Genomic DNA, 60,948 nt, shown 5'->3' on the forward strand with positions numbered 1-60,948 from the left:
AAGCTTCTCTACAGTTTTAATGTGTAGAAATACTCTTTCTTTTTTAACAGTAGTGTCTGAATCAGCTTGCGCCCACCTTGACTTAGAAATGTTGTTATGGTGTAGTTCTGTTAAATTTGTGATACTATAGTATAGTTGTTACTCCTCTTTTTTCAGTACATGGGATGTTAAAGTTGATATTTTTGTCCATCCAAAAATGGAAAAATTTCCTTCTATTTCTTTTTGAATTTGAATTAAAGGGAGTGTAGCTGCAAAAGTTTGTGTCCAGTTGATGTAGTGTGAATTTGAAATGTTGGAATGTAAAGAATTGCAGGGTCATCATAAATATTTTAGTGGTGCTATTTTTGTTTCAGCTTATAGATTTATATGCCAGTAGTAAATATAGATAACTTGTGGTACTTGTTGTTGTTAAATATTGAATGATAAGAGCTTAAATGGTGCGACATGACCCATGAGTATTCATATAGCTGATTCAAACTTGCATGGGATTGAGGCGCAGCTGTTATTCTAGTTTTAGCTTGTTCTTGTGAAAGATTGACTTAGTATGTTGACGATCTGTTGGGTTTCCTTACCCGCCTCACCCAAAGAAAAGAAAACAATTCAACTAAAAAATGTGGTTGTTTGTTTGGTATGATTTCTATTTTTTTGGGAAAAGAAAAACCAAGAAAAAGCCAAAAAAAAAAAAGAAACCAAAAAAACAAGAATGACTTGATTCACTGTGGTTATAAGATGTCAAATGAAACAGAGAAGCAAAAAAAGTTGTTTTACCATTTAATAGTTGCATGTGACATTACTCAAAAGTAATTCTATTAATCTTGTGATGCATTACTAACTAGTGTTCATCTGATCATCTCTTCTATGTGCAGGATCTTAACAACATTATTTTTCTCAATGCAATAAAAGGTATGATGATATAGCTCTATGTTGCTCGAACTCTCCAAAACTGTCGTCGGGTGCATGTTGGGTCCTTCAAAAGTAGTGTATTTTGTAGGATCCGACATGGGTGCTGCTGCATTTTGGAGAGTCCGCGCAACATAGATATAGCTAGCTCCTAATCTTGAGAGATTTCACATTTCTACATGTTTCTGTAACAAACAAGAGGCGCTTATATTCTTCATAATTATGTTGCAGCCTTCTCGCCATTAAAGATTCGGTTAGGAGGCACCTTGCAAGACAAAGTCATATACCAAACTGAAGATCATAAACAGCCCTGTGTTTCATTTGTTCAAAACACTTCAGAGATGTTTGGTTTTACTCCAGGGTGTCTTCCCTTGTCTAGATGGGATGAACTCAATGCATTCTTTAATAAATCCGGGTAAGAAGCACGTCTTCTGTTTCCTTTTTTTGTTTTGCGACTTTTCAATTTCTCTTTATAACTTGGAAAACATTTGTTCCATTCAGGGCTAGTATAATTTTTGGATTGAATGCTCTCTACGGAAGATCTGTACACCCCGATGGTTTATCCATGGGAGCTTGGGATTCAAGCAATGCTGAATCGCTTATACGTTATACTGTCAAAAAGGGATACATTATCCACGGTTGGGAGCTTGGTAAGAACTACACTGTTCTTCAATTTGTCTAATTCTACAATAATTGTGACAAGATGAAGGAAGTTATTCAAGAATATTATGCAAAAACATGTCTATAAAACCATGCTACTCCCGCCGCTTAAAAAAGAATGAATCTATTTCCTTTTTAGTACATTTCAAATAGTATGACCCCTTTCTAAATATGGAAACAATGTAACTTTAAACTTCCCATTTTACCCTTAATGAGATGATTTATTGTCACACAAATATCTATGAATTGTTTTAGACGATAAGTTTCAAAAGTCTTACATTCTTTTTTAAACTCTGTGCTTAGTCAAATAGGTTCATTTTTTCTGAAACGGAGCGAATATAACATATTGTTAAAGTTTTACATAAATTGTCCAACATATGCTGTTAATTTTCTGTCTAGGGAATGAATTGTGTGGGAGTGGAGTTGGAACCAGAGTTGCAGCAGATCAATATGCATCTGATACTACTGCCTTGTACAAAATAGTACAAGATGCTTACAAGAATTTTGAACCTAGGCCTCTGGTCATTGCACCAGGAGGTTTCTTCGACGAAGGCTGGTTTAGGGAATTAATAAATAAAACTGGGAAATCATTTGATGTGGCCACTCACCACATATATAACCTTGGTCCAGGTATGTTAGCAAAACCTAAATATTATCTGGTTTTTAAGTCTAAACATTATATCGAAGATGTTTCATGGAATTTTTGTTTTTTGATTCTTAGGAAGAGATGAACACCTTGTTGATAAAATCCTCGATCCATCTTATCTCGATGGTGAGGCCGACACATTTAGCAAACTTCAGAATGTACTCAAGACCTCTGGTACTTCAGTGGTTGCTTGGGTTGGTGAGGCTGGAGGGGCTTACAACAGCGGTCGCAACCATGTCACAAATGCCTTTGTTTTTAGCTTCTGGTAAACAAGCTTAGATGTGAAGTTCAACTCTCTTTAGTTTTTGAATTACAGTATCCTGTGTAATTTTGGGGTTTGAATGTGGAAACAATTATATTAGGTATTTGGACCAGCTTGGGATGTCAGCTGCTTATGATACCAAGACATACTGTCGACAGACACTAATTGGTGGAAACTATGGTTTACTCAACACCACTACCTTTGTACCCAATCCAGATTACTACAGGTAAAGCAGTCCGTTTGTTTCATTTTATATGGCAGCGTTTGACAGAACACGAAGTTTAAGAAAGCAAAAAGACTTTTGGCACATACCAAAATTATCCTTAAAACTTGTGGTCTGAAACATGTTTTGCCATTTCTATTAGACTATTACTATAAGAGCATGTCATTAAGAGTAAAAAAGGAAGTTTAAAGTTAAAGAGTTCTCAATTATAAAAAGTATCGTTCTTGTTCCAATTGACAAAAGGAAAGAGTGTCATATAAAATGGAACAGATCGAGTAACTTATCTTTTGTCATTTTTAGTTATTGTTTAATGGATACAACTTTCCTTACTGGTTTCGTTCGTGCAGTGCTCTTCTTTGGCACCGATTAATGGGAAGGAACGTCTTGTCAACAAGTTTCTCAGGATCAAAGAAAATACGTGCCTACACACATTGTGCAAAGCAATCTGTAAGTCGGACGGACGTATTCTTTATTTGCAGACACTAAGCTATAGTACATTTGACCTGAAAAAAAGGAACTTCTATTTTGCAGCAAGGCATCACCTTATTGTTGATCAATCTTGACGGCAACACTACCATTCGCGCAAACATTGCTTTTAACGGTACTCTGTTGCACCACAGAAAGCACAGACATCATAGCCACAGAAAGAGTTCTTCAATTAGACTGCCTAAAAGTAGAAAGATAGCATCAAATACAAGACAAGAATACCATTTAACAGCAAAAGATGGAGATTTGCAAAGCCAGACAATGCTGCTAAATGGGAAACCACTAACTATAGATTCATTTGGAAATATACCATCATTGGAGCCTATATTTGTCAATTCAACAGAGCCATTAACAGTAGCTCCATTCTCTATTTTGTTTGTACACATACCATATGTTATTTTGCCTGCTTGTAGCTGAGTGGTGTATGGATCCAAAAGGGATTCCATTTGATGATTGAGCCAATAAGATAGGCGTAGAATACAAAAAAAATTACATGTATTATTTTTTTCTAAGAGAAAATATAAGGGTTTCATTCTTGCTACCAATCCTGTTTTACATCCAAATCTTTTCTATTTATTTTTTTATGATAGCGGTGTCCGAACTAGCTTGAGTGCACCTCACCGGGTACGTGTTACTTGTGCTATCGAGTAACTCTGCGCACCGAAGCTAAGATAGATGAGATCAAATCTCTACCTTATGTACCTCTAAACAATAAATGTTACTCCCTCCATCTGAAATTATCTGTCGTGGTTTTCTAAAAATATTTGTCTCAAATTATTTGTCATTTTAGGAGTTCAAGAGTAAATTAATTATTTTTTTCCTATTTTACACTTAATATTAATTCTTCTTGAAGACTACAAATACCTTAATTATGAGTAAGTATTAAATGAATAGATTATATCTTAAAATATAATAAGGGTAAGATAGTCAAAAACCTTTCCTATTTAATATTTTCTTAAAGGGCGCATAGAAAGACGACAGATAATTTGAGACGGAAGGAGTAACAAAAAAATAATGTGAACACAAATTTATATCTGCTGAACTAGTTTGTAGAATTACCCTTTGGAGGAAAAACAATTAGCACATTCCTTTTTAAATCCTAGAATAGATCTGGCATTTCTCAGCTTGCTGCTAATCTGCTCTAATTTCAAGAAGAAAAAATAGTTGATGGGGGAAGTAATGCAAAAAGTACTCTTGAAAGCTGCTGATGAATACTTAGAGGAAGCCACAACTATTAAAGATGTTCATTATACATATGTTGAGCATTTTATGCTAACTACAAATCTGAAAAAAATTACATAATGAGAGTATTTTTCATGATTGTTATACTTTATACATAAAAAAAAAAAAAGAAAAGAAAATTGATTAGTACACGAAATGTTTCGTGCTGAAAACTGTTAGTAGTATTTATCTATGCTTGATGATCAACCCAAGCTGAATAATGAGGTCAATCGCCCTCCGAGAAGGTCTGCGGCTTACTGCTTGCAAATGCCAGCCACACAATTGTTCCAGTAAGGTAGAAGAAAATTGATGGTGCAAACAAAGAAATCTGCACAGAAGTAAGTTGTAAAAGTTATGAAATGATCTTCAGACTCAACAGGTTTACTAAGGTTATAGAGCATTCTGGGGAATAAAAGAGAGTAACTTACACTCCATGAGTGAGTTGAATCAAGAAGAAAACCAGTGAGAGCGACGCCTACAATTCCAGGAACTGCCCCCACAGTGTTGGTAATACCCTGCATATACAGTTTATCAAAGTGGGAAACAAAAAACAATCTGGACTTGAATTTGACAGAAGATATCCAACTAATCTTCTTCGGACGGATTATCAGTGTAGTAGATAATCTTACCAAAAAGAAACTTTTTCAGTGGCTAAAAACAGTTACAAGGAAAACAGACGGGAATAAGACCATTTATATGGACTTCGTAGGATATTTGCGACAATTATGTGCATAACAGGAGTAGATCAAAGAATGAAGTGCAAGAACAACAACAACAACAACAACAAACCCAGTATAATCCCACAAGTGGGGTCTGGGGAGGGTGATGTGTACGCAAACCTTACCCCTACCTTGAAGGTAGAGAGGTTGTTTCCGAAAGACCCCCGGCTCAAGAAAAGATGAAAAGAAAGCAGTAGCAACAATTAGTAACAACAAGTCAACAACAAGATATTAAGAAAACAAGCGTAATGAACAACATGTAGTAATAGAGATTTACCAATAATAGAATACAAGGCTAACTACTAATCCTCCTGGTACGGGGAAGACACATACATGACTACCTACTAACCTTCTAACCTCTCACACTTCCTTTCAGTGCAAGAACCAATATCATATTTATGCATGAGGATTACACCGACATTCTAATTACAGGAAACTCATAAATACAAGCTAAGAAACACCATATTAGCCAGCTTTGAGTTCAATGGAAGGTAGAACTTGATTTTCCTTGTTTCCACGCAAAGAATGTTTAGAGATAATTATCTTGCATCAAAAAATCTGCGCATGTATAAAACAAATGCAGCCCTGATGTGTAACATACCAGAAGAATGCTTGCATATTCGGGTGAAATGTCTTGATGGGTGCAATATAGGCCTGAAACAATGAAAAATTTGACAAGATTAATTGTACCATCAGATGAGGAAGAAGTGCATCTTTATTAGATCCTATGTTGCGCAGGCTCTTCAAAACAGCTGCCACACCCGTGTCGGATCCTCCAAAAATGCACTACTTTTGGAGCATCCGACATGCATCCATCAATATTTTCGAAGAGTCCGAGCAACATAGATTAGAACCCAAGTTCAGAATTCTTGAAACCAAAAGCAATTTACTGGAGTACCTGATAAGGCAAAACTTGAGAGGGCTAAACCACCAGTGAGGATTGTTACTACTTCCCAAGGAGGCAAACCGAAGTCCAAAGAAGAAAGAATCATACAGGTCGCTGGGGATAAAAATGCAATTGTTTGACAAATTTTTCTCACCTGTTAGTTCAGATGAGTTACAAAAGAGTGAGTATTGGCCTTGTCAAGTTATTTCAATCTTTGTTTTGATATTCACATATGCCAAATTATAAGATACAATGGCAAAGTGGTACACAGAAAACAGGTTTATAGGGACAGTAGGCAGGAGGTTGGGGGAGGGAAAAACAACAAAGATATGATTAATTAGAGTAAAGATAAAATACAGAGCATGTCAGGGTATTGAATATTTATTACCAGGAACCAGATTCCGTGCTTATCTCACCCACGCACAAGACAAGATATTAAAATATGGATAACTAGTTTATAAGTTTCTCTAGAAAGATAATAAAAACAAATTAACTTGAAAGGAGATCAATAAAAAATATTCAGTTGATGTATTCTCCATCTGAAATATTATTATACCATTTGAACACCATGTTACAAATTTTGGCCAGTAACTTTTGAGAATCTCAAATCTACAAATGAAAACCATTTGAAGCTTCATTATGAATGTTATCCTTACTACCAGCGCCTCGCCTCTCTACCTTCATAAGGTAGGGGTAAGGTCTGCGTACACATTACCTTCTCCAGACCCCACTTGTGGGATTTCTTTGGGTTTGTCGTTGTTGTTGTATCCTTACTACCAGCATTAAGAACAGAATAGTTTTCATCCCTGGGCATGCAACTTCCATGAAATAAAAATTCTCCATCTAGAATATTGTTATACCATTTCAGTGCCATGTTATAAATGTTGGTCAGCAACTTCCACAAGATAGATACTCATGTGATTTGAGAATCTCGAATACTACCAACGAAAACCATGTGAAGCTTCATTATGAAAGTTATCCTTACTACCAGCACTAAGAACAAAATAGTTTTCATCCAAGGGCATGCAGCTTCCAACAAAATAAAAATATGTAAAACCTACAGAAATATAATTATTGGAACATGTGATCAACATAAAAAGTGTGACTTTGAATCACAAGGAACATAGCTTGCTCCAGTACAATCAAGAAAATCCCACATGTTTTTCAAGCTTTCCTTCTAGATATGCACTCATACATTATTTACTGTCATTAGAAGAAAAAAAAAATGACTAGAGGATATGATCAATGTGAAGTTCTCAAATCCTCATATTTTATGTTATGAACCATATAAAGAGATATAAAACCTAGGGTTAGACCAGAATAATAAGAGTCTCGGAAAAGAGGAAATAAGGAGTCTTACCACTGACGTATCAACCCCTTTGGAAATCAAGTTATCAGCAAATTGTGATGCAATGCCGGTAACAAAAATTGAAGCTAATGGAGGGAATACTGAGACCTGAAATATAAATTTAACATTTGAGAGGATATTCCTTAGTTGCATAAGCAGTCTTACTTGATAAATCAAGTCGAAAGTGATTAGATTTGGCAAGAACTTACTAAACTTAACGGTAACTACTGTAGGAAACTACATTACATAATTATTTTATGTTAAATTTTCTTTAGAACGAACTTCAGTAAATACTGATTGGTATGATTACTCTAGTGTAAGGAAGTATAACAAAGTAACCTTATACAATAAGCTACATAGTCAGAAGGGAAACTTCAACAGCTCTCAAGTCTCATTAATTACTCCTAATCCAGGAAGGAAAGATATCATGAAGAGGTCAATAAAGTTTTTCACATTGTGGATATACATATTACATAATATTCACCTTGAAAAACACAAATGATAAATATTTAAAGTTCACTTGTTGATGAGGAAAGGACAGCCTTACACTATGTTTTGTACAGGAGGGAGAAGGATGGGGAAGCAGGAAGAGGATTTAAAAGTTGAGACATGAATGGAATATTTGGTATCACAGCATTATATCTTTGAAAGTCTTGGATAGTTAAGGGATGGGTGCAACATATTGTTGCTAGACATTGACACATGAATATAAGGAAAGCGACTAGAGACAGGAAGCAATGATACAGTAGACTTACCCATGCTGCTTCTGTCAGATTAAGATTCAGCTCCTCACTGCAGGGGATGCGAATCAAAATTCAAGCTTTATGAAATAAAAAAGTATTTCCTTAAAATGAAAATTGTAAATGCAGAAGATACAGGAGACAAGTTAAAGTAATTTAACAGGATGCCACACTACAGCAGGTCCCTGGTTGTGCAGCTTAGAAAAGCACTTTTTAAGTAGTGCTTTCAGATAATGTATGAAGTTTTCATGCAAACAACTTGGTAAGTGTTGGGTACAAAAGTTCTCTGAGGCACATTTATTATCTAATTTGTAACTATCACCAAATAGATTTCTTTATATATAATTTCATTTGATAGTGGTTAACGCTGTCTTTCGAGACAATGCATCAGTTTTAGGCCAAAGTGCTGCTTCAGAAGCTCCAAAGTTGAGGTTCTGCAACATAGAGTTATCTTGTATAGCAAAAGTGTTCTAGTACTTAATGTAAATATATATATGATATAAACCCAAAATTCTTGGCCATAGGTGTAGTCAAGGCACCCAAGTTAGGTTGCCAAATCCAATGCGGATCCCACATCCACATCTAAATCATGTCGGATCGATAAGGGTGTGGAAAGGATTTGAAGAATCTAAGCAACATACTCTGCAACAAGTGGTTATTTGCCAAAATCTCTATGAACTAACAGAACTATCAAACATTAAGCAAACACTTAAGAAGTGTTTTTTTCTTGCTAATAGCACTTATTCCAATTTTCTCAAACACATAGCAGTTCCAAATGAGGCCCAAATCCAAATTTCACTACAATATATTAGCTTTTTTTTTCTCAACTCAAACAGGAAAAACATTGGGTATAAACTTGCCAAAAAGAAAATGGATTGTTATGAATAATTGAATTCCTTTTCCTGCTAATATTTTAACTCTATACGTTAGGGAAGTTTGCTTATCATCATAGTTACTATAAATTGGAGATATCTACTTGCACTTGTACTTGAACAATCACTGAGCAGCCTTCATAACAAACTGGAGAAAGCATCTTTGAAAAGGAAAAAGGTTGAATCCTTTGGTTATTTTACTATGTTGCAATCCTACACCATGGTCAGACTTAGCAGTTAGCACCATTTAGTATAAAAGTCAAGGTTTACTTCCCTTTTCTCTAAAGGGGTGCCTTGGCATAAATGGTAAAGTTGATGCCATGTGACCAGGAGGTCACGGGTTCGAGCCGTGGAAACAACCTTTTGCAGAAATGCAGGGTAAGGCTGCGTACAATAGACCCTTGTGGTCCGGCCTTTCTCCGGATCCCACGCATAGCGGGAGCTTAGTGCACCGGGCTGTTCTTTTTATTTTTTTTTACTTCCCTTGTCTCAATTTCTCTTTTGGAAATGTTCTTTGCAAGGTTTCTAAGTAATTAATTTTAATTGGACTTAGAAGCTGATAGGCCAGACCAGTTGAACTTCCATCTGCAGATATCCTATTTAAAGCATCCTTTACACAGTTATAATTGTCATACCTTGTCTTTTACAATTCCATTTCAATATGACCACACATTCTCAATAATGGTCCTTTATGAACCATGGCACTAGTGTCATAAACAAGAAAATAAAAAAATTACAAAGAAAAGCTATTAATACTAAGCTCAATCACGGCAACACTTACCTGAAATAGGTAGGAAGCCAAGATAAGCAAGTATAATGGCCCCAACTCCCACAAAAATGTGCATATATCATCGCCCATACAGCTTTGCTTCTGAAAAATGCCTTCCACGGTACATCCTACAATTAAGGGCCAATTGGTATAAGCTTTACTGTTGCCGTAAACCAAAGTAAGATTCTTTCTTTTTTCTGGATCATATGAAGTCTTTGCAAGAAATTGGAGCCTGACTTTATTATACCGTTGAACACCGGAAAAAATAGCACCCAACATAGCTTGAGGAGACTCCAGAAGTTAATTTTATAATGATTATTGCAATTCTACTTGATGTTACATTTAGTTTAACCTCTCTATTAAATTGTATGTAGACAACCAAAAGATATCCAATCAACTGTTTTAGACCTGTTCTCCAACTGATTTTCTGTACACATACCTTTAGAGAGGCGCTCAACTCTGCCAATGAAGAACCCATTGATTTATTTCTAGAAAAAGACGGCGGCCCTGTAAATATGCAGAATATTGCTTGCCCGATCAGAAATGCAGTATAAAGCAATACAAAAGCAGATAAAATTTAAGTTGATATTGTTAGTACTCGACTAGACCAGATTTTACCACAATTTTGACAAGGCTGTGGAAACAAGAGACTCTACTCACAAGACATGGATTCTGTGGAAAACCAGGGCCGATCTTCTTTAACCAATTGAAATCCTAAAAACCTGAAATATGCAGAGATAAGCACATCAACTTAGAATTGGTTAATATGTGCTTTATTGGTAAATAACTAAGCTAGGGATAATGCAACTCAAAGAGTAATTTCTTCTCAAAATGAAAAACTGAAACCAATGACCACTTGATGAAATCTGGAGGGAAGTGGAGTAAATGGCCAATACTACTGGAAGGATTCCTCTTTGGATAATAGGTCTTGTAGCTGGTATTCTTGATCATTCATTGATTGATAAATAACTACAAGTGATGGAGATAGACGATTTAAGTAACGGAAAATCCTATATTTGAAAATTTTATTGAGAATGACTGGAAAGGTGGAAACAAGACTAGATATGATCAAAATAAATCAAAGCATGCCAAAGGGAAGGAAAATTATCTTCAAAATCTGTGGAGATTGGATTGACATAAAGAGGAAAGAAAAGCGTCAAAGCTAAGAACAGCCTAACGAATAGCAACATTCTGTAAGTGGGGATGACAACAACAAATAGGTAGCACGTAAAGATGGATGACAAGATTTAGGGGGCGTAGAGCGATCGACTTTTCTTTTTTTTTTTTTTGGTTGGGGAAGGAGAAAGGAGGGAGGCCAACTTACCAAGCTATGCCTAGAAAGCCAAACAAGTAAAATACAGACTCCCACCCATAGTTCTGGATCAGTGGAGGAGCCAACAGAAGTCTGCAAATTCAGAAAATTTTAGATGATCACCAAACGACATTAATAAAAGAATTTTAGCCATGCCTAGGAGAATCTAATATTGAAACAAAAAAACGGATTAGACCCAACATGATTTTGAATTTCTACGAACAATTTGTTAGAAATCGTGCAGGTTATATCACAGAACTTCAGAATCGAAAGCGCTGATCAGGTATTTGCTCTAACACCTTTTCCTGATACATTTTGCACTTTCTGCAGTTACTATGACCATAAAGAGTAAAACCAAGATGCCTAACAGCTTAAATAGGGGTCAGAAGTGTTTTACAGCCCTTGTCATAAATGAAGTATAGTTTCTTGCTGCTGAATGCTAATGTCAAAGATAACTCGCTATGATATTATGCTAGTGTCAAAGATATCTTGGTATGATATCACATCAACAGTTTGGTATATGTCCAACGAACTAAAAGTCTAGAAACTAAGTTCTGCATTTGAAATTCCAACGTTTATCTTCCTCAAAACTACATAATCATTTGATAGATAGAAATGTATATGAGATTTTTCAATATACTGGTATATGGCTGATAATTAAGTTAAAGATGAAAAATACCCGGTAACACTTCCAAAACTCAAACCACCAAAAACAAATGATACTGCCCGAGAGCGTTCTTCCAACGGTATTGTCCTGTACATAATATGTAGAGACAAAACAAACATGGTAAATGAAATATACACAAAAATATTAAATTTGCACGAAAAGACATGCTAACAACATGATTGGATAAGTATTCTAGATTCTAATACAGACGTGGACTTTTCAGAGGCCTTGTAGAGGTCTAAAGTATATGATATATATCATCCTCAAAGACGATTTTAACAACATAATTGGGTAAGTATTCTAGATTCCAACACAGATGTGGATTTTTCAGAGGCCTCGTACAGATCTAAAATATATGACATATCTCTACCTTTAACTAAATAACTTCAATCTGGATTCATCACCAGTGTGGCCTTTTAAATTTCAGACTCTGCATCATCAGAAACACTATCTATAGTTTGTATCTCAAAAATTTCTTCACATTCTAAATATCCTATAATTTGTAATATAGAGCACTCTACGAAAATAAAGTAACATTGAAGCAACATTCTCTCAGCTATCACAACTAGTTGAACCAGCTGACATGCAAGCTTGTCACCGTTCCAGTTTTTGTACATTATACAGCAAGGAACGTAGAGCTACTATTAGAAGCATTAGCGGAATAATTAATCAATGTTTTTGTTGTACAGGGGTGATTTAAAGCATGCAAAAGCAGGTGTAATATAAGAAACCATTATCCGGATTCATGTGTCTAAGTACTTATAAGTTCAAACATACCTGGCAATCAGGTCAGTGGCAGCTGATGGTGAAACTCCTTCTCCTATCCCAACCTATAATTGGAAAACGATAAATAACAGAATCATAAGTCTACAATACATGAGTAAATTCTCCACATCTATTGAGAACGAGATAGCATAAGTTTTTGAAACACATAGAGCAAGGCCTAATGACCAACAATCCTTCTTTGGTTAATGTAGATACAAATACATCGTTTAAGTTTGTAAATTTCCTAGGAAAAGTCAAAACCAAATTACCAAGATCCTTGAAAAGATGAGTGCAGGCATAAACCCTGCAAGATAGGGAACTAACATTGTTGCCAGAGACCAGACTAAGACTCCAACTTCAAGAACTTTACTGCAAACAAAAGAAAAATCCAATAAGCATGATGAATGGTGAAATGATCAACATGGCATGCTATCGCCCCCGTCGTTTCGGAAGATCTTTTGTAAAGTTGGTAGCTTAGAAATATAGTAAGTCTATGAACTATTGCACCAATTGTAAAAGGATATATACGTAAAGTTGGTTTGCTTCTAGCCAACAATCCGAGACTAGAATGATTCTCATCTATTGCACAACACCAGAAACTTGACCATCCAAAAACTTACCTCCCACCAAATATCTTCGAAAGCCACCCGCCTGGCAATTGACTTAATGCATAACCCCAAAAGAAAGATGACTGTACCAATCCAGCTACTGATGAATTCCAACCGAATTGATGCGACATTGGAATAATGGCAATGCTCAAATTGACCTATTCAGTAAAAGAAATGAAATATCAAAATTTAATTAACTGAAAAGGAAGAAAACTTCAAAAGAAACAAAAAGATTTATGCTTGTTAAGCCATTTCGCATGATCACATTCGACACTCTGCTCCATGAGTGAACCGAAACAATTTCTTTTTCGCTTCTGTTATACTTAACTCCAGCTGCAAGGAATGTGCTAACCAGTTCCAATAGCAGACAAGAGCACCAAAAGGAAGCATTTCTCATCTCAAATTCTCTCATTTGCATTTTCTAATGCACGTGCAAATCAACGTTGTCACATTAGCAAAATATATTACACACTTCATTCCGCCACCAATGGGAGGTCGAAGAAATGCATCAGGCCACCAAGTGTGCAAAGGAAAAAGGATAAATTCACCCTAGGACCTTACTAACTTTGTGAGACCTTTAGCCAAAGACCAGGGGTTATAACCTTTGATGTTCCACATGTATATATCATCATACTTCAAAGTTGCACCAGAACTCGACCTACCACGCCATTGACTGACACACAGTGGCGGAGCCATCTTTAACCAACCCTTCATGTGAAAATTACACTGTGTAGTTAGGTAAACTTTATTTTATGCATATATACTTTATGTTGCCCCATGGCTTCTCGTGTGTTTAATTCTTTATATTTTGACTCTACTTAATGAAATTCCTGGCTCCGCCACTGCTGCCACACCTCTGGTTATACCGAAACAAATATGGGTCTCGTTAGAGACACAAAATCTATGCACTCCCATACGTAAGCTCTTAGAAAGACTTCTTATAATTCAAATTAGCAAAAGTTTCCCTTCTCAAGTAATCATCCAAACTGCATTAAAAGCTGATTGGACTACTAATAGTAGTGGTGCTCTTAACATTAAACTAAATGACAATTAACTTTAACAGTCGCACCAAAAAATGAAAGCTCTTAGCAAGACCAAATTATAAAGTCAACTAATCAACAAAACCATCAATCCATCAATTATGAGCTCAAGACAATAATACTATAAAAAAAAAGGGCAGTCCGATGCACAAGCCATCCCGACGGGGAAGGGCCACACTCTAGGGGTGATGTAGACAGTCTACCCTAATACAAGCATTAGTGGTTGCTTCCACGGCTCAAACCCGTGGTCACACCGAGATAATTTTACTGTTCCTTCAAGGGCCCCCTTCAAGACAATAATACTATCAACAACAAAAAAATAGGAGCTGAAACACACCATCAATTTTCAGAAAAGATCAACTAATGCAATTCTTGAACTGAAAACATCACAATATGTTACTATATGAAAAGAATTCAATTACCTTATCCATATTACAGATAACAAAGGCAAGAGAAGTAGTTCCAATGAGCTTATATCTTTGAGGCAAATTCTTCCAAGGTGGCCAACTCCATTCAAAACCAACTTCCTTTTCCTCATTTTCAGCTCCCAATTCATTTCCAGAAGTTGAAATCAATTCCCTCTTCTTGCTCAACTCACCATTCACTTTCAACCCCTTAAGTATTCTCTGCTTCTCTAAAGCTTTTTCCTTTTCTCTTTCTATTATGCTGCAAGAAACTCTGAACTTCAAACTATGGTTTTGGGCGAAAAGATTCAATCTTTGAGGTCTCAAAGTGTTAAAGATCGAAACTTTATGGTTTAAAAAGTTGGGAAAATTACATAAGTTATTGTTTTCTGCTCTAACTGTGAATTTAGCCATTGTTGGGTTTTTTCAAGAATTCTTTGATTTCTTGAATATGAAAAAAAAAAATTATTGCACTAATGCTTCTATACTCAGCATTTTTTATATAGATCAGTCAGAAAGAGGGGTTTTTTCAATTTCTTTTTAAATTGGTGATTTTACTTCTACTTTTGTTTTTTCGGGTTACTGTTTTTTCCTTTATTTAATTTTTTTCCACGTTATTTTATTTTTAAAAATTTTCTACGTCTTTAGGAGTGAGGACTTGGAATTGCCACGAAGTTAATAATTAGAGGCCCCAATTTAATGAGGAAATCTAATTTGTGGGAACTTTTCACTGCCACGTGGAAGCTGCTCGTTAGATGAATAATTAGCACAAATTTGAATGGTCCGCTTCACTTTTTGGAATATTCCCCATATTCAGTTGATAGCACATTTGATCCCCATAATTATTGGTAAATGATAATTTTGGTCCTTGTGATATAAGACGAAGTACATTCAACGTTTAATTAATTAAAATGTGTGTGTTTTCTCCCTTAATATAAACAGCCACAATAATTAGGTAGCTTTATGAGAACTATTGGACAATCTAAAAATATGTTGTTAGTACAGATCATATCATATTTTTACAGGATAAAATATGTTATATTAAATGATCGCATGAGGAAGTGACACGTGGAGACGAAAACAGAAGATAGTTGAAACCGAAGGCAACGATCTCGTCTGTTATCGGAGAGAATGATACTCATAAAGATGAAATAAATGCATGTCGCCCGGTAGCATTTAATGAAGAAAATTCTGCAGCATTAAGTATACTCCCTGTTACAAGAAATATGACATTCACTGCCCGTCGTTACACATTTTTCAATGGCCCTCATAATTGATATTAAAGAGGGGATTGATCCTAGGACCGTGTTCCATGGGTGCAACTATAAATAGTGAGCTCTGTTATCATTGTAAAGGATACAATTTTTTTGACAAACATACGCTACACTCCATTCAAAGCTTAATATAATTTTATCTTCTTGTTTTTTATATCATTGTTGTTGTGCCCGGAAGCCCTGCTCCCAGAACTATTATTTCTGTTATTTTGTCTCCATCTCAAGGCTAAGTGTTGTATTTTAATATAATTCATCTATTATTTCAGGATCAAATTAATTCACTTGTCTAGAAACCATGTATAAATTCAACTGTGCCGTTTTACGGGTAAACAGTTTGGCGCCCACAAAGGTTAACGAGGCAGTTTTTGTCCCAATTGAATTTTATGGCAAGGTTTTTAATGAGGTAGCAATGGAAAGCATACTGCGAAGAAGGTTTCAACAGCAGCAATACGAACTTTTAATAATAAGGCACACAAACGAAGAACCACTTCGGAGTGGTTAGATAATCTTTTGCTCGGTAGCAAAGTTCCCACCGGAAAGTTAAGTTTGCTATCAAACAAAGGTTACCCGACCGTTCACAAGTGCAAGCCACTAGGGGATTGTTAGATAGTCTTTGACTCGATAGCATAAATTCCTAAGGGGAAGTGAAGTTTGTTACCAAACTGAAGATTATCTAGCAATTTATTAGTGGAATCCTCGAAGGTGTTAAACTTCTAGTGTTCCAATTCGTATTCGAACACTAGGGGGGATGCTATGAGGATACGACAACAATGACTGCCACTTCGATCAGGGATCATGGACTGCGCGGCCAGAAGCATAGTTATGCCATCGGGATCAGGGACTGCGAGGCCAGCCCCGTAGAAACAAGTTGTACAAGTTAGCCACAAGAAATGGCAATTTTCTTTTAACATAACGAATGTTTATATACTTTTTGAAAATGAAAGGAATAAAGTAAAGTCCTTTTATTTTTATCTTGTTTCTTGTCTGAACGATGAATTAATTTTGTCATTTGAAAATTAAACAAGAACTTCAAATACTAGTGCCATAATTAATTGGAGACGTCCTCTTCAAGAGCACTGTAAACATAAGAGGATCCTCTCTTATGAAAATCCTCATGATAAAGGGTTGATTTCGGAAGAACTTGTGCCCGAAATCCAAATGCTTTCGAGGTAAAATACACCCGAAGCCCTGCATAATTAGACACAAACAATAAAACTTGCGCAAAATACTTAAACGAGAAATGACGTAAAGATTAAACTTGCATAAATGTTCAAACAAAAGAACGCAGAAAAACTCATGCAATACTTGATCAAAAGGTATTTTTATTTACAATGAATGTGCCAAAATGGCACAAGTACAAAAGTTGAGAAAAGAAATGAAAATCTAAGTTGTTGCATCTTCGGAACCCGGAGTAAGAGAAGCGTTCGTGCCCCCAAAAGAAGTGAGTAGATCCGTCGCCGGCTCGATATCTTGACCTTCATTATTTTGGCCTTCAACATTGTAACGACTCGGCCTGTCGTTTTGAGAGTAATAGCCCCGATCCCCTATTAACTGCTTCCCCCGTATCTTTTTCTGCTTATGTGACTTGCCGGGAGATTTTGTTATTGGTTTCGGAGTATTTTGGGGCACTTAGTCCCTAAACGGAAGCATAAGCCTTAAGATTTTGACCCTAGTCAGAACTGTATGAAGACGACCCTGAAATGGAGTTTTGTCAGTTCTGTTAGCTCCGATGGGTGATTTTGGACTTAGGGGCATGTTCGGTTTGTGTTTTGGAGGTCTGTAGCCGATTTAGGCTTAAATTGGCAAAAGTCGAATTTTTGGAGATTTTGACCGGTACTGGACCTTTTGATATCGGGGTCGGATTCCGATTCCGGAGGATAAAGTAGGTTCGTAATGTCAATTATGTATTGTGTGCAAAATTTGAGGTCAATTGGACCCGATTTGATAGGTTTCGGCATCAGTTATAAATGTTTGAAGTTTCAAAGTTCATTAAGTTTGAATCAGAGGGAGATTCGTGTTTGTAGCATTATTTTGATGTGATTTGAGGGCTCGACTAAGTTCGTATAGTGTTTTAGGACTTGTTTGTTGTTTGGTTGAGGTCCCGGGGGCCTCGGGTGTATTTCGGATGATTAACGGATCAAAAATTGGACTTGTGTATTTGCTGAAGTTTCTGGTTTCTGGTGTTTCCACAGCTGCGGTGGGGAGACCGCAAGTGTGGGATTTGGCAGCCCAAGCTGGGTTCGTAGGTGCGAAGGTAATTGCGCAGAAGCGGCCTCGCTTCTGCGGTTGGTTTGTGCGTAAGAGCGGTGAGGGTCGCAGGTGCGGTTCCTTGGTTGCAGGAGCGCATCTGCAGGTGAGGCGCTTCTCTCGCAGATGCGGTCCCAGGGGACTTAGGTTAAGTCCGTACCTACGATGGAATTTCCACAGGTGCGGCATCGCATGTGCGATTATAGGCCCGTAGATGCGAAATCGCTGGGCAGAAAAGGCCAAGTTTGAGGGTTTTATCCCATTTTCAATTTTGGGACTTTGGGAGCTCGGATTTGGGCGATAATTTGGGAGATTTTCAGAGGAAGCTTTTGAGTAACGATTCTTAACCTATTTATGGTTATATTCCACTAATCTATCACTAATTTCATCTTTTAATTTTGGATTTGGGTGGAAAATTTGGGGAAAATGGGAAGAAGTTCTTCAACTAAGGTTTTGGGTTTTAATATCGGATTTGGATAATTTTGGTACGAGTGAACTCGTGAGTGAATGGGTGTTCATATTTTGTGACTTTTACCCTATTCTGAGACGTGGGCCCGAGGAGGCTTTTAGGGCGATTTTCGAAATTCTTGTTAAAGTCTTGATTTTATTAATTAATTAGTCTAATATAGTTGTATTTATGGTATGAAATTACTTTTGGCTAGATTTGGGCTATTCGGAGTCGGATAATCGATGAAAGGGCATTTTTACTGATTGATTGAGCTTGGTTCGAGGTAAGTGGCTTGCCTAATCTTGTGTGGGAAAACTCCCCTTAGGATTTGGTACTCTCGTACTATTGTGATATGTGAGCACCGTGTACTGAGGTGACGAGTATGTACACGGGCTATTTATTGTAAAACCCGACTTATTGTACTGAGTAGCAGCATGTTTTTCCTTTAATTTGAGTTATATCGTTTAAACGAGTATTAGTTTGTTTTCATTATTAATTGAGCTATTCCAATATGTGTAGTTATCATGTTTAGTCTAATATCGCATGTCTATGTGCTTTAACTTCTTATTTGAACTTTGTGAAGCATGCCTAGTTGATTCCTGCTTTTCCTTGTTCTTTATCAGTAAAACTATAGAAATCTTGTTGTTAACTGTTGTATTATCGGTTTAAGCTGTGTGTTTACTTTTTAGACTACGAGGCGGTTCCTCGGGAGTTTTTCCTGCATATTTACTTTTGAGATTACGAGGCGGTTCCTCGGGTGTTCTCCCTGCACATTTACTTTTGAGACTACAAGGCGGTACCTCGGGAGTTCTCCCTGCATATTTACTTTTGAGACTATGAGGCGGTACCTCGGAAGATCATTTTGCTCCTTTACTTCGGGACTACGAGACGGTATCTCGGGAGATCCCCTACTGTTTACCCATGTGTTGTACTGCTATCTTTGTTATGTTTTCCCTTTGTTAAATTCCAGTCTCTTAATATACTGTTATGTTCCCCTGCTTTATTTATTATATACTAGTGGGCTTGACCTGACCCCGTCACTACTCGACCGAGGTTAGGCTTATCACTTACTGGGTACCATTGTGGTGTACTCATGATACTCTTCTGCATATGTTTTTGTGTGTAGATCCAGGTATTTCTTATCAGCCCTGCTATTAGCTGAGAGTACTTGCTGTTGTATGGAGACTTCAAGGTACATCTGTCGCGTTCGCAGACCTCGGAGTCCCCTTCTATCATCCCCTATGTCAATTACCTTTTGTACTTCTTTTATTAGACTCTGGTGTATAGATATACTAGTTTCCTCCTGTAGCTTGTGACTTATCATGTTTCGGGTTTTGGAAAGATTGTGTATTTATAGAGTATTGGTTATTGTACATGCCGAGCGGCATTGTTACTAGTTATTCAGTTATCTACTACTGTTAGTTGCCAAGTTTTACTTTCGTTTTGTTATTTTCCGTAATTTTTTAGGCTTACCTAGTCGTAGAGACTAGGTGCCTTCACGACGTTATATAGAGGGAGTTTGGGTCGTGACAAGTTGGTATCAGAGCTCTAGGTTCATAGGTGTCGTGAGTCACAAGCTGATTTATTAGAGTCTCGTTGATCGGTACGGAGACATCTGTACTTATCTTCGGGAGGCTATGGAACTGTTAGGAAAAATTACACTTCTTTTATTCCTTGTCGTGCAAAATTGTTGACTTCAAAATTCTAAACTTATATATTCTATTCTTTCTCAAGATGGCGAGGACCCGTACCGGAGGATCTGATGACCAAGCACCCGTGCCCACTGCTAGAACCGCGAGAGGCCGGGGCCGGGGTAGAGGCCGAGCTGCCACAGAGGATCCCCCAGTAGCTCCAGCTGGAGGGCAGACACCTGAGATACCTATTGTAGCACCAGCCCTCTAGGAGACTCTAGCCAAGTTTTTGAGCATGTTCAGCACCTTAGCTCAGGCTGGATTAATTCCACTTGCTCCTGCCACATCTCAGGCCGGGGGAGGAGCATAGACTTTCGTCGCCGGTACCTCAGAGTAGCGAGTTCAGGTAGACCAGGATCCAAAGATCATACCAGTGCAGCCGGTAGCTCCAGTTCAGCCCGAGGTTAGGGCAGCAGTTTCTGAGGCGGAACAACTCAGACTTGAGAGGTACAAGAATTACCACCCTCCTACCTTCAGTAGATTGGCATCAGACGATGCCCAGGGTTTTCTGGAGGAGTGTCACTGTATTCTCCGTACTATGGGTGTAACGGAGTCGAGTGAGGTTTCATTTACTGCATTCCAGCTTAGAGGAGCAGCCTATCAGTGGTGGCGTCCTTATGAGTTGAGTAGTCCGGCTGAGGCAGCTTCACTTACATGGACTCAGTTCTCAGACATGTTTTTGATAGAGTATGTCCCTCAAAGCCTCAGGGACGCATGGCACGCGGAGTTTGAGCAGTTGCGCCAGGGTGCTATAACTGTGTCAGAGTATGCAGTTCGTTTTAGTGATTTGGCCTGACATGCACCGGCCTTGGTTGCCACAGTTCGAGAGAGGGTTCGTCAGTTTATTGAGGGACTCCACCCTAGTATCATGATTAGTATGGTCAGGGAGCTAGAGATGGATATTTCTTACCAGCAGGTTATGAGTTTTTGCTAGGAGATTTGAGGGCATGCTCACTCGAGATAGAGAGGAGAGGGAGGCCAAGAAGTCTCGAGAGTCTGGCACTTACAGTGGTACTCGTGTCCCAGCTGCAGTTCGCCATGGTAGGGGCTATGAAAGTCGCCCTGTCCATTCAACACTTCCAGCCACCAGTGGTATTACGGCCCCATCTAGGCCCTATGAGCCTTATTATGCACCGCCAGTATCTAGTGCACCTCATGCACGGGGTGATTTTAGCGGTCACTCCAATAGACTTAGCCCTAGCCAGTCACAGCAGCCACGCCCTCCGATGGATTGTTTTGTGTATGGAGACACCCGCCATATGGTAAGGGATTGCCCCAGACTTAGGAGGGGTGCACCTCCGCAGACTTCTCAGTTATCACGTGTTCTACCGGGTCCTCAGGCTATGATTCCAGCACCAACTACCGCCCCACCTTCTCAGCCAGCTCGAAGTGGAGGTCAGGGAGGTCGAGGTCGCCCTAGAGGGGGAGGTCAGGCCAGATATTATGCTCTTCCGGCTCGTATAGAGGCAGATGCTTCCGACTATGTCATTACACGTATTGTTCTAATCGGTCATAGAGACGTGTCGTTCTTATTTGATCCATGCTCTACATATTCCTATGTGTCCTCTTATTTTACCCCGTATTTGGGCGTATCTCAGGACTCCTTGAGTTCCCCCGTTTATGTGTCTACTCCTGTGGGAGATTCTCTTGTTGTGGGACGCGTGTATCGGTCGTATCTGATTGCTCTTAGTGGTTTTGAGACCAGAGCCGATTTATTATTGCTAAGTATAGTAGCCTTTGATGTTATCTTGGGCTTGGACTAGTTGTCTCCCCATTATGCTATTATTGATTGTCACGCTAAGACTGTGACACTGGCTATGCCAGGTCTACCGCGATTAGAGTGGAGAGATACCTTAGAGTATACTCCCAACAGAGTTATTTCATTTCTTAAAGCTCAACGAATGGTTGAGAAGGGGCGTGACGCGTATTTAGCTTATGTGAGAGATGTCAGTATTGATACCCCTACAGTTGAGTAAGTCCCAGTAGTGAGAGATTTCCCTTACATATTTCCAACTGATCTTCCGGGCATGCCGCCCGACAGAGATATTGACTTTGGTATTGATTTTTTGCCGGACACTCAGCCCATCTCTATTCCTCCATATCGTATGGCGCCTCCTGAGTTGAAGGAGTTGAAGGAACAATTACCTGAATCGCTTGATAAGGGCTTCATTTGGCCCAGTGTGTCACCTTGGGGTGCTCCTGTCTTATTTGTGAAGAAGAATGATGATTTTATGCGAATGTGTATTGATTACCGTCAGTTGAACAAAGTCACAGTGAAGAACAAGTATCCATTGCCTCGTATTGATGATTTATTTGATCAGCTACAGGGTGCCAGAGTGTTTTCCAAGATTGATTTACGTTCCGGCTATCATCAGTTGAAGATTCGGGAGCTAGATATCCCGAAGACTGCTTTCAGGACTCGGTATGATCACTACGAGTTCCTTGTGATGTCATTTAGGCTGACCAATGCCTAGGGGTGTCAACGGATATTTAAAAACCGATTAAACCGACCGAACAATATCGTACCGTACCGAACCAATTTCTAGGTTTCTTTTAATACAATTTTAGGGTTTTATATAAATCTACAACTGAACTGATAATTAGGGTAGATTTTTTATTTTATAAAAATAAACCAAAGAAATACCAAACCGTACCGAATAAATTTACATGTAAAAATATATTTATATATTAAGTTTAAGAATAATAATGTATTAAAATTTTCCTTGGACCTTGGTATTGTGAAAATGGTTACAAGCAAATAAGTAATTAAACTCAAAATCTTAATTCCCAAACTTATAATGCTACTCCTATTGAAATTAAGTTATTTCCAACATATTCACTAGCAAGACACAAGTTATTCTAGAGATTAGTAGCAAACTACAATGTATTGAATATGTTTCCTTTCATATGATTTAGATTTGTCTTTTTGAATATTTAATCTTCTATAGACTTTATTCTTGAGTTCCAGCTTAGTTAATATATTTTCACTCGGTTTGTTTAGTTTCTTTTACGTTGCCGTAGAATAGTTGATTATCTATGCTCTGGCCATATTTTATATTTTCTTAATATCACCCTTCAAAGAGTAAAAATATCTAGAGAGTTTGTTAAGTCCTATAAAAGTACGTATGTTATTGCATTCAACTTCTACTAGTGACTTTTACATGACATATGAAAAAAATATTGAAAATTAATCGAACCGTACCGATATCGAAGAGAAACCGACATGATTGGGATGGTTTCGAAAAGTCTAATTTTGATTATGCATAATAGAATAACCGAAAAATTGATATGGTACAAATTTTAGAAAATAAATGCCCGAATCGAACAATTGACACCCCTACTAATGCCCCAGCAGCTTTTATGCACTTGATGCACAATGTGTTCCGGCCCTATCTTGACTCATTCGTCATTGTGTTTATTGACAACATTCTGGTGTACTCCCGGACTCGGGAGGATCATGAGCAACACCTGAGGACTGTGCTTCAGACCTTGAGAGAAAAGAAGTTATATGCAAAAATTTTAAAGTGTGAGTTTTGGCTAGACTCAGTGGCATTCTTGGGTCATATAGTATCGAGTGATGGGATCATGGTGGATCCGAAGAAGGTGAAAGCAGTGCAGAGTTGGCCTAGACTGTCATCAGCTACAGAGTTTTGGAGTTTTCTTGGTTTGGCGGGGTATTACCATCGTTTTGTAGAGGGATTCTCATCTGTTGCAGCACTTAGGACTAGACTGACCCAGAAGGGTGCTCCGTTCAGGTGGACAGAGGAGTGTGAGAAGGGCTTTCAGAAGCTCAAGACAGCTTTGACTACAACCCCAGTATTGGTATTGCCTATAGGTTCGAGGTCTTATACTGTATATTATGATGCATCGCGGATTGGTCTCGGTGCGGTGTTGATGCAGAACAGTATGGTGATTGCCTACGCGTCCAGAAAGCTGAAGGTGTATGAAAAGAACCATCTTATCCATGACCTTGAGTTAGCATCTATTGTTCATGCCTTGAAGATTTGGTGGCACTATTTGTACGGTGTCCCTTGTGAGATCTACACCGATCACCGGAGTTTGCAGCATCTATTCAAACAGAAGGATCTTAACTTGCATCAGCGGAGGTGGTTGGAGCTACTTAAGGATTATGATATCACCATTTTGTACCATCAGGGGAAGGCCAATGTGGTGGCCGATGCTTGAGTCGTCGGGCAGAGAGTTTGGGGAGTTTAGCATATTTACCAGTAACAGAGAGGCCATTGTCATTGGATGTTCAGGCCTTAGCCAGCCAGTTTGTGATATTGGATATTTCTGAGTCGAGTCGAGTATTGGCTTGTGTGGTCTCTTGGACTTCTCTTTATGATCGTATCAGGGAGTATCAGTATGATGATCCACATCTACTTGTCCTTAAGGATACAGTCTAGCACGGTGATGCTAAGGAGGTCGCTATTGGGGATGATGGTGCATTGAGGATGTAGGGCAGGCTATGTGTGCCCAATGTAGATGGTTTGCGTGAGTTGATTCTCCAGGAAGCTCACAGCTCGCGGTACTCCATTCATCCGGGTGTCGCGAAGATGTACCAGGACTTGAGACAACATTACTTGTGGAGGAGGATGAAGAAGGACATAGTGAAGTATGTAGCTCGGAGTCTAAATTGCCAGCAAGTGAAGTATGAGCATCAGCGGCCAGGTGGGTTGCTTCAGAAGTTAAAGATTCCAGAGTGGAAATGGGAGCGGATCACTATGGATTTCGTTGTTGGACTCCCATAGACTCAGCGAAGGTTTGATGCAGTTTGGGTGATTGTGGATAGGCTGACCAAGTCAACTCATTTCCTTCCTGTGATGACTACCTATTCTTTCGAGCGACTGGCTCAAATTTATATCTGCGAGATCGTCAGGCTTCATGGCGTACCAGTATCCATCATCTCTAACCGGGGTACACAGTTTACATCACAGTTCTGGAGAGACGTACAGCATGAGTTGGGTACTCAAGTGGAGCTGATCACAACATTTCACCCTCAGACAGACAGATAGTCCGAGTGCACTATTCCGATATTAGAGGATATGCTCTGTGCGTGTGTGATAGATTTTGGAGGTTCTTGGTGTCACGACCCAAACCGATGGGCCGCGACGGGCACCCGGTAACATACTAAACCGAGTACCAACATAGCATATCATTCTTATCATACTTTCATTGGCAAATGGTCCAAACGGTCCATCATTGGCTAACCAAAATGGACATGGGGGAGTACTCCATATAGGACGACCCAACCTGATATAAAAAGTTACACATGTGACATACGAGCATATAAGGCCAACATGATCATTTGTAAACTCAAAACATAGGCCGACAAGGCCATGCAATCTTTCATATACCTAACATCTGTTTACAAGCCTCTAAGAATACGTAAATATCATAAAGGTTGGGACTGAGCCCCGCCATACAAATCAATACATGTCCTAATTTTACTGATCAAATAAGTAACTTCGGAGCAAATGGAGCGCACCAACATTTTTTGTTGAGTTGATAGCCTACTTGGAGGACTCTCGACCTGTCTATCGGGAGCTGCGGGCATGAAATGCAGCGTCCCCAGGCAAAAGGGACGTGAGTACAAATAATGTACCGAGCATGTAAGGAGTGAAAATCAGTAAATAATAGACATGAGAGAAACATGGAGTAAAAGACTCGACATGTACGTCTGCATAACTCTGTGAATCATTTCATTTTTATAACGTCATGCATATACATATAAATGCCATACCATGCATAGGTATATGTGTTCATAACATCATCAAGCCTCTGAGGGCATCCCGTTATATCATTTCGGCCACTGTGGGCAAATCATCAATGTATACCAGCTAATCAGGTGGTGGTGTGTATATAACGACGTAACCTTTTCCCATATCCCATATACACACACACACACACACACACACACACACACATATATATATATATATATATATATATATATATATACACACACACACACACACACATATATATATATATATACGTGTATATAACGCCATCTGGTCATGGGTCAATGTTACATGTATAAATGCATGAAATGCATAAGAAATACGTTAATAAGATTTTCTCAGAATGTCATAAAAATAATATGCCTGTCAGGTAAATTTTATCAAATACATATTCTTTTGAGACCCATGAACATAAGATATAATAATAATTCACGTGTGGAATCAAGAATATAGACACCCCTAATATTTCTATGAATAGAATCAATTATGGAAGTTGTGCATTTGCTCATTTCGTTCGTGTCGTATAGATCATGCCAAAAGAAAGAAGGGATAGCCTTAACATACGTGGAGAAGGGGAAAATCCGTGTGATACTTTTGAGAAAGATTGCACTGTACTTCCCTTAAATTTGCAAAATCTCACGTTGATGTTCCGATCATTGCAAATCACGCATGCAATCTCTCTGCAACGTGATGCTTCATCTTCTAATCTTGGGGGGGGGGGGTAAGAAAACATTATCTTCCATTGTTAAGGTGAATGTATTTTGGCAATTCACGTGTAGAAGGCTAAAGAAAATGTTAATCCTTGTCATGCTCTAATAGTGTAACACCTTTCCACATCTTGTGTGAGTCACTTAGTAGCTTTTCTTAACAAATTCATGGACTTCCATGTTAAAGGTAAGATCCCTCAAACTTATCCAACTTTTGTCACATAATGTAATGACTTAAAGAGTTATTCATGGGATTTAAGGGGTGCTACCACGTGAGTACCCCCTCACTTATCCAATTATCCACCCTTTTTCTTAATCAATCCATTAATTCCCCCACTAGTTCAATAATTAATCAATTACCCACATAATTAAGAATTATCTCAAATTACATAAAATACTACTCACTTTTAATACTCTTTATACACCTTACTATCATAGCCATATGGTACCTTATATGGTACTAGCCCATAAATATTGGGTATTATGGTTCGGCCCGTGTTTTATCCCAAATCAACAACCTTTAATGAAACTCATTTTCTTCTATTTGCTTACCTTCTCTCCTTCACGAATTTACTCATCATGTATTTGAAATAGCATAATGACTATGATCTCAATAAAATTTCATCCCCGAACTTACGTCGATTAACTTACGACGAAAGTTTAACACACGAAAATGCGGGATGTAGTATCTCATTTCCGAGCTTCCATCAATTTACTTATGGAGTACTTTCACGTACCAAAAATAAAATATGGGGTGTAACATTATTCCTCCCTTTGGAACATTCGTCCTCGAATGTTGACTGATGCACTTATCATTCTCATAACCCATAGCTCTTGCGAATACTGTAATACTCCTCGTGCAATCTAGGCAACTGTTCTGTGAATGAATCCCAAAGGCTAGGGTATTCCCCCCTTTAGGCCTCTTTCTCACACCACGACTCGTGGTCGGAATCCTTCCAATCTTGTAATTGTTGCTACCTTTTATCATCCAGCCTGTACGACTCTGACTTTGTAAGTGCGCCTATGCAACTCCTCTCTCCTTCTTCCTCCAGCTTTTAGCCAATCTCTAGACCTCACTTTGTAAACATATACAGAGCTCAATAAGATGTTCCTCTGGGCATCTATACTGAAGTTCTTCACTCGATACTTTGTCGAACTTACGAATATTGCCATATCTCATTTTGTACTTTGTAACTTCTATCCATCCATTGTTGATTTACCTCAATGTTGGTCTACAATATACCACTGATATCTTGAAACTTCTTACGTAAAACAATGCCACTAGGGCTTACGTTGCATCGAGGAATATTCGTAGTGATTTTCCTGATCCACTTAGCGGCGATATTGTACTTCAATAATCATATTTTATAGCATCCCAATGTGACTCACTTACGTGGGCATTTTAATCCCGTACAATTCATGAAATCCCTTCAAATCATCACTCAATCGAAGGTCCAAACGTCATCCTTCATTTATCACAAGTGTACCCTCATTTTACTACCAGGGCAACAATCCATCTCTTTTAAATGCTATTAGTCTTAGAATCTTTTGAGTTCATTCAGGCTATACTGAGCTTTCTATAACTTAGAGAAACCATCAGCTCTCTTGTTTTCATGGGCTTAATCATAAGGACTTATCCATTCTCATCACCTCATCACTCGCCCTTTCTTATCCTTACTCATATATTCCTAAAACCTTGCCGTTTTACCATACTTTAGCTTGCGATCTACACATATGTACTTATACTACTCGCAACCTTCTTTCAACTTGCTTGCACTATAGATTTCCTTGTGTTATTTTGGAACATCAAGTGAGATATCACATCGTCTCAAACTCTTCTTTACTCTCTTAACTAGGCCTCTCGGTACCTAGAAACCATAGGCTGGAAGTTATATGCCATTGACGACGCCGCTATCATTCCTGGATACTGAATCCCAGCGCTTCTAGCCTTCTATCCGAAGTATGGACTATTCACGATCTTCTACATTTGAGTATCTCGTACGTTGTTCACATTTACTTTACTTACCTTAAAATCTCGCATCACATCTTCTATCTCTTTCATGACCTCCCTTCCATAGAGGTATAATTCACATCGACAACTTGAAGCTCTATTGTAATACTTGCACCTCTGGTGCATACATAATCCGATGAGAGCTTCATACTGACTTCTTATGAGGCTGGTACTCTTCTAACTGGCGTTATCGTAGAGCCATTATAGAATATTCCTATTGTACTATCTATCTTGTATTTAAGAGTGATCCTGCAATATTCTCAATCATGAGGTCTATAATATTTTTGGGTCCAATAATCAGACTCCTGATTTACTTCGTTGTTGTAACTCTTTAGTTTCCTCTTCCTTCTGATCAGCCTTTATGTAGGCTTAAGCTAACTTCTGATCTGTGGGTCATGGTATTAGTTATTACTTTAGACTTTCATGGGCGCTATGGAATATCCATGATACAATCTTCTGATAATTCAATCCTTTGTCTATGCCCTAGGCTCAATTCTTTTTTTTAACTTATACCGGAGTCTTCTACGGCTGTATGAATGTCAACATATATGGTGCATGGATATCACTTTGAAGTCTTAAGTTCATAATCCCTTTTGTTCCCTCTGAGCTTCCTTTAAATGTAAGCTATTACTTTTCCTGGTCTTTCTGCCCCTCTGTTGTGTGTATACTTAGCTTATCTTAGTTCCCACGCATGCCGAAATTTTTGTGCAACTCACATGGTCTCGAATATTACTTTTGATTTTTCTTCCCGTTCCTTAGCCATGGTAGGTGCCACTTTCTCATGGAGTACATAAAATTTTGTTGTGAGACTGTTGTTACAAGACTATTTCCTCTTCAGGTCATTGTGCTTAGGTTGAAGCCTTCTTCCTTATTCCCTCAGCTAGTCTTTCGTTTTAGTACTTAGGGAGGACCCTCTGACTCTTGTAAAGCTGCGAGCTTATTACATCGTATACTCGATATACCTTTTGATGCCTTTCCTTGCCTATAATTATCCGTAGTTACTTACCTCCACGCCCTTGTGCTTATAGGGTTGTTCTGAACGGGTATTTTGACTGTCTTCCCAATGAGACTATTTTTTATTTCCATAACATTCATACGGAACCTTTAACTACCCAACTCTTATCTGAATATTTTTTAAAGATCACGATGCCATATCTGCGAGGTTGAATTCACTATATTGGGCTTTACTATGTTTATCTTGCACGATCTGTTGATTCGTCTGTAACCTCCTGTCTAGCCATAACTAGGCTCTTCCAAAATCAACTACCAACTACTCGTTGGCCCATTTTCATATCAATATTTCATGTAATCTTTCCTGAGTTATTTCTTTTGTCTTAACTTACCTTTCGCACTGGCTCCTTATTTATCAATAACATCCCGGGCAGGAACCCTTACTTCCTTTCCTTGACATCGTGTTTGCATAATATTCTGGAATCATAGCATATACGTAGGATGAGAATAAGTGCAATCTTATCCCTTTCTCATTCTTATCGCATTCTTCCTTTATTATTCCATAGTTACTAGAACCACTTAATTCTGACTTAATGCCATATAACTCTGTATTCCCCATTTTGGGGAATACTAATATTTGGATCCACGACGATATACCAATAAATATTTTTCCTCTTGCTCTTTGGCATCTTTTCACATCATCGATGACCCTTACCCGCCTTGCGATAATCCTTCTGTACCAAGGATAACGAAATTCCTTACTCACGAGGGTGGCACTTAGTGTAACTAGCACACATAGTCCCTTAAGCTTAACTTTGCTAACATTACTTTGCTTTAGGAAAGCGTCTTCCTGAATGACCTTTAAAGGTTATTCTTCTGTCGTTCATTCTATTATCGTCGGAACGCAATCTGAAATTCTCATGATGCCGACTATTATCAAATCATTCAGTCCCTAATTCATGTTTAGTTTATCTTGTTCACCAGCCCATACTGACTTCTATTGTTCTGGGGTCTAACTTTTTTCCTTTTGGTAATCACGCTGGAGTCACGAACTTATTTTTCAGAATGAGGATATCACTTTATGGCCTATATTTTTTTTGTTGTCTCAAGGCCTGTCACCTCTCGTTTTTTTCTTCACTTGACTATAGACCATGTAATACTGTCATCTTTTTGATATACCGATGTCGTCCATGTATTACATCTTACTCATAATGCTTCATTAACTCTCTTCTTATTTCCCTGCTAATATTTCTATCTATCACTTTATTCTGAGAGCTTCAACCACACATTCTTTTGCTTTTAGCTCCCCTTGCTCCATCCACTGGCTCTTAGGGTTGCCTAACATTCTCTCTCCACTAGGATGGGAGCTACACTAAGATAATATTTATCTTTTCCAGACTTCTAATGCCTATCTTTGTAGTACTCATATCTAGCTGTACTACTTTAGAGTGCACCATCTGGGTGTCTCACAAGGAGATCTATTAGTACATTTGCAATATTCTTCATAAAGGTAAACTAACGCAAACAATTCATCAACCATTTTGGGTTACTCTAACCCCAGCCGGATCCTGATATTTCGTCCTTCTCTTGAACCATATCTGTTAGCTCCCATAGGGCATAATTGAGATGAGTGTGGCTAATTGTATATATTTCTATTACTGTTGAAAGTCACTCGAAATACTTATATTTCTCTGCCCGAATTGTAATATTGATAATCTTCATTAACTGGGTACCTCGTACCCTTCTTCACCTTGCTTCTTTTACTTGCCAAAACTTATGTCTACCTTCTGATTCTCTTATTCTTTTCTACCGTAAGAGTGGATAAATATTCTTGCCTTAAAGCTCCTTATCAAGAACCTTACACATTTTAGTACACGCATGATCTGCTGAAGACCTCACATTTACTCATTATAAGAATCATGCAAAATTGAGTTCCTCTGACTCAACTGCTCCATAGCTATATCTCTTATCAACCGTCTTTCTGGATGAAGGCATCGTCGTATTATGAATAAGATAGAAGTTAGGAATTTGAATTCTTACAATTGAGATCTACCACACGATCTAGAGTAAGAAGAAAGAGAGACAATCTTAAATGCCTTGTAGCCTCCTTCTTATAAGTGTGGTGCACAACACACCCATAAAAAAGACTCTACTAGACATGGCTTATAGACTCCCTAGGACAGAACTGCTCTGATACCACTTTTGTCACGACCTAAAACCGATGGGCCGCGACGGGCATCCAGTACCTAAACTCAACCGAGTACCAACATAACATATCATTCTTATCATACTTTCACTGGCAAATGGGCCAAACAGGCCATCATGGGCTAACCAAAATGAACATGGGGGAGTACTCCATATAGGACGACCCAACCTGATATAAAAACTTACACATGTGACATACGGGCCTATAAGGCCAACATGATCATTTGTAAACTCAAAGCATATGCCGACAAGGCCATACAATCTTTCATATACCTGACATATGTCTACAAGCCTCTAAGAATACGTAAATATCATAAAGGTCGGGACTGAGCCCCGCCATACCAATCAATACATGTCCTAATTATACTGACCAAATAAGCAACTCCGGAGCAAATGGAGCGCACCAACATCTTTCGTTGAGCTGATAGCCTACTTGGAGGACTCTCGACCTGTCTATCGCGAGCTGCGGGCATAAAATGCAGCGTCCCCAGGCAAAAGGGACGTGAGTACAAATAATGTACCGAGCATGTAAGGAGTAAAAATCAGTAAATAATAGACATGAGAGAAACATGGAATAAAAGACTCGACATGTACATCTGCATAGCTCTGTGAATCATTTAATTTTTATAACGTCATGCATATACGTATAAATGCCATACCATGCATAGGTATATGTGTTCATAACATCATCAAGCCTCTGAAGGCATCCCGTTATATCATTTCGGCCACTGTGGGCAAATCATCAACGTATACCAGCTGATCAGGTGGTGGTGCGTATATAACGACGTAACCTTTTCCCATATCCCATATATATATATATATATATATATATATATATATATATATATATATATATATATATATATATATAATATATATATATAATGACATCTGGTTATGGGTCAATGCACATGTATAAATGCATGAAATGCATAAGAAATACATTAATAAGATTTTCTCGGAATGTCATAAAAATAATATGCCTGTCGGATAAATTTTATCAAATACATATTCTTCTGAGACCCATGAACATAAGATATAATAATAATAATAATTCACGTGGGGAATCAAGAATATAGACACCCCTAATATTTCTATGAATAGAGTCATTTATAGAAGTTGTGCATTTGCTCATTTCGTTCGTGTCGTATAGATCATGCCAAAAGAAAGAAGGGATAGCCTTAACATACGTGGAGTAGGGGAAAATCCGTGTGATACTTTTGAGAAAGATTGCACTGTACTTCCCTTAAATTTGCAAAATCTCACGTTGTTGTTCCGACCATTGCAAATCACGCATGCAATCTCTCTGCAACGTGATGCTTCATCTTCTAATCTTAAGGGGAGGGGGGGGTAAGAAAACATTATCTCCCATTGTTAAGGTGAATGTATTTTGGCAATTCACGTGTAGAAGGCTAAAGAAAATGTTAATCCTTGTCATGCTCTAATAGTGTAACACCTTTCCACATCTTGTATGAGTCACTTAGTGACTTTTCTTAACAAATTCATGGGCTGCCACGTTAAAGGTAAGATCCCTCAAATTTATCCAACTTTTGTCACATAATGTAATGACTTAAAGAGTTATTCATGGGATTTAAGGGGTGTTGCCACGTGATTGCCCCCTCACTTATCCAATTATCCACCCTTTTTCTTAATCAACCCATTAATTCCCCCACTAGTCCAATAATTAATCAATTACCCACATAATTAAGAATTGTCTCAAATTACATAAAATACTACTCACTTTTAATACTCTTTATATACCTTACTATCATAGCCATATGGTACCTTGTATGGTACTAGCCCATAAATATCGGATATTATCGCTCGGCCCGTATTTTATCCCAAATCGACAACCTTTAACGAAACTTATTTTCTTACCTTCTCTCCTTCACGAATTTACTCATCATGTGTTTGAAATAGCATAATGACTATGATCTCAATAAAATCTCATCCCCGAACTTACGTCGATTAACTTACGACGAAAGTTTAACACACGAAAATGGGAGATGTAGTATCTCATTTCCGAGCTTCCATCAATTTACTTATGGCGTACTTTCACATACCAAAAAACAAAATGGGGTGTAACACTTGGGATCAGTTCTTGCCACTTGTGGAGTTTGCTTACAATAACAGTTATAAGTCGAGCATCCGGATGGCACCGTATGAGGCTCTGTATGGTAGGCAGTGTCAGTCTCCAGCGGGTTGGTTCAAGCCGGACGAGGCTAGATTATTGGGTACAGACTTGGTTCATGATGCCCTGAATACGGTGAAGGTGATTCAGGATCGACTTCACACAGCCCAGTCCAGACAAAAGAGTTATGCAGATCGGAAGGTTCGCGATGTTGCATTCATGGTTGAAGAGCAGGTCTTGCTCCGGGTTTTGCCTATGAAGGGCGTTATGAGGTTCGGGAAGAAGGGCAAGCTGAGCCCAAAATTCATTGGTCCCTTTGAGGTGTTGCGGCGTGTTAGGGAGGTTGCTTATGAGCTTGCCTTACCTCCCAATCTAGCAGGAGTTCATCTAGTATTCCATATTTCGATACTCCGGAAATATCATGACGATTCGTCTCACGTGTTGGATTTCAGCTCAGTCCAGTTGGACAAGGATTTATCTTATGTTGAGGAGCCAGTGGTGATTTTGGACAGGCAGGTCCGAAAGCTGAGGTTAAATAACATTGCTTTAGTTTAAGTTCAATGGAGGGGTCAGCCGATCGAGGAGGCGACTTGGAAAACTGAGCACGATATGCGCAGCTGTATCCTCATATTTTCACCACTTCAGGTTATGCTCGTTCGAGGATGAACTATTGTTTTAAGAGGGGGGGATGTAACGACCCGGCCTGTCGTTTTGAGAGTAATAGCCCTGATCCCTTATTAACTGCTTCCCCCGTATCTTTTTCTGCTTATGTGACTTACCGGGAGGTTTTGTTGTTGGTTCGAAGTATTTTGGGACACTTAGACACTAAACGGAAGCTTAAGCCTTAGGATTTTGACCGTAGTCGGAACTCTATGAAGACGACTATGGAATGGATTTACGTTGGTTCCATTAGCGCAGTTGGGTGATTTTGGACTTAGGGGCGTGTCCGGTTTGTGTTTTGGAGGTCTGTACCCGATTTAAGCTTGAATTGGCAAAAGTTTAATATTTGGAGATTTTGACCGGTAGTGGAGTTTTTGATATCGGGGTCGGATTCTGATTCCGGAGGTTGGAGTAGGTGTCAATTATGACTTATGTGCAAAATTTGAGGTCAATCATACGCGATTTGATAGGTTTCGGCATCAGTTGTACAAGTTTACAGTTTCAAAGTTCATTAAGTTTGAATCGGAGGGTGATTTGTGTTTGTAGCATTGTTTGATGTGATTTTAGGTCTCGACTAAGTATGTATGATGTTTTAGGACTTGTTGGTATGTCTGGTTGAGGTCCCGGGGGCCTCGGGTGTATTTCAGATGCTTAACGGATCGAAAATTGGACTTGTGTATTTGCTGAAGTTTCTGGTTTCTGGTGTTTTCGCACGTGCGGTGGGGAGACCGCAGGTGTGGAATCGCACGATCGGATGAAAAAGCACAGGTGCGGGATTTGGCAGCCCAAGATGGGTTCGTAGGTGCGAAGGTAATTGTGCAGAAGCGGCCTCGCTTCTGCGGTTGGTCTGTGCGCAGGAGCGGTGAGGTTCGCAGGAGCGCATCCGCAGGTGCGGCGCTTCTCTCGCAGATGCGGACCTAGGGGACTTAAGTTAAGTTCGCACCTGCGATGGAATTTCTGCAGGTGCGGCATCGCAGGTGCGATTATAGGCCACCATATGCGAAATCGCTGGGCAGAAAAGGCCAAGTTCGAGGGTTTTATCCCATTTTCAATTTTGGGACTTTGAGAGCTCGGATTTGGGCGATAATTTGGGAGATTTTCAGAGGAAGCTTTTGGGTAAAGATTCTTAACCCATTTATGGTTATATTCCATTAATCCATTACTAATTTCGTCTTTTAATTTCTAATTTGGGTAAAAATTTTGGGAAAAATGGGAAGAAGTTCTTCAACTAAGGTTTTGGGTTTTGATTGAGATTTTGATATCAGATTTGGATAATTTTGGTACGAGTGAACTCGTGAGTGAATGGGTGTTCATATTTTATAACTTTTACCCAATTCCGAGACGTGGGCCCGAGGAGGCTTTTTAGGGCGATTTTCGAAATTCTTGTTAAAGGCTTGATTTCATTAATTAATTAGTCTAATACAGTTATATTTATGGTATGGAATTGTTTTTGGCTAGATTTGGGCCATTTAGAGTAGGATAATCGAGGAAAGGGCATTCTTATTGATTGATTGAGCTTGGTTTGAGGTAAGTGGCTTGCCTAACCTTGTGTGGGGGAAATTCTCATAGGTTTTGGTACTCTCGTACTATTGTGATATGTGAGCGTCGTGTACGTGAGGTGACAAGTACGTACATAAGCTATTTGTTGTAAAACCTGATTTATTTTACTGAGTAGCAACCTGTTTTTCCTTTAATTTGAGTTACACCGTTTAAATGAGTATTAGTCTGTTTTCATTCGTAATTGAGCTATTCCAATATGTGTAGTTATACTGTTTAGTCTAATAACGCATGTCTACGTGCTTTAACTGCTTATTTGAACTCTATGAAGCATGCCTAGTTGATTCCTGCTTTTCCTTGTTCTTTATCAGTAAAACTGTAGAAATCTTGTTGTTAATTGTTGTATTATCGGTTTAAGATGTGTGTTTACTTTTGAAACTACAAAGTGGTTCCTCTGGAGTTCTCCCTGCATATTTACTTTTGAGATTACGAGGCGGTTCCTCGGGAGTTCTCCCTGCACATTTACTTTTGAGACTACGAGGCGGTACCTCGGGAGTTCTCCCTGCACATTTACTTTTGAGACTACGAGGTGGTACCTCGGGAGATCCCCTACTGTTTACCCCTGTGTTGTACTGTTATCTTTATTGTGTTTTCCCTTTGTTAAATTCCAGTCTCTTAATATATTGTTATGTTCCCTTGATTTATTTATTATATACTAGTGGGCCTGACCTGACCCCATCACTACTTGATCGAGGTTAGGCTTGGCATTTACTGGGTACCATTGTGGTGTACTCATGCTACTCTTTTGCACATATTTTTGTGTGTAGATCCAGGTACTTCTTATCAGCCCCGCTATTAGCTGAGAGTGCTTGCTGATGTACGGAGACTTCAAGGTACATCTTCCGTGTATGCATACCTCAGAGTCCCCTTCTATCCTCCCATGTGTCAATTATCGTATGTACTTCTTTTATTAGACTCTGGTGTATAGAGATACTATTTTCCTCTTGTAGCTTATGACTTATGATGTTTCGGGTTTTGGGAAGATTGTGTATTTATAGAGTATTGGTTATTGTACATGCCGAGTGGCATTGTTACTAGTTATTCAGTTATCTACTACTCTTAGTTGCCAAGTTTTGCTTTCGTTTTGTTATTTTCCGCAATTTGTTAGGCTTACCTAGTCGTAGAGACTAGGTGCCGTCACGACATTATACGAAGGGAGTTTGGGTCGTGACAAACATGTTCGCCTTCTGGTTCCTCTTCTGTTCCCGAGAATTCGGAATCGGAACTAGAAGAACCAGAAGTATCAGGCCTCGCCAGAAGACCCTTTTTAGCAGTTGACTCCAGCTCACGAGCTTTAGCGATTTCGGCATCAAAGTTAATGACACCCATTTTAGCCTCTTCCAAGGTTTTTCTCCTCGTGATGTACATAACATATGTTTTTTCAACAACGAGGGAAGTTTCTTGGCACTTGAGTTCTTCTTTAAGTTGGTTAACCTCGGCAGAAAGATTTTCCCGTGCGGATCTAACGGACCAGAGGCTAACATCGAGATCACGGACAATAGAGCTGAAAAGTTTATTATGCTCAATGGTCCTCTTATACTTCTCCTTCAATTGGGCATATTTCACTCTGGCAACAGCAAGCTCTTTCAGAGTTCAAGGATGCCTCCAAATTTTTAATCTTTTAGCGGAGGCAGCCTCGCGATCGGATGCAGCAAGAACGACACTATGGACTTCAGCCCATTTGGACCTAGCCTCTTCAAATTGAACCCTCAGTGGGGCGATCGTTTGGTTAAGGTTCTCTACTTCTTGCTCGCTTTGCTTCAAACGAGCCTCCAACACAACAGCCTCAGTAGCTTTGGCTTCCAGTTCTGAGTGGCGAGCAACAGTTTGGTCCCGCTCGGCCAAAAGTTGATCTCGCTCAGAGGTAAGTTCCTCCTTATCCCGAATCAACCTTTGGAGGCCCTTGGAAGCAAGGAAACTGGCCTGCAAAATAAAAAAGGCAAGCTCAAAATACTACTAAATCAAAGATAGAAGAGATAACAAAGAAAATGAAGAGTATACCAATGCGGCATTGTGCATAGCAGTATTCAACAAACACTCTCCCGAGAGAGCTTGTATCTTTTCCCAATCTTTTTCTGAAGCTAAAGGCTTCAGATAGTTAGCAAGTTACACCGCCCGGGACAACAGATTACACCTGGTAGAGACCGAGAGAGTAACGCTCCTCCTCCTTTGCGGATCTTCTGAGGGGGCGGTAGACAAAACATCCTCCTCGAGGACGAAAACTGAGCCCTGGGGTAGACATGAATTCAACAGGAGAGAAGAGTCAAACAACTTTCTTATGTGAAAAGGTAAAAACAAGATGAGTTCAACTTACCATGATTTTTGGCCTTCCACCCGTATTTCAGGGACAGTTCTTTACACGTGCGGGTTTCGGTCGTAGTAACGTCCAAAATCTTCTGGACCCATTGGTCCAAGCCCTTAACCCTAGGTGGAACCCACCGAGTCGCTAAAATAGGTAAAGGAAGAAGAGTAAATAATCATGTGGAATGATCTTTAACAGAAGAAGAAACAAACGATAGACTTACGTGTATGGTTCTATAATTACGGGAAAGCCGAAGTCGTGGCCGGGATGATGTCACTGGTGGTGACTGAAACGAACCGTTCCATCCATCCATGATCATTGTCATCATCCATGCTGTATAGCAGTGCATGGTGGCCACGCTTGCAGAAATTTATCATTCCCCGCATAAGAATTTAGGGGAATAGAGATTTATCACTCGAGCCAAGAATAGCCTTTCTTCCGTCTCCTGGCACAGGCGCCGAAGGAAAACGATTGTCCTCCACACGGAAGGGATTACACGTGCCAAGCACACCTGATAGCGGAGGCAGAACTCCACAATGATAGAGTCAAGCTCTCCGCTCAAAGAAAACGCTCCCAGAGTGAAGGGATACATGTAAAAATATGTAAAATCCTTCTTGGGTAAAGTTATCCGTTCCACCAGGTCAGGAGCAATAATGTCCAAATTTTGGCAGTGGTAGTCTTCCTTCACAGTAAGGGTACTGGAAGGACGGATAAAAGAAGGGTATACGCTAATAGCCCACGTACGAGGGTGAACAAAAGGGTACTTCACTTCAAAGTATTTGGTGGTAATCAGATTCTTTGGGATAATGGTACTCACTGTAGGGGGGGCAGCATTATCAGTTTTACCTTTATTGTTTAAAGAACTAGGGTTTCTTGAAGAAGAGGCCATTTTCATCAAAAAAGGGTTTTTCTCTCAAAGAAGGAAGCTAAAGAAAGGTTTAAAGTCGAAGTATGAGTTGAGTAAAGAAAGTCTTAGAAAATTTAGAGTATTATGAAGTGTAAATGAAGGAGGTTGATGCGTATAAGTAAAGGTATAGGCGGCTAAACTCGTCGCCATAATTATCTCGATAACTGGCAAAAGTTATGCTAAATCATGAGGTGACGCGGTTCGGGGCATTAAATGCGGAGAGACGTACGTCTAATCAACCGTCAGAAACTTTTCAAAGGGGGTCAGTAAATTTTTCGCCAAAAAGAATGTTTCTACCAACTTTCCGATGACACAAAGGTATGCCGCTGGAAATCAGAGGGACTATATGTATAGGGTAAAATATGTTATATTAAATGATCGTATGAAGAAGTGACATGTGGAGCTGAAGACAAAAGACAGCTGAAACCGAAGGCAACGATCCCATCTGTTACCGGAGAGAATGATACTCATAAAGATGAAATAAATGCTTGCCACTCGGTAGCATTTAATGAAGAATATTCTACAACATTAAGTATACTGGCCGTTACAAGAAATATGACATTCATTGCCCGTCGTTACACATTCCTCAATGTCCCTCGTAATTGACATTAAAGAGGGACTTGATCCTAAGACCTTGTTCCCTAGGTGCAGCTATAAATATTGAGCTCTATTATCATTATAAATGGCACGAATTTTCTGACAACACATACGCTACACTCTATTCAAAGCTTAATATAATTTTATCTTCTTGTTTTTTATATTATTGTTGTTGTGCCCGGAGCTTTGCTCCCGGAACTATTATTTCTGCTATTTTTTCTCCATCTCAAGGCTAAGTATTGTATTTTAATATAATTCATCTATTATTTCAGGATCGAATTAATTCAATTGTCTAGAAATCACGTATAAAGGGAGGGAGCCGAGGTTCTATCGGAAACAGCTTCTCTACCTCAGGGTAGGGGTAAGTTCTGCGTACACACTACCCTCTCCACACTTCACTAGTGGGATTATACTGGGTTGTTGTTGTTGTTGTATATGATGAAGAGTTTGACGCATGACACGGAAAGACACAAGAAGTCCACCGTTAACATATTGTTTCCTTTCCTATTCTCTTGTTCTTTTTTCCACTTATCTATTATTAGAATTACTCTTTTTTTATTTTGTGTATCGAAACTCCTGTTAGACTTTTAATTTTGGTTAAATAATTACTGAGGTTGGTTCGATGGTTATATTGCTACTCTTTGTGTTGTGCGGTGAAAAAATAAATCACTTTGGTATGATCAATATGGTTAATTCCGCCTTATTTGTATCTTGGATGATAAATCAAATGTAGATGACATCAAACAACTAAATTGATTGATGTTAGAATAGAGCACTTTGTTTGGCTTTATAATATGAGTAACTTAATTGCATTTAGCTCGATAAATTTTTCCATTATAGATAATCGAAAATATAGAAACGCAAAATAAAGTGTGACTAAAATTGATGCATAGAAAAAGATCATATCAACTTAAAGGCAAAGAGAAGGTAAAATGAATTAAGTTCAGGTAACGACGAATATTTATATTTAAATTAAATAATGAGATGGTATGATCTGATTTTATTTAATTTCGCAAATACTTTTTCTATTTATCTGTGAGTTTAAGAATGCATTATATTTAACTTGAAGTTAACATGCCGACAAGTCATTTGTGAATTTGAATTTGGAGATAAAAAAATATTAATCTTTTGTGCTGCTCGTTAATATAGTTCAACAATTTTAGAGCCTATGGTTGTCTCTAAATTTGTTTGAGATTTTTCATTAAGAAAAGCTTCTATAATTTCTCATAATGATATCTTCATCATCTTCTTCCATAGGAGCTAAATCACTTTTTATATGTTTTAGATATCAAGTTTGGTGTAGGGTCTTTCCTCATGTATTGATACGAAGTATATTTCATTTCGACGTTTTGTCTAATTAGTAAAATTTATGTAATTTAATTTTATCATCTTGATAGACAATTTCCTTAAGATTTGTTCTTTATCGGGTTATCTAGATCGATCTAAATAAAATCAACATTATTATTCAGTTTTTGTGGTCCACGCGCAACGCCGTGCACAGAAACTAGTAATCTAAAAACTATGAGGTAGTTTAACAGAGGATTAAAACGTAGAGGTCCTTGGTATTTAATAAATGCAGATGAATAAAACATGATTACCATCCTTTTATTTGTAAGAAAAGGAAGTAGAAGGTCTTCAACTTCTAAAAGATTATCACTGGTTTCAACTTCTAAAAGAATTTAATACATCAAGAAAAAATGAAGGATCCACGTAATCAGAGGCGGATCCAAGATTTAAATTATATGGTTCAATCTTTAAGATTTTTGCATTGAACTCATTATAATTTTTAAAAGTTATAATTTCATATATTATTATTTCTTTCAATTTTAATGAATTTTTAGATACAAATTTATATTCCCCGTAAAAAATAGTAGGTACAAATGAAACTGACAACCAATGTTAGATCCACTCAGGGCCGGCTAGAAGGTAAGGCAAGTGAAGGCATTGCCTTAAGTCCCCAATTATTAAGGGCCCCAAAAATAAGTATTATATTAATACAGTATATAATTTTATGTAATTATTATCAATAAATATTTCAAATTTTAGTATTTTTTTATTTGGTTGAGGTTGACAGGTGAGTGAGTAAATAATGATTAATTCCCTCTCATTAAATTAAATATTCCTAGTGTATTCAGCTTCTTATTAATTCTAGTTTTCTTCCTCTATTTACACTCTTCTTTTATATGTTCATCACGATTTTAATTTTCAAATTCAACTCAATTTTTCTTAATTAGCTATTTATTTTTGTCATATTTAATTAATACATATATCACAAAGTAAGTTATTTTGCTCTCATATTTTTAAACTAAGAAATCTTCGAGGGCAAATCGCACAAAGCTCGAACCTCGATACATAACGGACCCATTCATCTATCCTTTTTCACTTAAATACCATGATTTTATTTTCAAAAAAAAATTAAAAACTATGACTAGCGCTTAGCCTGGACATGACGTGATGACGCGTTGCGCCCTTATCACTAGACCAAAGTCATATATATATATTTTTTTGGTCTCATTAGTTTATGTGTTTTATGAAATAAGTTAAAGGGCCTCTTAATATTTTTGGCTTTAGACCACCAAGTTTGTTGAACCGCCCCTGAATTCAGGAACATATATAGACGAAGTGAATGATAATAACAAATCTTACCAGGCAAGAGACCAACATACAACAACAACAACAACCCAGTAAATCCTACTAGTGGGGTCTGGGGAGGGTAGTATGTACGCAGACCTTACCCCTACCCTGAGGTAGAGAGACTGTTTCCGATACACCCTCGGCTCCTTCCCTCCAAGAACTCCCACCTTGTTCTTGGGGTGACTCGAACTCACAATCTCTTGGCTGGAAGTGGAGGGTGCTCACCACTAGAGCAACCCACTCTTGTCAAACATCTTGTAACGATACATCGTGTAACGATTATAGAGCCTCTTTGGATTCAATCTCATAATATCGAGAAAGTGTCTGAAGACCAAATCCGTAAGTTACAGAATAGCTTAATATTGAATTGATATATTGTGAAAGCAGTTGAATATGTGTTTCTTAAAGCAAACATGGGAAATAAGTTTTCCTAAGGAGTTGTTTTGTCACCTAGATTAATGCATTACTAACTTGAACTTAGAGAACTTCAGACTGGGACAACTCCTCTACCAATCAATCAACTGCACTCAATTCCAATAAGTTGAGATTGACTATGAATTCTCAGAATCCATTCCGCTCCGCCCAAGTCAAATGGCCAATCAAATGTTGTATGTTTCTTCAAATTGTACATCACTTATCCATAAGCAGGTACTCCTGCGTTCCAGTTTACGTGAACCTATTTCCTTTTTCGTCCGTTCCAAAAAGAACGACCCCTTTCTAAATTTGGAAACAATTTAGCTTAAACTTATAATTCTACCCTTAATGAGAAACTTTTATAACCACGCAAATACTCTGGATCCCTTTATGACTTGTTTAGGACCACAAATTCCAAAAGTTTTCATTTTTTCTTAAACTCCGTGCTCAGTCAAACATGTTAACATAAATTGGAACGGAGGGAGTATCTTTTTGCTGTAGCACTTGTGCAAAAAACTGATACACCGCGCCAGATATATATCCACGGGATAAGTTTAACAGATGATGCACATACTGCCATATTTTGCAGCCTAGCATGTTAACTTCTTCTTTGATGTGGCAATACATATAATGAGTTGTAATCTTTATCAATAAGAAAGCAACCACATGTACACCTCAATGTGAACCCTGGGATGAGCTTATAAATATAAAACAAGAGGACACAGCATTTAGATAATGATCAACCTCACTGCTATATGCTATCCCTAAATATCTCTAGAAACTCTTCTTACTAATATTTCACAGAATATGGCTGGACTATCTCCAATTACAGCAGATATAGGCTGCAAACTAGTTCAAGAGATAGTGAAAGATGGTGATGAAATACCGGATAAGTACGTAAGCAAGGATTTTCAATATGGAGCCATAGAAGAGGACGTACCGATAATCGACATACCTGTAGTTGATATGAAGGTTTTGACATCTTCATCAGCTTGTGGGAGAGAGGAACTTGGAAAACTTCAATCAGCCCTAAGCTCATGGGGTTGTTTTCAGGTTTGAATATCTAACCGAAGTCTTATTCACCATAATGATACTTTTTGCATCCAAGATTTGTATATTGTTAAACTGCATCTTTAGAAGGGGAGCCTCGGAGGTTACGGGTTCAAGCCGTGGAAACAACCTCTTGTAGAAATGCAGGGTAAGACCCCTTGTGGCATGACCCTTCCTTTGACCTCGCGCATAACGAAAGCTTAGTGCACCAGGCTGTCTTTAAACTGCATCTTTCAAGCTCTGTTGAGTACTTTTAGCATATTCTAAGAGAAGTATAAAGTTTCAGGCAATAAACCATGGAATTGAAGAATCAATCATAGATGAAGTACACAAAGCTTCAAGACAATTCTTTGACCTTTCAATGGAAGAGAAGCAAAAATATGGGAGAGCAGCAGACGATATGGATGGATATGGAAATGACATGGTTCTATCTGAAAATCAAACTCTTGATTGGACTGACCGAATATATCTCCTGGTTCATCCAGAAGATGAGCGAAAGCTCAAGTATTGGCCTGAAAATCCCAAGTCGTTTAGGTATTTCTGTCTCTACCTATGGAAATAACAGCAACTTAAAACAATGTTCCGAATACCTTATGTTTAAACTCAAGTGCATAATATTGAGCACTTACCACTTTTTCTTCAAGAGCTTAACTTCTATATACTAAAGGGCAGCCCAATGCACTAAGTCCCCTATATGCGCGGTGTCCGGGGAAAGGCCGGACCACAAGGGTCTCTACTGTACGCAGTCTTACCCTGCATTTCTGCAACAAGCTATTTCCACAATTAACTTCTATACACTGATATTTTAAAAATATTTATACATTATCAAGTCACCATAAGATAACTATAGGTAAACTGTCCACAATAGGTGGAACTAGTAACCTAGAATGGAACATGTAACCTGTTACAACAGGTTAAATATACTTGTAAATTTTTTAAAATGTCAATGTATGTAAGATAAATCCTCTCTTTACAGGGAAATTTTAGAAGAATATAGCAGCAGATTAAAACTGATAGCAGAAGAGCTCCTCAAGTCCATGGCAAGGTGTTTGAACTTACCGGATGATCGATTTCTGAAACAATATGGAGACAGGCCAGTAATATATGCAAGATTTAACTTTTACCCTCCATGTCCGAGGCCAAAACTTGTTCGTGGCCTCAAATCCCATGCAGATGGATCGGCCATTACCATTCTCTTACAAGATAAAGAAGTTGAAGGCCTTCAAATACTGAAAGACAATAAATGGTACCGAGTTCCCATCATGCCTTATGCTTTTCTTGTCAATGTTGGTGATCAAGTAGAGGTACGAAAATGATCCTATTTTTAAATGCAAGTGAATTCAACTCCAATTCTCTAATCTTGATAACAATATCTACTACCTGCAGATAATGAGTAACGGACTTCTTAAGAGCCCCGTACACAGAGCTGTGACAAACTCAGAGAAAGAGAGGATCAGTGTGGCTACGTTCTTTAGCCCAGAATCCGGGAGTGACATCGAGCCTGTTGAGGAGCTCATTGATGATAAAAGGCCAAGATTATACAAGACAGCGAAGGATTATCTTTCAACTTACTTCCAATACTACCAGCAAGGAAAGAGACCACTCGATGCTGTGAAAATCTAAAGTATATAGTGCTTCACTCTCATCTTTTCGTGCTTAACACAGCGCTAGTTGATATCTGTAACCCATGAATCCTATGCAATAACGTGAACAATACTTTTGTTGTATGAGAATAATCTGAGCAATATTAGTGAAGACCAGATGTTTATCTTCACAATGTTGAACGTTTGTTGTTATATGTACCGTTATTGCCATCTTGTCAATGTTTGACAAGAATCTACATTAAGGTAAGAACTAAAGAGAAATAAGATTTACAAACAACCAGCTAATTATAAAAATCAAGCCTTGACAAAAAGATTTTAAAATCCAGCCACTTCAGTTCATTCCTGTGGTTTTTTCGTGGAAAATACACAAAAAGTCAAAAACAACTAAACAACCAATTCAGGATAGGAACACTATTCAAGCCAATTCAGGAACTCGTGGACAGTTGTAAGGATATATAGCTGTTTGATATTCAACAGTTATAGCCTATTCACATCACAAGTTGATCTTAGTCTACTGACAACACAAATCATGCTAGAAAAGAAGAGCTCAATAAGCTTCAATCAGGTCTCAAGTCTTATGGCTGTTCTCAGCTCCGATTTCTCATAAACTACCCCGGTCATGTATGGCATTGAACCCCCCCCCCCCCCCCCAAACCCCAAAAAACAACCTTTATCCCGTTTCTGAACTTGAAAATGGACTTTTTCTCAAAAGTTATCCAAGCAAATAAGTGAATGAGAAAATTCACAAAATGCAATATACGCAAACTGGAAGTTTTTTTCCGTTTTGGGTGGAGGGACACAAGTAAAGGGAAAAAGTTGTAAACAACAACAACAACAAAAAATCTAGTGTAATCCCATAAGTGGGGTCTGGGAAGGGTAATGTGTACGTAAACCTTACTCCGACCTTGTGAAGGTAGAGAGGATGTTTCTGATAGACCGCTCAAGGAACAGTTAAAAGGAAGCAACAAACAATAACAACAACAAGAAATAACAAAGACACAACGTCTAATAACAAAGACGCAATGAAGGAAAAAGCTGTAAGTACAATAGGGAAAAAACTAGGGAAACACATTAAACATTAGTAAAGGGAAGGATTTTAAAAAGAAAAACGAAAAGGTAAAATTGAAATAAAATAAATGGTACTCATTTACTCTGTTGGTAAGATAGGAGCTATCTGCCGTCCTCTCTGCGTATTTGTCGGCAAAGAGTAACATATGGGAGAATTACTTGAGAGTGCAGAGAATAATTCGCGGAATGGCAGACTCATATCTTGACAAAGTGCATCAAATTAGCAATCAATTCTTTCCTCTTCCAACTGAAAAAAATAAGTATGCCGGGCAATGACTTTGAAATATATGGACAGGATTCAATTCTCCCAGAAAAACAAATGCTTGATCGGACTGATCAGATTGTATCTTAATGTAATCCCTGAAGATCAAAGAAAGTAGACCTTCTGGCCCCAAAATCTAAATGTTTTAGGTATACGTACTTTTACCCAGAAACTAAAGCTACAAGCCTACTCTTAAAACAAATCCCCGTCTAACATATTACCTGGCAGGAAAATGTTAGGAAAACACATCAAAAAGTAGAAGTCTTTGACTGAGATTATCCTCAAGGCCACGGCAACTGAACTTGGAGGAGAGCTTCCTGTTGCAAGACAAAGAAGTTGAGGTATACTAAACATACACCAAAATGGCCTTCACTGCAGCCTAAATCTTGAAATCCTAGGAAGTCTTTGTTGCATGCAGATCATGAGTAATGGGATATTCAAGAGCCAAGTGCACAGGATGGCAACAAACTCGCAAAGAAAAGAAATGCTTTGGTCATTTTTCCTTATTCCAGAAGTAGACGAGATTGAACCAGAGAACGGTATAGATGAGAAAAGACCAAGATAATACAAGAAAGTTACTATTCTCCAATGAATCTTTCGCACTATTAACAAGGAAGAAGACCAGAAGAAGCAGCAATTGTATGCTCAAGATAATTATAGCTTGTCTGCCGACATCCATAAGATCGTCAGCTGTGATACTCTTTTCAAGTTTGTGCGTGATACTGCAGCTTAAAGCAAGCATGAAACAAAGAGAGCTCCGCCTGAAGAATATGCACCATACATCAACCGGTTTTCCTTCACCTGGCTAGAGAATTATGTTAGGGACCAATGGATCAGCATAATCCCAAAATTGACCTTGATACTGTCAAATACTAAGAGAGGTATCTTAAGTGAGGTATAATGAAGATTCCATGAATGCCATTGTGATACTGGTGATAATTTTCCAGGGCAGTCGATATGACGTCTGAATTCATGGGCTCAACTCACACAATGATATGTAAAGACAGCTGATGCAACATTGAAGAGGCAAAAAAGTAAAGGCGACTCAGAAATGACTATTCAATTTAATTAAATCCAATCCTTCCTACCGCCTCGCCACAAAAATCCCCCCCCCCCCCCCCCAAAGACAAGTTATTCGATTTCTCCCTTGTTCTTTTCTATATTGTTTAAGAGGAAAAAAAAAAAAGAAACTGAACATACATTTTGGGGAAACAGTATTCTGGTAAAGCTTCCAATCTGGAACATGTGCCACTTCAAGCCATATGCAATGGATGCAACATTTTCTTACACCATTTACTGTTAATACAACTTGACAGAATATTTAATTCCGTGTAGCAAGCTATAGTAAAATCAAGGAGAGATTCATCAATTAAATTAAGAATATACGATGACTTGGCCCAAAAGTATCATAGCTTACGTGTATACATAATAAACAAAGTAAAAGCCAAGATGAGAGTCCCCATTAACTAATGACATCTAGTGGGACAAAACTACCATTTGCTGCTAACAAGCTGAAAATCTCTACCCTGATGTTTTTGGAATAGAAAATAAAATGGCAAACAAAAGAATGCTCAAACCCAGTATCGTTTTCCTTCAATTCTAGTTTCCCTTCATTATTTTCAATTCTCTGTAGAAGAAGGATTAGGTCCATATGCAAGGATATATAGAAAGTAGGCCTCGAGTGTTTCTAAAACTCAAGTTTCACAACATCGAACCCTTCAAACATCTCAGACATTGCAAAGCAGCACTTGCATTTTCCCAATGGCAAGTGTGACAATTGAACGAATGATTTATTAAAAGTAATAACTTTCAAAAACTAGCTATCTTTCTCCAATATACCAGTGGCCAATAGAGATAAAGGAGCATGTATGGTCTTAATCATTCTCCATTTCCTAATAAAGCCATTACTTACCTGAAAATGATTCAACGTCTAAAGGATTATCAACCGGGGATGAAATTTTTGACAATATTGCACAACCATTAGCCAAGTTATGCAATTTACTCGGATATGAAGTTCTCAAATCTCGACTATGACATAAAGTATAAAATACAACTTTACGGGGTGGTGCTGGGCCATCTTAGGGGCATCTGAATAAATCCACCGAGCATACTGCTACAGCCTACAAGCACAGGTGTCGGGTAAATTTACCCACCAAGGTTGAAACAAATAAGCACACATTAAGGTTTGTAGCTGGATTAGAACTTGGGATCTCTAATTGTTACTCATGTCTCAACCGCTCGATTAGAGCATCAACTATAAAAGCACTTTTTCACTAGAGTAAATAGGACGCTTCGATGCTTTTCTTCGGGCAAGTTGGGATTCAGATTTTGTATGAAATGAGATGAACAGAATGAAGTTTTCTTTAGCTGACAAAACAAAGATTTGACATATCAACTAAGAAACTATAACAAGATGCATAAAGATAATTCTTAGTCGAGGGGCTATAGCTGTGAATGATGAAATAGATCCGAGTATAAGGTTGCATCTGACAATTTGAAGAAGACAAAAGGTAATATGGCAGCTTAAAAAGGAAATGAACTACTCTTTTTACGACAAAATGAAAAACAACTAGTATTTCATTTTAAACCAACAAATGAAGCAACAGAACATCATGCAGCAACTACGAGAAGCATGCTATCTCAATTGCTAGCAGCCAATATGAATCTTTTATTTTTTAGTTTCCGCATCAGTTTTTCAGTTGAGAAAGGGGAAACACCTGAATCAAGAGTAGATCAGCTTTAACACTCTGCTCTTATTAGGAAAGAAAGCATCTGTCAATATATGAGATGCTTGCTGCAAAAAGTCACCTTCAAACCCCATTAGTTTAGGAACAAATCAACAATTCGAGAAAGATGTCACATGTGGAATGCATAGAATGATTAAAATTGTTTTAGTGTTAAGTGTTAGTGTTAGAATCTTCTCAAAAAAAGAAGCGTTAGTGTTAGAATGTGAAGTGTCGAGTTCCTAAGTTAGATACCATATTTGCAAAATGCATATGTATCTTTCTTGAAACCTATAAATCAGTTGTATGCAAAAGTATTAAGACATCAATACATCTCTTTTCTCTCCCAAAGCTTACATAAACTTACAAGCAAAAATAAGGATGCAAAATGTGAATTCTGCTTTCCCCTTCCCACTTTATAAGTAAATTAGTCAATGAGCTTGAACATTATAACAATCAATGGTTTATTGTGTTAACAATTTCCGCCAATATGTTCTCTTGCCTTCAGATGAATGTTGAATTACCAAATATTGCTTCACACTACCTCTTCTACTTAAAGTAGACCAATATTGGAGGAAAAAAGGGCATATGAAACTCATAACACGTAGGAGAACAGCATGGTAATGAAATATCATACATCAAGTACTTATGACTAACAAAAAAACTTCACGCTAAAGAATAAGAAATTCATGATTGCAGATTCTGTCTTAGAAATGTAACCCACTTTAGAAGAAATAAAGGCAAATACATAACTCGTCTTATAACATAAATACATGAGATACAGAATTAACTTAACCTATCCAGTGACCAACAGATAAATGCTAACTGCCATTTTCATCCTAAACTGCATTCTCAACATCTAATAATTGATCTCATCAAAAGTAACTCTCATACAACAAATGTTCCCAAAATATCAAAAGGACAGCTGACATTGCAGGACAAAATATTTATGGTCCTTTTGATGGTCTTACAACTCAACACCTAACCCCGACTCCAAATGGAAAAGAAGGTTGAATTAGTGCTTTAATCTTCACTTAAAACAACACAATAAGCATGTCCTTGTGGCATAGTTACATTGCTCATATCGAATCATTACACGGGTTGTGCTAATAAACATATCTTTTAATCCCAAAGCAAGAAGTCACCAAACAAAATTGCAGACATACCAAGTTCCAGAATTCCCTTCAATTGTTCTCAGATTTAACAGCCTCCGATGAAGGAGCTGGTAGTGCATACCCATTCTTGGGCAACTTGGTTAAGATACGCCTCTGTCCCGCTTCCTCCGCCTTCCCAAACAATTGCTTCCTCAAGACTTCATGCAAATGCCCAAATAACTCCTTCTTCAAAGCCTCAAAAGCCAAATCAAGCCTTTCCAACTGTTCCATCGCATTCTTATTGTACATAAACAACCCATAGTACAAGTCAAAGCTATCACTAGAAGTATTCTCAACCAAATTCAACAAAGTCTCGTACCCTTTCGTATTAATAGGAGTTGTATCCAAATCCAACTTCTCCAATACTCTCCCCATTGTATGTGTAATAAACTGCGAACCGGCAGCATACCTATCATGCTCCGCACACGTCATCGGCACCATCCTACACCCTTCTTTCTCAAATATATCAAGAAACCTATCAACCCTTCCTTTTCTCGATTCCCCTTCACCAATTCTAACTTTATCAAACACAAAGGCCAAATCTTTCCAACTATCCTTACCACTTTCAGGTCCAAACATAGGATGAGTACACAAAATATCAAAATGGGAAGGCAAAACTTGAAGAAAAATGTTCTTTGGAAACTCTTTAACAGACAAAACATCAACAAACAATGTGTTTCTTTTTAGCCTTTGAATAGGGAGTGATCTAAGGACAGGTTCAGTAGATATAATTGAAGTACAAAGGAGAATAACATCAGGGTGTTGCTCACAAAGGTCATGCGGATCTTGAAAAAATAAAACACCTAAAGAATTTGCAATGTGTGAGTAATCAGTTCTTGAATGAGCAAACACAACATGGCCTTGACGAACAAAGGCTTTAGCAAGAAACTGACCGAAGTTTCCAAAACCAACTATAGCAATCTTGAGTCTTGTTGACTGAGCATATTGATTTGAGACAAATGCTTCGTAATCATATGGCTGTGCTGCATCAATGGCATTAATGTTAAGGCGGCGGTAACTGACTTTGGAGGGTGAAGAGGCAAAGAAATGGCGCCGGCTAGTGGGGTGGTGGTGGGTGAGATGAGACCAAGACCAACGGGTGGGGTTTGAGGTGGGGGTGGGTGGTGTTGGCTTGGATTGAAGAGGGGTGAAAGACAACATGGTATTTTGGTATTATACTATGTTGTCTGCAAACAAAGAAAGAATCTTGATTCTTGATTTTTTTGTAATATGAAAGATTAAATCTTGATTCTTGAAATATTAAACAGAGTTTGTAAGATGAGGGGAAATTTGAGCAAGATTTTGGGAAGTGGCGAATTGGGTGTATGGAGAAGGGAAAACTGAGGGCTTTATATGGAGGAAAATGGGGGAAGGTAAGGAATAGACAAGGGGACGATTTTTTCGACGAAGGAGAGAGAGATTGAAAAGTTTTTTTTTTTTTTTTTTCTAGAGTGATAGTGCAAAAGGTTTTGTTTCATATTTAATTAAGAGAATTTTTTAACTTTTATAACTTAAGACTTTTTCTCGCTTAATTACACACAACTTTTACAATATAATCTATTAGATAGTTTTATTTAAAAACTATTCGCTCATAATTTATATTTTTTTATTTTATATTAGTAATAAATCATATGCATGTCAATTCATCAAATAATAATAAATGCCTAATTTAGTACTATATTTTTCTTTCTTGTCTAATTGTTCATCGATATTTGCATTATTTGTTTTCATATGTTATTTTGAACCCAGCGGTTGAATAACTTGAAAAAAAGAAAATAAGGGTGTGGTGGACTAATTTTCTTGGGGGTAGGGGGGCTTTTAGGTGGTGTGGGGGTGGGGGGTTAGGGTGTTCTTTTGGACATTAAGGGTAAAGTGGGGGTAGGTGGTTCAAAACTGCTGAATTCTTGAATGAAGTTTGAACAGAAGGAGATCCAAAATGGAGGATTGTGGTCTATAATCGACATGTTGCTCTAGGACTCAAGGTTGGTGAAAAAACCAAAGTACTAGTGACATCATTTTAGCTTCATATAAATTTAACTTAAATTTATAATTAAACTTAAATATTATTTTAATTATATAGTTTTCATGAAAGATCAATAAAAAAACTGTTAAGATCATTTTTCTCTATTCAAACTTTATGTGATGTGTTTTTAGATTTTCCATAGAAAGGATCCGTCGATGACTAATTTTATATTGACTATCAATTTACTATAACTCTTTTTTTTTATTCGAATTTGAAACAAAATATATTCTATATTGAACTAATTTTATATTGACTATCAGTCCACATGTCGCTCTAAGGCTCAGGCTACTGAAAAGAAAAGGTACATTAACTTTTGTAATGGCATCATTTGATGTGATAAAAGGTGTCTGTTTTATAGTTAAACATTTTTTTCATGAAATATAGTAGGATATTATTGAGCAAATAAAATGGTTAACCTACCTCAAGATTACTATTATGTGGAGTACTTTTTATGTAGGAGAATTTTGCACCAAAAAAAAAAAAAAAACAGTTGGTTCACATGATCATAAGTTACTCTTTTCTTTTAATCTTGTATAATGTAGTAGAAATACTAATGTATGTGAATAAGAGGTGTATTAAATTGTATTGTTACAACCCAAATTCGCATACCATAGATCACGCCGTAAGTTAGTCGACGTAAATCCAAGAAGAGATTATCTTTGAGATGATAAGAAGTTAATCCTATTGGTCTTAAACGATACAAGGGTATATAAGAGTGGTTAACAAGTATTAGAAGTTAAACGAATCAAGGATGTTGTAACCCGTATTTTCGGGTAACACTAGAGGTGATTAACTGTTCCAAGAGGTCTTGTTTTAATGTATTTGAATCATATAATATCCGCATCCTAAGTCTTGAAGTCAAGCGAGTTATGAAACAAAAGTCGACAAAAGTTGTCGCAACTTAGGTTTATAATTTTACTTAAATTTTAGGTCAAATGTTACTGCATTTTTCTCCCAGTGTGCTTGGAATTATGGGGTGATCTACCTATCAAATTGAAGATCTATGAGTCTAGTTTCCAACACATTAAACCGTTCGTCGATACGATCTCGGAATAGAGAGATATTCGCGTTTTCGCGAGAGTGCGCCAAGCTGCTCTCTATGGGGCCCACAAAGGCGGTTTAAGACATATGGACATATATAAGATACCTCAACCCCGTTTTAAGTCATTATTTTTCAGTATATTCAGACCTTATAACCCTAAAAACAGTCTCTCAAGGTTCTCTCATGATCCAAGACACAAACAAAGGGCAAACAACACAAATTAAATGTCAGGAATCCCGTGGCGCTAGTAAGTTTCTTGTTCTTCTTGTTGTTGCTGATTTTTGTGTTGTTACAGCTCGTGTGGGAGGTTGTTTTAAGTGTTTTATGTTCTGTAAATACACCTTCAAGTTTTTAATATCAACCCTAGGTGATTTCAAGTCTTCTAAAGTAATTCTAGTGCCGAAAAACCCGAATTAATTGCTAGTTTCGCTTCCTTGTTCTTGTGGCAGAATTGAAGGGATAATTTCGTGGAAAATTAAGGTCAAATTGGAGTTGTTCTTTCTGTTTAAAGGTAAGTAACCTCTTACTCTATATATATTTAAGATTATCCAAGTTGCGGCTAAGTCGTTGAAGCTAGAACTTGTGAAATATATATCGAAAGGCTTGGTAGTAATGTTGTTAGTTGGTGGACTGTTTTGGAGGCTCAATATGATTATTAATGATGTTGTTTGGGCTGTTTGGTGATTGTATTGACTTGTGGGAAGTCATATAAATAGGGGAGGTGCTGTCCGTTTCATCGTAAAATAGGTTGCGGTCGATACATAATAGTTACGACGCTTAAACGATAATGATAGTGTCATTTCTCTTATTGTAGACTAAGGAGTCGTGACATTTGCATAGCTTGAGGTTGGGCAGTATATACAAGGTATGTGAGGCTATCCCCTTCATTCTTTTGCACGACTCCGATTGTACATAATGTATTGAACGAGCTCCCAAAGATACTCTACTCTTAGAAGCTAGCAGTACTTACATTGCTGCCCTTCTTATGAAACGATTGATATTGATGTTACTTCTCTTATTCTTATATTATCAATGTTGTTGGTAGTTCCTGATTCTTATAAGATTCTTGATGAAGAGTTAATCCTAATAACGTGTACGAAGGATACCGACCTTATGTCACTCCGAAAGGTTCAAAATGTGATTCCAATGAGTCCAGCATGCATCATATATATGTATCTATTTTACTCTACCGAGCCGCGCTATAGTCGGCCGGGTACGGCACCTATTGTGCAACCACTGATCAGTTGGGTTTTACCGAGCTCCACGTGGCCGGGTACGATTCTACCGAGCCCTATGATGGCCGGGTACGTTTTACCGAGCCTATTACGGCCGGGTACGATATGATGATGGTGATGCCCACAAAGGCGTATGTTTTAAAAGTTTATGTATATATATGTATGTATCATGTATTTCATGTCAGTAGCCCTCAGAGGTACCCAGATGTCACAGGTTGTATATTCTCTATCCCTGTTTACATTACTGTTCTTACTTATGCTTTCCTGCCTTACATACTCAGTACTTTATTCATACTGACGTCCTTTTTATTTGTGGACGCTGCATGTCGTGCTGCAGGTCCTGATAGATGGGTAGACGCAGCTCCCCCACCACAGTAGGCTGTCCAGTTCAGCGGTTATTGGCGAGATCCCTTCTCCGGACTTGCCGTGGTCTTGGTATGCATTTTGTTATAGACATTATGGGTATGTCGGGGCCCTGTTCCGGCAATGTTGTAGCACTTATGTTCTTTTAGAGGCTCATAGACAGGTGTCGACTCATGTATGGTTTGGAATGCCTTGTCGGCTGATTTTTGTTGTATAGTCTTTCATGGCACCATGGTAGCTCGTACCTTATATATAGTTTCTTGACAGTCTTGTCGTCCCATGTTACGTATGTTCATGACATTATCTTTCATTGTTGGATGTTCATGATCCATGTCTACCATTTATATTGGTCTTGTCGGCCCTTAAAGATAATAAGGAAGGTTAGATAAAATGTACGTTGGTGCTCGGCAAGTATGGCCCGGGTGCTAGTCATGACCCTCCAGTTGGGTCGTGACAAACTTGGTATCAGAGCAAGTCTGTCCTAGGGGATGTCTATGAGCCGTGTCTAGTAGAGTTTTGATTATGGATGTGTAGCGCGCCACATTTATAATCAGGAGGCTACGTGACATCTAGGGTTGTTACCTTCTTCCTAAATCTAGATCGTGCGTAGAGTTGAGTCGTAAGTGTTCATATCTAATATTCACCTTATTTTCTTTCAGCGATGCCTTCGACTAGGAAGCAAGCGATTAGTAAACGGCTTGATACAACTGTGGGAGAGGGTAACATTCAGGTGCCTCCAGCCAGAGTAGGCCAAAGTGAGGCTCAGAGTGAGATGCCGTCTCATACCTCTCCGTCTCCTCCAGAGGATATTAGGAGGCACCCAGTACATCCAGTTCCTCCGTCTGGCACTACAGACCACGATATGCGCAGTGCGGTGCAATTGTTGACTAGCTTGGTAGCTGCTCAGGCTCAGAAGCAGAATACCGGTGCTGCTGATAAACCGGTTAGTGCGAGAGTTCGTGATTTTATTAATCTAGACCCTCCAGTGTTTACCGGATCAGACCCCAAGGAGGACCCACAAACATTTATTGATCAGATTCATCGTACATTGCGGGTTATGCATGCTAGTGATACGGAGGCAGTAGAGTTGGCTTCTTATCGGTTACGGGATTTAGCGGTTTTCTGGTATGATAGTTGGGAGAGATCTAGGGGTCCGAATGCTCCTCCAGCCATGTGGAAGGAATTTTCTGAGGCCTTTCTTCGTCACTACTTGCCAGTTGAGATACGACGAGCTAGAGCTGATAAGTTCTTGAACCTTCGACAGGGTAATATGAGTGTACGAGAGTATAGTATACAGTTTGATTCTTTAGCAAGGTATGCTCCCCATATGGTGGCCGAGATGAGTGATAGGGTGCATCTGTTCGTGAACGGGTTGGGACCACATCTGATAAATGAGTGCACAACAGCCTCCTTGGTAGAGGGCATGGATATTTCCCGTATTCAGGCTTATGCCCAGACCCTAGAGGATCGTAAGCGCCAGCAAAGGGCAGATAGGGAGCAGGATAGGGGCCAGCATAAGAGGCGAGATTTGCAGGGTATTCTGATGAGTTCAGAGGCAGTATCAGGCCCCAATCTTCGAGGAGTTCGGCGCCACCTGTAGCTAGTGCTCCTCCACAGTTTCAGAGGCCTCGGTATGATCGATTTACCTATTCTGGTTCAGGTCAGAGTTCGAGGGCATCAGGCTCACAATTTCATAGAGATACTAGTCAGACGAGACCCCCAACACCTCGTTGTGATCAGTGCGGCAAGGCCCACTTTGGACTGTGCCGTCGAGGTTCCGATGCGTGCTATTCTTGCGGACAGCATGGCCATATGATGCGGGATTGTCCTAACAGAGGAGGTGGTGGTATGGCTCAGCCGACTGGATCTGTGTCTGGTTCTTCCTCATCAGTTCGACCTCCAGCACAAGGTTTTCAATAGTCGACAGGTCGTGGTAGAGGTAGAGGTTCAGTGCCGAGTTCGAGTGGTGCTCAAAATCGAACCTATGCTCTAGTAGGTCGACAAGATCTCGAGTCATCTCCGGATGTTGTTACAGGTATATTGTCTGTGTTTTCTTATGATGTATATGCGCTAATTGATCCAGGATCTACCTTATCATATGTTACACCCTTTGTGGCTAATAAGTTTGGCATTGAACCTGAATTGATAAGTAAACCACTTGCGGTATCCACTCCGATAGGAGATTCTGTGATTGCTAGAAGGGTATATAAAGGTTGCACTGTGATGATTTGTAGTCGTCAAACCTCGGCAAATTTATTTGAGTTAGAAATGGTTGATTTCGATGTGATAATGGGAATGGACTGGTTGGCCTCATGCTATGCAAATGTTGACTGTCGTACGAAGATGGTTAGGTTTCAGTTTCCTGGTGAACCCGCCATTGAATGGAAGGGGAACATTGCTACGCCGAAAGGTAGGTTTATTTCCTATCTTAAGGCAAGGAAGATGATCTCAAAAGGTTACATTTATCATCTTGTTCGCGTTAGGGATGCGGAGGTGAAGCCGCCTACTCTACAATTAATCCCCGTGGTCAATGAATTTCCAGATGTTTTCCCAGATGAACTCCCAGGCCTTCCTCCTGAAAGGGAGATTGAGTTTAGCATTGATGCATTGCCTGACACTCAACCGATCTCTATCCCTCCATACAGGATGGCCCCGACAGAGTTGCGAGAGTTGAAGGCGCAGTTGAAGGACTTGCTGGATAAGGGTTTCATTAGGCCTAGCACTTCACCTTGGGGTGCACCAGTCTTGTTCGTGCGGAAGAAAGATGGGTCGTTAAGGATGTGTATCGATTATCGACAGTTGAATAAGTTTACAATAAAGAACAAGTATCCACTTCCAAGAATTGATGACCTGTTTGACCAACTCCAGGGTGCCAAGTATTTCTCCAAGATTGACTTGCGTTCAGGGTATCATCAGGTGAGGGTTAAGGAGAAGGATATTCCAAAGACGGCCTTCCGGACAAGATATGGGCATTTTGAGTTCTTGGTGATGTCGTTCGGGCTAACAAATGCCCCAGCAGCTTTTATGGATCTCATGAATAGTGTATTCAGGCCCTATCTTGATGTGTTCGTGATCGTATTCATTGATGACATTCTGGTGTATTCTCGTTCGGAGGCGGAACATGCGGGCCACTTGCGGATAGTATTACAGACCCTTCAGGATCATAAGTTATATGCTAAGCTCTCTAAATGTGAATTCTGGCTGAACTCAGTAGCATTCCTTGGCCATGTGATATCTGATGAGGGTATTAGTATCAACACTCAGAAGATCGATGCAGTGAAGAATTGGCCGAGACCTACAACACCATCAGAAGTCCGCAGCTTCCTGGGGCTAGCAGGATACTATAGGCGGTTTGTAGAAGGGTTTTCCTCTATATCAGCACCATTGACTAAGTTAACACAGAAAGCTACCAAGTTCCAGTGGTCTGATGCTTGTGAACATAGTTTTCAGGAGCTAAAGAATCGATTGACATCCGCGCCAGTGCTCACTCTCCCAGAAGGAACAGAAGGTTATGTGGTATATTGTGATGCCTCAGGTATAGGTTTGGGGTGCGTATTGATGCAACGTGGGAAGGTGATTGCTTATGCATCAAGACAATTGAAGAAGCATGAAAAGAATTACCCGACTCATGATTTGGAATTGGCTGCAGTAATATATGCTTTGAAGATATGGCGGCACTACTTATACGGCGTCCATGTTGACATCTACACAGATCACAAGAGTTTACAATACATCTTCAAGCAGAAGGAGTTGAATTTGAGGCAGCGTAGGTGGCTTGAATTACTGAAAGACTACGATGTCGAGATATTGTACCATCCCGGTAAAGCCAATGTTGTGGCAGACGCTCTCAGCCGTAAGTCAATGGGAAGCTTAATACATATTGAGGCAGGTAGACAAGGGTTGACCAAAGAGCTTCACCAGCTGGCCAATATGAGAATCAGATTGTTGGACTCTGATGACGGAGGTGTTACTGTACAGAATACAGCAGAATCATCTTTGGTAGCCGAGGTAAAAGCACGGCAATATGAAGATCCTACCTTAGTAAGATTGAGAGAGGGAATTCAGCAGTGTAAGATTACAGCTTTCAAGATCGGAGGAGATGGGACACTGAGATACCAGGGCCGATTATGTGTGCCTAGTGTGGCAGGGTTGCGAGAGAAGATTATGATTGAGATTCATCAGTCCCGATATTCTATCCATCCTGGCTCGACAAAGATGTATCATGACGTTAAGGAGCAGTATTGGTGGGATAACATGAAGAAGTCTATTGCAGAATTTGTAGCCCAGTGTCCTAATTGTCAACAAGTAAAGATCGAGCATCAGAAACCCAGTGGATTGATTCAGAATATAGAGATTCCGACCTGGAAATGGGAGGTGATTAATATGGACTTCATTATTGGATTACCTCGCTCTTATCATAAGTTTGACTCCATCTGGGTGATAGTTGATCGACTTACAAAATCTGCCCATTTTCTACCAGTTAAGACAACTTACACGGCTGAAGATTATGCGAAGTTGTATATCAAGGAGATTGTTAGGCTTCATGGTGTGCCGGTATCTATTATATCAGACCGAGGAGCTCAATTTACGGCTAACTTTTGGAGGTCTTTTCAGAAGGGTTTAGGCACACAAGTAAATCTCAGCACTGCATTCCATCCGCAGACTGACGGACAGGCTGAACGTACCATCCAGACGCTTGAAGATATGCTACGAGCATGTGTTCTAGATTTCAAGGGGAATTGGGATGACCATCTGGCACTTATAGAATTTGCCTACAATAATAGCTACCATTCCAGTATTAAAATGGCCCCGTATGAGGCACTGTATGGGAGGAGATGTAGATCACCAGTTGGATGGTTCGAAGTCGGAGAGACAGAATTATATGGGCCAGATTTGATTCACCAAGCCATTGAGAAGGTGAAAGTGATACAAGAGCGACTGAGGACGGCACAAAGCAGGCAAAAGTCTTATTCCGATGTCCGGCGTCATGATCTGGAATTTGAGGTTGGTGATTGGGTTTTCCTGAAGATCTTGCCGATGAAGGGTGTTATGCGTTTTGGGAAAAAGGGTAAGTTGAGTCCGCGGGTATATTGGGCCGTACAAAATTCTTCGACAAATTGGACAGGTTGCTTACGAGTTAGAATTGCCATCTGAATTGGAATTTGTCCACCCGGTATTCCATGTATCTATGTTGAGGAAATGTATTGGAGACCCTTCTCGGGTCGTCCCTATCAAAGATGTACAAGTTACAAAGGATCTATCATATGATGAAGTGCCAGTGGCTATATTAGATCGACAAGTCCGCAAGCTGAGAACAAAGGATGTAGCTTCCGTGAAAGTATTATGGAGGAACAAGAATATAGAAGAAATGACATGGGAAGCAGAAGAGGAGATGAAAGTCTAAATACCCTTACCT

At 38.7% G+C, this 60,948-nt stretch overlaps 4 protein-coding genes across 5 annotated transcripts in view; 2 read left to right on the plus strand and 2 right to left on the minus strand.

Moving 5' to 3' along the window:
* The window catches only part of LOC104116644 (heparanase-like protein 3), a 4,164-nt gene extending 442 nt beyond the window's left edge, over nucleotides 1-3,722 (plus strand). The window contains exons 2-9 of the mRNA XM_009627541.4: nucleotides 867-903; nucleotides 1,132-1,315; nucleotides 1,402-1,550; nucleotides 1,960-2,190; nucleotides 2,282-2,471; nucleotides 2,569-2,694; nucleotides 3,039-3,138; nucleotides 3,223-3,722. Of these exons, the coding sequence (XP_009625836.1) occupies nucleotides 867-903; nucleotides 1,132-1,315; nucleotides 1,402-1,550; nucleotides 1,960-2,190; nucleotides 2,282-2,471; nucleotides 2,569-2,694; nucleotides 3,039-3,138; nucleotides 3,223-3,594 (1,389 nt within the window). The 3' untranslated portion in view covers nucleotides 3,595-3,722. The remainder of the gene's footprint in view (nucleotides 1-866; nucleotides 904-1,131; nucleotides 1,316-1,401; nucleotides 1,551-1,959; nucleotides 2,191-2,281; nucleotides 2,472-2,568; nucleotides 2,695-3,038; nucleotides 3,139-3,222) is intronic.
* Nucleotides 3,723-4,366: 644 nt separating this feature from the next.
* LOC104116643 (probable anion transporter 6, chloroplastic) lies at nucleotides 4,367-15,105 on the minus strand. Its single transcript, XM_009627540.4, has 15 exons — nucleotides 14,547-15,105; nucleotides 13,097-13,242; nucleotides 12,746-12,845; nucleotides 12,489-12,541; nucleotides 11,724-11,798; nucleotides 11,057-11,137; nucleotides 10,393-10,454; nucleotides 10,172-10,239; nucleotides 9,745-9,860; nucleotides 8,107-8,143; nucleotides 7,364-7,459; nucleotides 6,016-6,157; nucleotides 5,719-5,771; nucleotides 4,827-4,913; nucleotides 4,367-4,726 (listed from the first exon to the last, which is right to left on the minus strand). Exons 1-15 carry the CDS (start codon nucleotides 14,940-14,942, stop codon nucleotides 4,625-4,627), a joined length of 1,614 nt encoding a protein of 537 aa, XP_009625835.1. The 5' UTR covers nucleotides 14,943-15,105; the 3' UTR covers nucleotides 4,367-4,624.
* A 28,557-nt stretch (nucleotides 15,106-43,662) lies between these two features.
* Nucleotides 43,663-45,813, plus strand: LOC104116641 (protein LATERAL BRANCHING OXIDOREDUCTASE 1). Of its 2 annotated transcripts, none has more exons than XM_009627538.4 (4): nucleotides 43,663-44,061; nucleotides 44,339-44,592; nucleotides 45,035-45,362; nucleotides 45,445-45,813. In XM_009627538.4, the coding sequence occupies exons 1-4, from the start codon at nucleotides 43,816-43,818 to the stop codon at nucleotides 45,679-45,681; spliced, it is 1,065 nt and encodes a 354-aa protein (XP_009625833.1). In that variant the 5' UTR covers nucleotides 43,663-43,815; the 3' UTR covers nucleotides 45,682-45,813. The 2 variants fall into 2 exon arrangements, with proteins under 2 accessions (XP_009625833.1, XP_009625834.1); XM_009627539.4 differs by having other exon boundaries at nucleotides 43,667-44,061; nucleotides 44,345-44,592.
* A 4,637-nt stretch (nucleotides 45,814-50,450) lies between these two features.
* Nucleotides 50,451-52,294, minus strand: LOC104116640 (arogenate dehydrogenase 2, chloroplastic). Its single transcript, XM_009627537.4, has one exon. The coding sequence runs from the start codon at nucleotides 52,028-52,030 to the stop codon at nucleotides 50,900-50,902; it is 1,131 nt and encodes a 376-aa protein (XP_009625832.1). The 5' UTR covers nucleotides 52,031-52,294; the 3' UTR covers nucleotides 50,451-50,899.
* Nucleotides 52,295-60,948: the final 8,654 nt, after the last annotated feature.

The sequence above is a fragment of the Nicotiana tomentosiformis genome, chromosome 11, assembly GCF_000390325.3.
Source record: "Nicotiana tomentosiformis chromosome 11, ASM39032v3, whole genome shotgun sequence".
Taxonomy (NCBI): Eukaryota; Viridiplantae; Streptophyta; class Magnoliopsida; order Solanales; family Solanaceae; genus Nicotiana; species Nicotiana tomentosiformis.

What these genes read in the sequence shown, in the direction of transcription:
- LOC104116640 (XM_009627537.4), bottom strand. Translation starts at nt 52,030, where the DNA reads ATGTTGTCTTTCACCCCTCTTCAATCCAAGCCAACACCACCCACCCCC.
- LOC104116641 (XM_009627538.4), top strand. Translation starts at nt 43,816, where the DNA reads ATGGCTGGACTATCTCCAATTACAGCAGATATAGGCTGCAAACTAGTT. An exon ending in GCTCATGGGGTTGTTTTCAG is followed by an intron (nt 44,062 to 44,338) that starts GTTTGAATATCT and finishes AGAAGTATAAAG; the next exon opens with TTTCAGGCAATAAACCATGG. An exon ending in ATGTTGGTGATCAAGTAGAG is followed by an intron (nt 45,363 to 45,444) that starts GTACGAAAATGA and finishes TACTACCTGCAG; the next exon opens with ATAATGAGTAACGGACTTCT.
- LOC104116643 (XM_009627540.4), bottom strand. Translation starts at nt 14,942, where the DNA reads ATGGCTAAATTCACAGTTAGAGCAGAAAACAATAACTTATGTAATTTT. An exon ending in GCCACTGACCTGATTGCCAG is followed by an intron (nt 11,799 to 12,488) that starts GTATGTTTGAAC and finishes TATTATGTACAG; the next exon opens with GACAATACCGTTGGAAGAAC. An exon ending in AATATGCAAGCATTCTTCTG is followed by an intron (nt 4,914 to 5,718) that starts GTATGTTACACA and finishes CTGTATATGCAG; the next exon opens with GGTATTACCAACACTGTGGG.